The sequence below is a fragment of the Fringilla coelebs genome, assembly GCF_963513975.1.
Source record: "Fringilla coelebs genome assembly, chromosome: 1".
Lineage (NCBI taxonomy): Eukaryota > Metazoa > Chordata > Aves > Passeriformes > Fringillidae > Fringilla > Fringilla coelebs.
The window spans coordinates 87,297,721-87,369,809 of NC_140028.1; the positions used below are offsets into that span (position 1 = coordinate 87,297,721).

General features: G+C 38.1%; 1 protein-coding gene across 2 annotated transcripts; it reads right to left on the bottom strand.

Annotated features, from left to right (window-relative positions):
* Window positions 1-27,963: 27,963 nt before the first annotated feature.
* Window positions 27,964-51,685, bottom strand: SLC35B3 (solute carrier family 35 member B3). Of its 2 annotated transcripts, XR_014616659.1 has the most exons (11): window positions 51,589-51,685; window positions 47,944-48,222; window positions 46,550-46,671; window positions 44,528-44,682; window positions 42,970-43,077; window positions 40,813-40,910; window positions 38,018-38,110; window positions 37,514-37,625; window positions 35,620-35,697; window positions 34,558-34,627; window positions 33,511-33,569 (listed from the first exon to the last, which is right to left on the bottom strand). XR_014616659.1 is itself a non-coding variant. In XM_084219319.1 (10 exons), exons 2-10 carry the CDS (start codon window positions 48,142-48,144, stop codon window positions 33,419-33,421), a joined length of 1,110 nt encoding a protein of 369 aa, XP_084075445.1. In that variant the 5' UTR covers window positions 48,145-48,222; window positions 51,589-51,685; the 3' UTR covers window positions 27,964-33,418. The 2 variants fall into 2 exon arrangements, 1 of the variants encoding a protein (XP_084075445.1); XM_084219319.1 differs by lacking the exon at window positions 35,620-35,697 and having other exon boundaries at window positions 27,964-33,569.
* Window positions 51,686-72,089: the final 20,404 nt, after the last annotated feature.

Sequence of the window (72,089 nt, forward strand, 5' to 3'; positions counted from 1 at the left end):
TTAATGCAAAGGATCAGGGGTATTCAACAGACATTTATTCATTATTAATATAGATAATAAAGGATCATTTATGAGGTTACAGATGAGATTTTTATCATCAAAAGCTTAAAAAGGGAAATGTATTTTTGCTCTAGGACAGAGATGAAAAGAGTCAGTAATGGGAAATGTAAAAGTCAACATGAAACTGTCAAATTCATTCTTTTCCTGAAGACAGCTAGGACTTGATGGCAATGAATGAAAAACAAAATAAAATTAAATGTTTTTGCAGTAAAACTGCTTTATTGACAGGTAGGGGCTTTCAGTGGCAGTGTGGTTTGCTCTGTTTTTATCCTTTAGAAAGACAGTTGTGATGTTTTTTCCTCATAAAGCTGAGCTTTCCAATGCTTTTTAAGAAGACCTAGAGTGGGAAAACATATCTTTGTCTCAAGAACTTCTGGAAGCTGTGTGAAATTGAACTTGACAAGAGTGGAAGTCACAGCTCTAAGGCCCCATCATTTTTAGGTATGGACATCCCACTCGTATGTTTTGTGTTGTAGGTGTGTAAATCTGTGCCTTAAGGTGGTACAATTGCAGTTAGTAGTAGAAGAATATGCATATGTGAAACAGGAGTAACAAAAAGAGAAAAATATTGAATTTTTTGCTCTCTTGTAGTTTCTGGTATTAAGGAGGTAGAACAACCCCCCAGTGCTACTGAGGTGGCTTATGAAGTGACAGAACTTGATCCATTGAGCCAGTGGATATTTCTTAATATCACAGGACTCATAACATTAGTGGAGACTGCCCCCTGCATTCCCAAGGCTGTAGTTGCCTAGTGAAGAATTGCCTGTATGAATGGTGAATGCAGGGATATTCAGAGCTAAGGCTAAAATTCTCTCCTCGTTTCACCTATCAGGCTTATCTAGGGCAGTTGTTTGAATCAGCTTCTAGGGTTCTAAGAACATTCAATTATCTTGTTTCCCATATGATCTGCAATACCCAAGGGTGGATTTGGAATCTGATGAAGTTGTTTCTGATCTGAGGATATGGACTGACCAGTCTGCTTGAGATGACCTCAAATCCTCACTAGGAACAGCAGTAGTAGTAAAATAGAAATAGTTGCATTGGAAAATTAATTTCATTACTTAGATACTTTGTGTTTAGAGTTTGGGTACAATTCTGAAAATCCTCATTTGCAATCCCCTTTTCCCTTGTTTGCTTAGGCCTTTTTCATGCCAGAAAAAAAAGAGTCCGCATTCCCCTTGCTATTTGTGAGATCTTACAAAAATTGTGTAGCCTTTTCTCAATCTTGGCAGGCATTACAGAAATGAGCAATTATGAGTTATGTGACCCAAAGTGTTTTGTTTGTTTGTTTTTTAAGTTTCTGCATTTTTGCTCACAATCTCATTGAAAAAAATATTCAAAGGATGTGGAAAACCAGCCCTTTTTGAAACTTGATGCAATCGAGAAAAAACAGCATAATTATCTGGATGTGAAAACTGGATCCACTTTCCCCTTCCTCCAAACCAAATAGGCTTTGAATGTTTTACATTTGAAACTGTGAATAACACTTGAATATAAAATGAATATTTTATAAGCAAACAAATTAATTTTCCCTGAAGGTGAAGAAGGGAGAATAATCCCTGGATGAGCTTGAGAACTCAGATTCTTCATCACTTGTCAGAATTTGTTGCAATATGATGTATCACAGGGGGTCAGTGAGAAATGGAGCAGAGCACAATGGGAATTTACTTGTCGAACTTACTTTCTTTTAGTTGGCATTCCAGCCTCTAACTCAAACATGATGACAGGTAAACCCTGCTAATTCAGCAGGGCCTTACAAGTTACCTCCCAAGCTTCCATTTCAGCCTTCTATAGATATTACTGTTACCACAATGAGCTAGCAGGATTTAATTTGCACGGGTCTTACTCAGCTGCTCTCTGCAAACTCCACTGAACTGAGTTACTCATCTGAGTTACTGGAAAAGCAGCTGTAGGGTGACCACTCTTCAGGCTCTGATGTGGGATTTCTAATCCTTACACAACTTGTAAAATCTTGTAAGATTGGTCTTCCTTGAATATATGACACAGAACAAAAATGTTTGTAAACAATTATTTGGCTGCAGGATATTCCTGGCATTGTTGATGAGTTTTAACTTTTGATTATCCAACAGTTTATATAGAAAATGGAACATTTTGAATAACAAGTCAGTTTAGACAGCTAATCAAGTTTTATAAGTTCCTTCTCCTTTCTCTCCTCAAGTCTCTAACAGGAATAGATTGCTATATTACAGAAAGTCATTGTTAGTCCCAGGTGCAGCACATTCTGCCAATGAGCAGCTACTTAACTTATTAAAGAAATTACCTTAGCAACATCTGTAGTGACTCCTGGATGCTGATGGAGACCTGTGAACATGCACAGATGACCTTCAAGCTGCAAAAGCCATGAGAGGGCATCAGAAAGACAAAGAAGAAAAACAGCTGGCAAGTTTGAGAACAACATGGGCTAATGTTTTAGCTGGGGAGGCTGCCCTGTATTTCAGTCACAAAACATTAAATCCTAGATGATATGCCATCCTATCTGGCAGTACAGATGCCGAGGTCTTTTCTATCAAAGGAGCTTCTTAAAATTCATGAGAAGCAATCAGAAAGACTTTATATGTGTAGAAAGTGAGGAGAAAGTGATTGATACATCAGGCAAATACATACCTGCCCAAGTCATTAACATTAGGGAGGGAGAAAGGATACCATGGTTCACAGAGAAAATGCATTTATAGAAATATCTCTGAAAGCATTCAGCTAATTAAAGGCCTGACACAGGAAAGTATTACTCACATGAGTAGTCAAAATGGTAATCAAACCACCACTGTAAGGACAACTCATGAGTAAAGGTTTGCTGTCAAGACCTGAATGAAGCAAATGCGTGAAAAGCCTGCACTGATGATTAAATCCTGTGCTTGTTAAAATGTAATAATTCCAGTGACAGGGAAGAGATTTGATTAGTGTGCTTGGACAGGAAGGCATTATTATGGAGGAGTGATTTATAATATAGAGAGGCACAAAATTTGCAGATTTTTTTGTACATATTTAAACACAATCCAAGGGTATTCTTTTTTACAAAGTAAGGCCTTTGCAATTGAAAGCATTATTTGATTTTGCTGAAGTGGATTGAAATTTCTACAGGTTTCTAGTAAAAAAAAATTACCTTTCTAGTTTGTAAATGTTGGGCTGGTAATTTGATCTATTTATTTTCCATATTAAATAAAGTTCATAAGGACTTTGCTCTTGAATAATTGAGACTCTGTGTGGATAGGTGGCATAAGATCTGTGCCAGAGTGACTTCTTGTGCTGTAGATTATGAGGAATAATAATACCTGTAAATTGAGTGTAAATTTCATGAAAAAGTCAAATATAGTCCACTTAAATCTCTGGGAATCTTTCTGCTGCTGCAGTGGACTTTTCTCCAAGTCAGCAGATCTACTAGATCTTCAGACAGTATTTTCTTCTACATTTAAATGCAAATTAATAAGGATTCAAAATTAATAAGGATATACTCTCTTATGGGGTCACTGAGAAAAGGAAATAGAGTTTGTGCAACTGGCTTTAGGATGCTCCCATGGCTTGGGCAACACATCACCTTCTCAGCTAATATAAATTTGCCTGCTTCTATAGCCTTGAATATGGCTGTGATTGTTAATGCCAGATAAGGCTCAGGGGCTGCTGTGTTCTTGGAAACTGGCCTCCAGTTACTTCTTCCAGTGAGCCAATAACTTTTCCCCAGTGTTCTCATTCCATGCCTGTTCACTAAAAACAAATATAAAACCTTTGTCTAGGGGTCTGGGGGCCCTGGGACACTACTTGGAAGGCAAAATAATGAACATGTCCCTATAATTACCCATGAGACTGCATCTTGAGCACTGTGTTCAGTTTTGGTTTTCCCACTATAAAAAGGACATCGTCATACTGACACAAGTTCAGTGTAGGGCCAATGAGATGGTTTGAGGTGGAAACACAGGATATATGAGGGGTGGCTGAGGAGCTCACTAGGTGATTTCACTAGGAAAGAGGCTGTTTTAGGTGAGATATTATTTCTGTCTTCTACCATCCAAGAAAGTATAAGGATGGTTCATACTTAAAGGATGATGGGCAGTGGGACCAAGCTGCAATAAGAAAAATTCTGTTTAGATATTAGAAAATAAATTTTCACAATGAGAACAGTCAAATATTGGAACACATTGCCAGAGAGGCTGCACACTCTTCATCTTTGGTGGTATTTCAAACTTGCCAGGCCAAGTCTCTGAGCGCCTAGTTGGACCTGATTTGTGCTAGGGTTAAACCATTCCACCACACAGGCTCTTTCCAATCTAAATTGTTCTATGGTTCTGTGTAAATCTTCTTAAAACAAGCAGAGATTTGTTACAACTGATATACCATTTCCATATCTTATAATGCATTAGAAGAACATCATATGTTCATCTCTGGCTTTTCATTAGACTCAAGTGCTGTTTGCGCAGAATGAAAGTTAAAACCATAGACAGGTTTGTTCATCTTCCAATACAGCAGTTACTGGGATATTAAAGGAATAGGAACAAATTCAAAGCAAAGGAAACAGGGTTCTTCATACCAATTCTTTCTGTACTATGGAAGCTTGAGGTTCACGTGGAGTCCAGGACAGGCTCATTGAGGAGAAATCTGGTGATGATTTAATAAACAGAAACTACCTCTGATTCCAGAAGTCTCAGAGCTGCAAATTTTCAAAAAACTGAAGTATATTCAAGGCTAGTATTGTTTCATACTTACTTTATTCTTGCATTTCTTCTTATGCATCTACTATTTATTGCCTTCAGAAAAAAGGTATTGGATTTGATGATCTTTTGATCTGACTTAATATAGCTGTTCTTTTGGTCTTTTCTCCTTTTCTGGTGTGTTGAGATAATTTTTTTTCTTCTCCCCTGGAGCTCTTGGCTAAAGAATGCCCAGCCCACTGGGAGCAGTGCACATGCACCTTGCTCATTGCGTGGGGCTGCTTAATGCAGTCAGGCTCTTCAGAGACTTCAGCTGTCAAAATCTTTCCAATTCTTGACAGCAGACTTCACAGAGGGTTTATAGAGATTTGAGATTTGATCAAATTTGTGCTAAAGGCATATATCTAGTATGTTCTTCCCACTTTCCAACTTTTGCACTAGAGCATAAAATGTGGGGCATATAATGAACTAATAACTGCAAGATTCTTTTATTAGAACCAGAAAACCGCATTTTCTCTCAAAAATATTTAGCCCTTTTTGCTTTAAAACTATTAGTGAGACAGATTCTTGCCCTGAAAAATGATTTCATTACAATTACTTAATTAATTAAATGAAAAAAGGTGATGCACAAATGAAAAATATGGTCTCATACTGGAAGGTGTTGGACAGATTTAATATCATATGTCACATATACCTATACTTTGAGTTATGCTGGTTTCTAAACCATACAAGTTAGTCTGGACTTCCAGGGCTCACAGTCTGTAGAACAGTGCAGTTTAAATCCCATTTAGTTTAGTTAACAAGATACAGAACTGGGGTGAAGAAGCTACAGACTGAAACAAAAATAAGGAGAACAGCTTGTGCTGTTCATGACCATCCAGTACCTTAAATCACGTTCGGCTTCAGAATCATCAGGTAGGGTTACGGAGAGGTACTCCCTTGGTAGTTCTACATAATAATTTCTGGGGAGCTGGGTTGAGGGAAGAAGAGATTTCATGAACCCTCTGAAGCCATTTTGGGGGACTACATGCTGGTGAGAGATTGGATACTTTGCAGGCTACCAGAGCCAACAAACACAAACCAGTTTTGCCATGCAGAATCCCTGGTCTGGCCAGCCAGCCCACAATACACAGGTTCACAGCCCCCAGCCTGCTGACCAGGCAACAGGAGGATGTGAAGCAGGTAGGGCAGCCACACTACGTGACACGGTGCCATAGAAAGCCAGGCCTTTTCATGGCCTGTGAAACTTCTGACTGCTCACACACCTCAGTGGAGTCCTGTAGTCTAGGGTTAAGTCTCTGTCTCCTGGAGAGGGATTCTGAGTTTGTAGCATGTAAGAAGGCTAGTGATAAATTTCTCCTAGTCCTTCTCTTTGTAGTGGTAGCCTGGTTTTGGTGGGAACTATTCCTTAACGGGTGTTAATGTAACATCAATCCCATTATGATTATGATTTTATGTGAGGCCAGAAATGCAAGTAAACTAGTGACTACATGATGGTAGTAATATTTTCTGGGTAGTTAAGAAGAAGACAAAATAGCCAGATCAGATATCACTTATTCAAATGATTTTTACTGGAAAGTATCTCTTGATGTGCAGTTGCTGCGGCCTAATCTAACCTGTTTCTTGTGAAATGCTGTTGAAACAAAAAATTGTTTAATCAGCTTCATGTAGACAAATAGGTGGCAGAACCCAGTGAAGTCATAAACTGTTTATAACAGAAAAGAAAATCAGCTGTGTGGAGAAAAAAGAATTAATTTTGTTTGTTTGTTTTTTGCTTTTTTTATATTCTGATAACACATAAAACAATAACTTGTTTTGTAAAATACTGTAGTACCTTACTGAGGCATATGCAAAATTAAGAGAAAACCAGTCATTCAGTTAGTTCAGTTCTCTTTTCATTCTAACTCTGGATCTCAGTTTCCAATTTCAAAGGAGCTCATTTTGGTCCACAAATCAAATAGAATTTGGACAGTATATCACACTGGAATAAGCCTTTGTGACAAAGAGGTATTCAAAGCTCAGTGAAGTGAGAAGTATATTAAAACTGCTATATCCAACATATCCATGTGCATTCCTGAGATATATATCTATATATTTTTTATTACTAATACTAATAAAGGCAGGGCACGGGTGCAGCAGGCCTTAGTTTCTGTCTTTGGGGACTTTCATCTTTAATATAGTCTCTTAAAAATACATGCATTGCTACATTTTTCATTACCCTTAATTTTTTCATCAATCACGTTAATTTATACAGGGGGCACTTAATAATAGCTAATTAACACTTATGACTTTTTAAATTAAAAGACCTTTGGAGAGATTACTGCTGATTGCGAAAAGGTTTTTGTTCCTCCCATTAAAAGGAGAAAGAAAGAAAGAGTGAAGATCTGGCTTGGGTGTATGAGGGGAACTTCTCTTTTGCTTCATTGATCATACAACAAATGAAAACAGCAAAGGCCTGTGCAAAGGCAATACTGCTATTAGCCTACACTCCTGAAAGGTGCCTTTATTTTAACTGATTATTAAGCAGCATATATATTATTCAGAGTGACCTTTAAATAGCTGAAAATTAAATTATAATTTGCTGGGGAGATATCTAAACCCATGTAGCTATTAGTACAAAAAAAAATCCCCATGATGTCATACAATGTCCTGAAAATCTATTTTTATTATTACCAAATGAAGTGAAGAGAGAAAAAGCATTGAATTTTGACAGTGGATTATTGCAATCTCATGGATTGCAATAATATTTTTACTAACTCCCCTGTTATTGCAGTGAGAAATAGACTGTGTTTAGTTTTTGACTGCAATCACTTTTGGATATATCAGGGAGCTGTTGGGATTCACTCCACTTTCCTTCTCTAATAATGACAGTATGAGTCGTTTGTTTTAATAAACAAATGTGTCCCTCAAAATTGAGCATATGTGCTAAACACTTCCAGCGTTCTCTAAATCTCAATGATCTGGCCAGAAAACTTTGTTTGAAAGCTTCAAGTGAGGACTATTTTTTTCTTTTTTTTTTGTTGCTAGTGTCATCATTATAATAACTATTACTATAATAACAGCAATATGATGATGATGATGATGATGATGATGATGATAATGATGATGATTATATCCCACCAATTGGTGTCTCCATTCCCTGACAGAGTCCACAAAAATACTCAGTGTCTGGAACACCTGTAAGATTCTACCTCAATCTGGTGATAACAGAAGGGATCCCAGTCTAGAAGGACAATATTCCATCCCTGAGGTAACCTCTGACCACGTCTCTTACAATGGCCTCCCTCCAGCTGCCCAGGGCCTGAGGGAAGGCTGTCTAACACACACAGTGCTTCCTCCCAAATTCACCCTCAGTCACAATGCTTTTACTCTTTACAGGTGAACATATCTGGCTGCCAGTAGCAACTACTGTTTTATGAATATGTAAGATGAAAGCAGGCTCTTGCAGTATAAAAAGACCAACATCATCCCTATTTGGGAGTTTCACTCCTTTTCTTAGGCATGTAGCAAAAGGTGCCGCCTTGGTGGCAGCAGCATTCTGTGGGCCATATTTCACAGTAAGACCTGTGTTTCATATGGCTTGCCTATCAGACCTATGGGATGGTTTGCTGCTGTACCTCAGACTCAATAAAAATTGAAGCCAGTTGAAATTACATCAGCTGCTCCTTGTAAGGCTTTCCCTCCAGATCCTTCACCATCTTTACAGTCCTCCTTTGGATGCTCTCTAATACCTCTGATATGGTAGCACCCAGAACTGCCCCCAGCACTGGAGGTGAGGCTGCCCCAGTTCAGAGCAGATCAGGACAATGCCCTCCCTTGCCCGCTGGCCGTGCTGTGCCTGATGCCCCCAGGCCAGACTTGGCCCTCCTGGCTGCCAGGGCACTGCTGACTCATGTTCAGCTTGCCACTGACCAGGACCCCCAGGTCCCTTTCCATGGGGCTGCATTCCAGCCTCTCATTCCCCAGTCTGTCTGTACGTCCAGGGCTGTTCTGTCTCAGGTGCAGAATCTGTCACCTTCCCTTGCTGAACTTCAAACAGCTGGTGATTGCCCAATCCCCTAACTTTTTGAGGTGTCTTTGCAGGACCTCTCTGCCCTCAAGGACGTTGACAGCTCCTCCAATTTAGTGTTATCTGCAAACTTAGTTAGTATTTCTTCCAGTCCCACATCCAAGTTGTTTATGAAGATATCAAAGAGCACAGGGCCAAGGATGGAGCCCTGCAGAGCCCCACTAGGGACCATGCTACACAAGGTGATGTCTCAGCTCTCTCCCAGCTCCAAAGTGGAGGAAGGAGACCACCAACAGGGGGGCCAGTTCAGAACACTGAATGCCTGTTTTCCCCTTTCAATCAAGATTTTCTGCAGTAAAGCAGTACCAAGTCACCAAAAAAATGATGGGAAAATTATTCTCAGATGCCAAGACAGTCTTAGAGCTGGGGCAGCAGGGGTCAGCAGCAGTGTTGTCAGAGGCAACATGTGCCAGCCCAGATAAGTGATGGGACTTGAAGTATGGTGGGGGCAATTGCTCACTTCTCATTTGAGGAAGGAGGCCAGCCTGTATCAGGAATCAAAGCAGTGTAACAGAAGAAACTCCTATGAGAAGGTAGTAAGGCAGTGCAGCATGGCTCTGGAATTGCCTAACATCTCGATGAACTGGAGAAGGATTTATATATAAATGATGTCAAACAAACATATTCCCTGTAATGTTTTGCCAGTAACCACCTCCACATTATTCATTTTGATATCACTCCACGCTGTGAAAACATGCATGAGCCAGAAGAGCTTTACTGTGTTCTACAGGGTGGAAAAAACAATTATAAATAAAACCAAAAAGCAAATAGTCATTATTATATATTGGCAATTTACTTCATAATGGCCCACATAGTTACAACCAACATCTCTTATGTCAGAATTTCATGCCACAAGTGCCCTCACAGTTTAAAATAGAACTGCTCTGGTATGCTCTGTTGAATTACCAAATAACTGAATAATAATAATTAAAAAGGAATTTGAAAAAACTAAGCTTCAATTTACAATGATTTGCAATTCAACACTGAAATTTTTAAATCTCTTAGGCTCTTTAATCCACATTTCCAGAAGGTTCCTGATTTTTTTTCTCTCCCTACAAACTGACAAATATTTTTGCATCATTATCAGTAACAGCACCAGTGATTCATTCTTACTTTACTCTCTCAGAAAGCCTCAAAAGCTCTGCAGATTGAAGTGTACAAAATTCTGACCCTGCATATAACAACAGGCACTGGAAACATCATCTGTTACAGATCAGGAAGAAGGACATATGTTTAATCTCAATTTTCTGCAGAGAGAAAGGTTATAGCAATACTTAACACAACTTGAGACAACAAATATTCAAGGGAAGATGGGATTCATGGTTATTGGTAGTGTGTTCTCAGAGAACGGATTCTTTTTTCCCATACTATCTTCATAAGTAAAGAGCAAAGACACTTTGCCAGCTAATTCATCCCTCTACTTATCTGTTCAACAATTTAAAATTATCATCCATTGTTTTTTATACGACAGCAATAGACATGATGAAACCCCTGGTGGATTTCATTAAGTCTTTGGCAAATCTTCCCTTTTTGGGATTAAATCTCTTCTTTGTCTCTTTTTGGGAAGCGTATGGACATTTAAGGTTTACAGTGAGTAGACAGTTAGGCTTTAGGGGCCTACACTACATGTTTGACTCAAAGTGGAGTTTCTCTGAAGGCTTGGCTGTTTTCCCTGGAGATTGAACATCTGTTTGATCTCTACTGGAAGACTAGGCACTGTGAGATCCCCTTAGCTGAAGATGTCCCCAGCATTTATATGCTGCTTCTGGGGCTTTGTGAACTGCCTTGTCCCCAGGAAGCACTGCTATCATGGCAGTGCATAAATCAGAACTGGAACTTTGATGTAAATGGGGCTGAATCCCTTAATTGCTTTAAAAGTCTTTGTGATTTGCATTGTCCCAGAGGACATGCAGTTATAGTGATTCAAAGATCATACCATGCTTTGATGTTGCCAGGGCTGGATTCATTATTGCTTGAAATTGTAAGAACAAAGCTTTACATGGACACTGGAAATTAGCTGGGAGCCAGTGCAAGGACGGGAGCTGTTTTCTTCTCCAGGCTTAATGAGCTTGGAAGACCCCAGCACTTTCTGGGTACACTGGAGTTTAGTTTCTTTTCTGGATTGCTGTCAACCTGGTTTGTGAAGTATCAGGATAACATCCTGTGCATGAGTCTGCCTTATTGAGGCAGAGGCAGTCTCTCTGAATAGCTTTCAGAGAGAGGCAGTCTCTCTGAAAGCTATTCACACATGAGGCAGTCTCTCTGAATAGCTTTCAGCTGTAAATCACCTTTCAGCTCTGTGCTTAGAGTCTCCAAAAGCTGTAAAGATACCTTTGCTCACAGATAGATCCCTAAACTCCAGAGTTCAAGTCCCATTGTTCAGAAATTGTACACAGACTTCAGAGCCCAAAGTTGAACTATATGTGCAAATTTTAGTATACCTCTGTGGACCAGAAAAACAATTCTATTACTTTCCCAGGATTCAGTTAATTCATTATACTGTATAGAAAGCTAACACACATGTAAGAAAGGTATCATATTAATTTTGTAGCCTGCACAGAAATAATTTTACAATATACACATAGAATGGAAAAATGGGCGACAAAATAACAGTCATGAAATCAATAATAATAATTGTAATTGGGAATTCCTTTCAGTTTTCCAGACTGGGCAAGGAAGGGTTAAAACAGTTTGTACCAATTATTGACTACAAGATCTGCAAATGATTGCATAAAATTTCCAAAATATGCCTGCAAGCTTCTATTATTGATGTTGTGCCCCAGGACATGCACATATGGATTTAATTGTCTAAAGTGTTTTATTAATTAAATTGCTATGATTTACCTCTCCCATGTTAGCATTTACAGTTTATGAAACAGCTCATAATTAGGAAATGACTATACTGATGTTGCTTGTTTACTTTGCAAGCAATACATAATAGTGCCACATTCCTCTTTTTAAACCCACCCTCCCAGGCTACCTTTTTTTCTAGCCTGTTTAACAGGCAACTGCTGCTGGTGCGTTAAATTGCTTTTTGGATGTGTTTAGGGGCAAAGATGACTGCCAGGGCTACTACTGCTGTTGGAGTGCACAGCAGCAGCCTTCTTCCTAGACTGGAAGCTTCATCCAGAGCTCAGGGAAGTTAATGGATCTCTTACATTGGTGTGTTTTGGATCTGTCCCAACAAGCAAAAATAAATCTTTTTCCCCCTAAATACAGTATCATGTTGATTGTGGAACATCCTGAATACTCTAACCAGATACATACTGCTTTACTCTCAGAAACAAGGTTTTGTGTTTACTGGCTCTCAGAATGATTTTCTAAGATACTCATGAATAAATGCCCTGAAGTTGCACAATTGAATTTATCCAAATGAAAGAGAGGCTGTAAGTTTAATGTGGAAGAATATTTGCAAAGGAATAGATCAAAGGTGTATCAAAAGGTTACTTAGCTGATGAAATGATAATCTATCTCTGTCTGAAGGTTAGTATCTTTAAATTCTATAGTCTCGAAATTTTGCACATTTTTTGTTTACTTGGAGAATGCAGATGCCATATAAATGACCCATATGTATATATGGAGGAAGAGAGAGAAGAATGGAGTGTTATTATAGCAGGCAGTTGGACTTCATGATTGTTGTGGGTCCCTTCCCAATGAAATTTCTATTCTATTCTATTCTATTCTATTCTATTCTATTCTATTCTATTCTATTCTATTCTATTCTAGTCTATTCTATTCTAGTTTAGTCTAGTCTAGTCTGTGTGTTAAGACCAGAATGGAAGAGAATGATCTCTTGAGTAAAATTTGCTACAAAATGTCATTTGCTAGTGTATCTAAATATTCCTACTGCTTTTCCATTCTCCTACTCTTCATTCTGGGATAAGGTCTTACATAGGCATGGCCTCTTGTGCGTCCATAAATTCCAGAAGCCTTTGCAATCCTTGCTGATGCCAAATAACTCAGTTCTCTGCTCTCAGCAGCCTCCTGCTGAGTTCAGGGAGAGTAGGGATGGGCACAATACAATTGATGGAATTAATTCAACTTAAATGTGTGCTGGCTCGTTTGTCATGCAAGCTAAAACCCACATACACCTTTGGTTGAAAGTTGCATTTCAAAAAGACATTCTGCAAAGGAAAGAAGATATGAGGGATGGGAAACAGGACTTGAGATGTTCATATGAAAACCGGTGCTCTCCTGTGAAAGTGAATTTAACCCTTCATATGAAACAAAATTCTTGCCCTGCTTTAAGTTCATGTTATTAGTCTAGCAGTGCAGTAGATATCTGGGTAGTGTCACAGCTTGGATTCCCCTGCCAATGTAATGTTTAATAGAGGCCTTTCACCAGACACCAGAATATAAAGTGATCTGTCATTGATCTTAGCAACCTTGGACTGTTTTAGTGGTTCTGGTAAAACACGAGGTTCTCTTAGAATTTTTTTCTGCCCTGGTGGCTTATTGAGCCTTTGGTGTGCACTGAATTGTATTTCAAAGTGGTACATTAATAAAGGGGCTTTTGTGAGAGATCATTAATTGGGATTTACTGGCTCTGTTGTTTCAACTTTGGTTCTGTTTGATGAATTAGTGAGGTCATATTCATCTTCAGTTGGGCTGATAAGTTAGTTTCTTCTGTCTTCTTTGCTATCTCAGGAATGGAAAATTTCTGTGATCAAGCAATGCTCTAGAAGAGAGTTGAAATCAGATAAATAGGGAGTTTTCAAGTGGAGCCTTATTTAGTGTCTCCAAATGTTCATCAAAGCCTGTTCTGCTAAGTCCTATGAAGCCTGCCAGGCAGGAAACATCTTTGAAAACCAGATGCTCATTGTAGGTGCAAAAACCCTGAGAATCCTGACCAAAATACCACTGTTCCCTCAGAGGCAGACTCCCATATGACAAAAATATTTCTTATTCCAGGCCAAGTTCCAATGTTAATGTGACAAAAATATTCCTTATTCCAAGCCAAGTTCAAACATTAATGAATTAGTCTCATGCTGGTTGACCCTTGTAAGTACACTAGTACTCCTATTGGTACAATCACAGTTATGGAAATAGCGATCTCATACAAGTCAGGACAGATCCTCCTGCATAAAACCACTGGCAGAAAAATAAAAAGTCTAAGCTTTTTCTGCCATTTCCAAAGCTGCAGTGGACTAATAATGTGGACATACCGTAGACTTATCTATCCTTAGGAAAAGTAAAATGGTGGTTATTATTCTACGCTTGCAGGAGTACCCAAGCCACACTGATCCCGTGTTATCTGTTTGGGTCTTTATTCCTCTTTCATTGATGGACAGTGACAGGAAGGTGATTTGAAAGAAGGTGATTTGGGTCTAGGTTATTGCTGTAGAGCCTGGGAAAACTCTCCTTTGTACTGAGCTGGGTACAGGCCATGTTCTGTGTCAGCTTTTCATTCCATCTGAAAATCAGCCGTGCACATCTACTTAGCGCTCTGGTTTTCCTAAGGGTAAACACATGAGTGAAAGCCAAAGAGTCCCATCACACCTCACAGTAGCCATCACATCTTACCTGTAGCCACTGCTGCCTCTTAGAGGAATTCTTCTTTTTCCACCCACTGCTGAGAAAGCCTAGGAAGATATACTGGAAAGCTCAGCTTCCTGCTCTTGAAGAGGCAAAGTTTGCTTTCCCCACATCTGGGAAGCTTTGAGTAGACTGTTCCCAAACCATGTCACAGGCTGTTCTCTTTGTGAATGCTAATGCACAGAGTCACCTCCTTCACCATCACGTACATGCTTCAGGCATCCCACACCTTCACAAGGTGATTTCATCAGGATTCCAATTAAAAGCCTGCGAAGAAATATCTCTGTTGCTCTTTTCCTATTGTAACTTCAGTTTGCTGCTGGAATTTCAAAGCCTGTATCTGTGCAATTAAAGTACCAATTAACTGCTTTTCAGTTTCATTTTCTCATTCACTTCTGGGTAAACTCCCTTACTATAGCTAATAATAATAAAAATGAACTAATCAGAAAAAAAAAAAAGAAGAAATGCATGAAATCCTCAAAGATATGATCTAACCTTTATGGGACTCAGAAAACCACTTAGTACCAGCACTTGTTATAATGTTTAGCTCCATGAGGGCAGCAGTGGTAAACCTACTACTGCAATGTTTTTGCCTCTTTAGAATATTAATTGATTGAATTTAAAATGGCAACATCAGTGTCAGCATGACATCTTGAAATCCCTGCCATGATTTTCAGTGTGTGTACAGAGCATTTCTGACTGGAGCAGCATGTGGACAGCCTCTGGCTGGTGCAGAGCTCTGCTTGATCTCTCTGCTTGGCTGCTGGAAGCCCTAAAGTGTTTTCTTCCCCTTATGGAACGACTCACCTTTGCTATAATGGACAATGTAGCAAGCAACAAGCACTGGATATGGGTAATGCTGCTGTGCACTCCTGCACCCTGTTGAAGCTGTTTGCTTCTCAACCAAAAATGACAGAGAAAAATTAATCTGGTATGTTTTAACAGAAGACTGTTTTTAAAGGCATGCATATATATCTTGCCACCAAACAATATTTTTTCAACAATAAAATGTCATTCCTAACTGAGGGCTTGGTGTGAAGCCCAAGAGAATCAAGAGAGTGATTTCTGCTCACTTCTTTAGGCTATGGATGAAACCCTTCAAGCAAATATTTTTTTCTCTCACCCACAACTCATGTAAGTGACAAGTAGAATCTCCGATCAAAAAAAAGTATTCCATAAATTGTGCTTTGTAAGAAATAAGGAGCAGAAGTTTTCCCCATGCCTTGTCACATCTAAAACTTCACCTGAACCTGTGAAGTACTGCATATTACTGTGCCATAAATGTAAAAAGATCTCACCTGTTTATATGGAAGACCAGATGTTCAGAAATGCTCATCTTGCACAGGAGGACCAAATTACGTAGCCAGAGCTGTGAGACCAGTCCTTGGATGACATCAGTTGTAGCAGTCCTCTGGTGGCCTTAGGGCAGGATATGGTGGCTGTGGATCCATCCCATGGCCTCTAGTGTCCATCACCACATTAGTCCATATTTACTATGGACTTTTCTAAGCCACAGATAAAGGTTGTCATTTCAGGTGCCCAGAAACAGAATTTAAGCCTTTTTTTTTTGAGCCTTCACTTGAAAATTTAGCCTCATATATGCTTCTGCCAGGTAGTCATGAATGAATGCTACAGTAACAAGGAGGTTCCAGCACAAGTGGAAGCTACACTTGGCACCCAGGAAAAGATAAATCCATGTCATTTTCCTCTTCCATTTTATCTCTTGTGACAATATTCATCGGCCCCAAGTGACATATTTTATGACTGCCTTAATTTTTATTAAGCACTAAGCGAAACCTGTATTTCTCCAGAGCACTGAGGGGCCACCAGTGTGAATGTCATTAACATGCTAAAGAGTTCTGCTTCAAGAATAGTGTGACCTGTTCGTTTGTATGTTAATAGAGCTCATGTCTAGAAAGATTGGAAGGCAGTCTTCCACCAGGCATAGGCTGCTCCTGAGAACAATGGACAGGGCTCCTGTGAAATAACAACAGCAACAATAATAAAGTCAGTACCTTTTATAGGCCTTTTATAGCACCTTTCATTCAAACAACTCCAAGCCCCCTGAAAATTAATTAGGCCTGACAGCTATTCTGGTACAATCTGTTGTGGGATCTGAGAGAGTGTAGGTGGGAAAAGAGTGAGATTTGCTCTGAACTCCAAGGGAAGTCAATGGGAGAGCTGTGGATAGAAGCTGTAGTCCCAATTCATATTTCCCTGAAGTCAGATTATAAGGCAACTTCATCCATACAGTGCAAAGAACACAGGGAGTTTAGAAGATGGAGAAAGAAATTTCTCAGAAATAAGATATCCACATCAGTTATTAATTTTCAGTTTGGGTTCCTGAAATCAGCTTCTGTATAAACACATAAATAAAACTGCCCTGCTTTTCAGTGACACTGAGCACACACAGCTAGATCTCAGTTTAAGTCTAGGCACCTCAGGATGAATTTAAACTTCTTGTTGAAAGGATCTGGGATTCAAACTGGTGGCAATTCAGCCTCACAGCTAATGGAATCTGGTTATTTTCTTGACGTACAACTGGTCTGTCAGTGCTGTAGCTAAGGTGCAACATGTCTGTGTTAGACTAATAGAACCATAGGTCTATAATGTCTATAATAGGTCTGTTTTACTCATAGGACCAGGTTATGCTGCAAAGACATTTGGCTGACAGGCAGAACCACTGATGAGAGCTCCAAGTCCTGTGTGGCTTCAGTGGTATCACCTGAGTGCAGGAGTGACAAAAGTCTGTGGAACTTTTCCTCACACTGACCCAGGAACCTGAATCCTTCTATAAGCACAAATTTGTCCCCATTTTGTGGTTACATCTCTCCTGTAGTTTATTCCCTGTATTTAAATGGATATATAAGTGCATTCCTATCAGCAATATTAAGTACTTTTGAAATAAATGCGAAAGACTCACTTCAGAGAATAGAAAAGGTTGTCTCTGCTTCTTACCCCAATTTCTTTGTCACGTACATAGAATTAAGGGGAAGGATCATATCAATTGCTCTTCCTTACTGGTCCAGATTTAAAAATACACCTTCCCAGGAAAGCTGTGAATTGCACATTCCCAGCTCAGTACTTGCTCTAGACAGTTTTTTGTATCACATAAACAGTGTAAATGGGCCAACTGAAATTTAGTAGGGTAGGGCAGCAAAGTCCAAGTTTTGCCCTTCCCCCAGATTTGAATGCTTTGCAACTCAAGACATCCTTGATTTTCCTCGTCGGTCTTCCACGGGGACTGATAAACAGAACAAAGCAGGTGCTTCTGTGGAGCAGCAAACTTACATCTTTAATCAGAAGGAGATGATGTGGCTCAGCTCTGTACCTGTGCACCTGCTGTTGTGCTGGCAGTGGATGCAGAGCAGACCATGAAACCAACAGCGTCTTTGCCCTGGAGAGCATTTAATCTGAGGGACAAGGAGAAACAACCAGTCATACATATAATTACTTTGCCATAGGAATAAAGCAGTTTCATCTGGCTGATTACAAGGATATGTATTTAAATGAAGAATTTAGGGGAAAAAGTAATTGCTTTACTGAAATAATGGCAGGTATACCTGGGAAGAGATGCATAAAAAAGACTAAAGATGATTCATTAGGCAGGAATCAGAAGAGACCTCAAACACACACCAAGGATTTTCTCGCTGCATTCAGATAAAGCCAAAAATTGGCACTGTATAATTACAAGATTTTTTTTTACATTCAGATGGAAAGTGTCTAAAACTGCTGCATAATCTGCACTTTTGGCTCTCACCCATACCATGGTCTAGCCACATTGTGTAGAAATTCTTCCTGTTTTTCTTCAAGGATTTCCTATTTTATGCTAAGGATTAATGTTGTCTGTCACTCAACAATATATCAAATGACCTAATTTACCCAGCAAGGTAAATATTAGACAAAGACCAGAAATACCACTTGATAAAGTAACAGTAGAGTCTAATAACAGGGGGTTTTATCAAAAGAAAAAAAACAAACAAAAAACCACTGGGTAATTTCCATTTGATTCCCTTTAAGGTTGGAATGGGTTGAAGTTTACTTGAATTCAAGGAGATAAAATCAACTAAATCATACTCTGTCTGTGGGAATTGAAATCCATGATGTCTAAATATAAAAAGGGAATGTTTTGAAAACCCAAGAAATATGAAAGAAAAAAAGAAGAATAATGATTTTTAAAAAAGAAAAAAGAAGAAAACAAACAGAATGGGGGAGATCTAAAATAGGGAAACAGTGAGAGAACACAACATTTTGGAGAGGCCCTTCTGCAAATGAATTTTTTTGGTGCATCTTCCATACATGTTCACACTTTACAGAGTTCATTCAGGCTAATTGAACCTAGAATGTTTTTAGAGGTTATTTTGTTAATTACTATATTCAGAGCTTCCCATCAGCCATGCAAGGCTATGCCACTTCAGGCCATTTGATGTATCTCAGCCTACTGGTAAAACTAGCAATAAAATTTACTTAACTGATAGAGTCATATCAAAACCAGCAATACACTGCTAATTGCCACAATCCAATTTAGAAGTGACAAACCAGCCAAGGAGAAGTTAGCATCAGCACATGATAGCATTTTTGACCTTCTTCTGAAGGGCAACACAGTATTTTGGTGAAAGTATTAATGTGAGTTAGATTAGGGTTACAAGTTGCTCTGTCAGCTAGAAGTAGAAGAAATTATGTCTATTTTACTGAAGTCCAGGGATGTAAATTTTGTTGCAGGTTGTGTGAAACGGTTTCTCTTTCTTGAGAAAGAAACATTTTTACATTTTTACATTATTTAAAAAGCATATAATTATGTAGCCATGTTTCCATCTTGTTAAAGAGGGCAAAACCCCTCCAAAAGCTCCTGCATGAGCTCCAGTCTCAAAGGGTGACATAGGAGCACAGTATGTGGGGGTGGGAAAAAAAAAAACAGAGAGTGTTTAACATTCAGAATTTGTCCACAGCTGATAATTTATTGGAACTCATCTGTAACAAGGTCTGGCACTGATTTATAAGTTGATTTGAAAAATAAATAAAAGTGATAGAAACCTGCATTTGGTTTTAATGATAGACTGTTGCAGCATGAAAAGTAAGGATATGAAACATTGCAAGGAAATTAGATATTATGCCCTGAAGACAACTGCAGCTACCAGCCCATTAATTGTTAGATATTTATTATTAAAAATTTCTTTTCATGAGTGACTGCAGAATATTTGCACTCTTAAAGTTGTTGAGTTCTGACATGAATGAAGCATATGAAGCTCATTTTTTCTGCCCTCTCTGTGTGTCCGTGTGTTTGTGTTTGTGGAGCTGACAAGGTAACTGACCCAAGAATGTGATGAATCTTTCCTGCACAAACCAAACACACAAGTGCTGCTTCTGAATTGAGACTGAATAGAATAATGAATACAGGGAAGTTTGCTACTGTTCTGAATTTCAATAGCAAGGGGCTTGGCAGCGCTTGGAAAATAGTCTTTCTGAAAGTAGAGAGGGCCCAGCTCTGTTTCCAGTGAGATGAACAGCATCCCCCAAAAGCTCTGACTATCAGTATGGATAGTGTATCATCTCCTGTGCATTCCCAGAGCTGAAGCAATTATATACCAAGTGCTGCAGAAAAGGAGAGACTGGTAATGAGTCAAAAGCAGCTGTGTATATTTAAAAAGTCAAAAAGAAGGGAAATAAAATATATCTTTAAAAAGTCCTCTAAAGCTCTTGGCAAACTGAAGCGTTATATCATGCCTTAAAAATACAGAGGAAATCCAACGAAATTAACTCTGAAACAAACCAAGTTCATGGAAAGGCAAGACTTTCTAACACATCCTCCTGCCTCTCCACTCCCACCTTAGAAAACAGCCAGCACTGATGGCCTTGTGACAAAGCAGTATCTAAGGAAAAGAGCACACACAGGAGGCACAGGGAGGTGTGTGAGTGTTGGTTACAACATTGATCTGCTGAGTGACTGTGGGTGCTGACCCGCCCGTAGGAATACAGATATTAACATGCCCTTTCCTTTAAAAGCATTTTGAGGACAACTAAGGAAAATGAGAAAGGCATGGGGAGAGAAAACCACAATGTTTTATTATTATGTCGTTGTTAGATTGTGTTTGTTAGCATCTAGACTCACAAAACATTGTCCACATACATAAAGAGAAATGGCCCCCATTTCAATCTGCCTATGATTTACCTCAGAATTTGCTGAATTATTAATAGCCATTATAATAATTAAATATGCTAATAATGTGACTACAGAGGTTTAGTGGAGGAAGATAGGATTTAAAATCCTTGCTACTTAGATTGTCTGAGGCAAACCCTGATGAGCCTGCACAGCATTTGGATCATGAGAGGCAGCTATTGACTCTCACCAGGAAGCAGTACATGCCTCCTTGTTCCTCTTTTCCCTTCAAGGTTGTATAAACAGTTTATCTGCATTTCTCCATCCTCATCTCACTTGGAAAACTCTCTGTAAGGTTTCATGCTTTACACAACAGGACTTCTGAAAGGAGTTCAGCTCCTGGTAAAAGGTATCTGGTACTTCATCCTTGGGATGTGAACATTTCTCTCTCTATAATGAAATATAACTTACATTCTACATTACTGTTCTTTCCTTGCTGATATTCTGAGTGGTTTCTAATGAAGATAAAATCAGGGAGGCCAGGACTTCCTCTTCAGAGCATGGATTTAAAAACAGAGGAACATTTTATGCAGTGCGGAAAAAGACAGGCAGCTATTAAAGAAGATTCACAGTTATAGGCAAATATATTAATAGTGGGGTTAGCTCTTGAAATGAGAATTTATAACATGCCTTAACCTAATCCCTCATTAAGATAATTTATTCCCACCCTCAAGGTCTCACATCACAGCTAGTGCTAGGCAAATAATTAGTAACAAACAATTCATTTGATCAATTTCAACTCTTCTTTTAAAATGAATTGCTAGCTAGTGCAGTACAATTTTCTCAAATATATTTATAATTCAACATTATTTTCCATTTTTTGTGACGTATTTGTAGCATGGTGTTTATCCAGGAAGAGTTGGGTCCTTGATGGTAGCTAGTCGAGGCATTTTGAATTTTACTTGCTGAACACCCATGCTTTCAAGATTCAAATGTTATTTCCCCTAAATTGAGTACATGAACCTTTTAATCCAAAACTCACAGATGAAAATGGGAGCTCTTTGCTCTGAGGTTACATTGCCCAAGAGACTCTAGCTTCCTCTGTAGTAAGATGAGAGGGAGACCTGTTTTCATCCTGCTGCTGAGAGAGCAACCTTGCATAGTGAAGGTTTCAAGCCGAGGTGCTAATTAAGGTAGCCTTAGGAAGTTACTGCACCAGAAGCATTTCCTGATGAAACTCCATCAAATATCCAAACACTTGCTGAAGTACTGACTATGCCTCTTGCTCATCTGCCCTTCTGCCTGCTGTGGAGAAACCTGTGGGAGTCTAGATAGTAAACGTGGCATCCAGAGGACTGAAAGGCTGTGAAATGAATTGGGGTCTCTGACACAGCCCTATCTGGGCCACCACAACAGCCCTGGAAGGAATTTTCAAACTACATTTTTCATGTTATATCAGTCAGAATGAGAGCAGTTATCAAGCTAATGAAATTAATAAAATAAATAATTAATAAGACAAAGGAAGAGCAATACAGAGGTTATGGTACAAAGGCACCGGGCTGGGATCCAGCAGGTCCACATTAGAGTCACTCTCTTTTCTTTTCCTCTGAAGTGGGAGAAATACATTGTCATTTTTCACATGTGGCTGACCGCCTGTTGGTTTGGTTTGCTTCCCATGACTAAGGTGACTTTGCACCACAGGGCTGTTTGCAAGGCAGAGCTGGGTATGTGTTACCCCAACACAAACAGCCAAAGCTACGTGGTTCAAATAACCTCCCTAAGACAAGCACTGTAAATCCAGAAAATTCAATTAAAGTTCCACTTATGAAACTATGGGGAACAAAGCAGAGAAGGTAACTAAAGCCCTCAGCCTCACCTCAGCCTGCAGAGATGTGAAGCTGTAACTATTCAGTGACAGACAGGCATTTTAGATCTTCAAATTAAGACTTTTAAAACAACACTGTACATTTTTCCGTCAGCGTTTTACCCTTTGCATGCCTGGATGCAAAGCAGGGAAAAGGTGTGGGCTGTTTGGGATAGGAGGATAAAGTGACGAAGTGGGCTGTTCTGGTTGCAGATAGTTATAACCTTCTCACAAAATTTATATTCTGTGCATTTACATTATCAAAATGTGAACTCAAATTTAATTTCGCTCAAGACTCCTTAGGATAAACTATTAAAATCCTGTTACATTAATGCCAATTAAGAAACTCTACTAAGTACTAGCACTTAATATTCCTAATGAAGGCACCATTAAAAATTTACAAATCTTGAACATTCATGCAGACCTTTACTCTAAAGGAAAAAAAAAAGGCTAGAGAAAAATCAAAGGAAAACAAGCATGCATTTTGACAATTTTTTCTCCCATTTACTTGCTGTTTTAGAGGACTTTCAGAGTGGCAAGATCTTAAAAGGACAGGTAAAACAAAACCCTGGTATTTCTCCACATTGAGAATTCACTCTGGAACCCCTGCTAAACAGCCATGTCAGCCTTATTTTGGAGGAGTAAAAGAAATGTGAAGATCAGATTCCCAGGTGTTGATGCTCCAACTATAATGATAGAAAAATATAAAGAATAAAATTGGAAAGAATATTTTGTGCTGACTCTATTTTGTCCTGTTAAATGAATAAGATACAATGCACCTTTAATATAGGACCTACATAGAAGACCTAATTCTTTAATTTCAGTTCTCTCCTAGCTACAAAACTGCCCAAGTAAATTATGTTCCACAATGTGGTGGGAAAGTGTCCGTCTTCTCATCCTCTTATTTAAACCTCTTCTATGAACTTGTAACATTACAGCCTTCTCAAGAAAAAGGGACTGAAAGAGATTCCAGGAGCCAGGATGACTGGTGTGGTAACTGGATCACTGGATAAAGATCTATTCCAGCACTTAACTAAAAATGTAACATCTTGTCTTAGATCAAACAGTATTTCCAGTAAGACTGAATTTTTCCTTCTTGGCTTTTGTTGTTCCTACCCTTTCTATCACCAAAATATTCCCTACACTTTCCCTAAGGATGAAATTTGTCCCCAGCCCAAGCCAAATCATACACACGATTACTCCAGTTTGGCTGTTGAGTTTGAAGGAGTATAAATCGCTGAAACTGAGCCCCAGGGAGGAGCTGGTTGATCTCATTTTGTGGTAAACTGTATGCTTTTGCTTTTCTTCAAGAATTTCTTCTAGTCTCAATGTGTATACACAGTTTCTTTAAAAACCATTAATTGTTGTTCATTATTCTGCAAAAACACACTAATTTCATTCATATTAAACATACGAGCTCATACAAGTGTGCTGTCCTCCATTGACAAGGCAAGGTCTCAAATACTTTTTCTTCAGAAAAGATGTTATTTTTTTGGCAGAACAGAATAACTAATTCCTCTGTTTCAACAGGAGATCCCAAAGATATGAGATTCTGTTCTCTTCTGAAATGTAAGTAGCAGTTGCAGTCTTCTTGCAGTGAAATAACAATAGATCTGCAGTCCATGGAGCTCATATGTGCCAACAGGCTTCATGGTACACTGTGCAATGCACTACAATCAATAGAATTTGGACAAATTTGTAGTTAATACACTTCTTGCAAACTAACAATACAGATTTTCACAGATAGCTGTGGAGAAACAGGGAGTTGTGTCTGAACAGAACTTTATTAATACATTTTTAAAAATAAGATGCAGTAGTGCCAGACACAGACTTCTGAGCAACAAATACAAGTAAATTACTTGGTTTGCTTTTGGATACTAGAATTCCAGAGGCAAAGAGATGAAATTAAATTAGACTCATAAGTGTCAGTTATTTCACTGTCAAAATAAATCTGCAATTGACTATATGGTAGTTAAGAGAGTCAGGATGTAGCTCACACTTAACAGAAATGAAATTACACCTGATAGAAAAATGTGTTGGTTTTATTTATCGGTAGGATAATATTACAGGTATAAATTCAGACTTAATATTAACTGGTTTAGCAGAGAGGGGAAATGTTCATCCCTACAGCAGTGGGCAACTCACAGGCTACTGGTACTGCTGTTTTGAGAGTTGGATATTAAAAGACTGCAAGCAGTGGGGCTTTGCTGTGATTTTTCACCATTTTTTCTGCTAAAGAGACTGCTGAGGTTATGAGGCTACCTGTGTATTCAAGGAAGTATTGGCTGCATCCCTCTGCTCACTCCCAGATATTCTCCAGCTCTTTGCAAAATGTAGCTGAGTACAGGTCACAGACACATCAAAGCTGCCACAAGGTACGGAAGAATGTGATTTTACACCGTCTGCTACTCCACAGTAACATCCTATGTGCTCAACACATGAGATAATTCATGGGTTTTTCCAGTGAGAAGTGTGCACACATGGGTAGGTAGCTCCTACTGTGTGGAATTTTTCTGAGTCTCACATCACAGGAATTTGTGGACAGAAACTCTTTGCTGTCTATCATCCATTTTAAGGAGCAAAGCATTTACATATTTTTGGGGATCTGGTCCTTATTTTTAATAATTCAAGACCTTTGCACAAAGAAATAGTCCATGTATCTTCTGCTCAAAAGGAGAACAAAATGAACATTCAATAAGGGCACAGTTGTCATGGTGAAAGGAATACAAAACAATAAAAAAAATCTTGCACAGTACAAAATTAGTAACTAGGATGCCAGGTTTTAAATGTATTCTCCAGTTATGAGAAAATGATAAGGGTAAGGGCAGAGGAGCAAATATGGAGATAAAGCCACAAGCAATTTAGTGTGGGTTGCACCTCTGACTGAAACAAAACAACATTCTCCCAAAGGCTCATGTCCCCATGTAGCTACCACAGCTCTTTTTCTGTTGCTGCCTTAAAACATCAAAGTGCAGAAAAATCAAGCTTTTTGCAAGAAATAACAGAGGTAATGGAGGTACTGCCAGGCCTCCCTGCTGTGGCAGTTTGGAACGGATGATGCACTATGCACCATCTTATTTGCTGTTGTGATGAGTTTCAGACATGTACCATTATTTACTACATGATACTGAGAAAATAATGCAGGTTACCAATTCTCTTGAAGAGAGATTGCAATAATAGAAATGAACATGGACAAGAAGAGATGCAATTTTTACTGTGAGTCTCAATAAATAAACTAAACAGAGGATAAAAGCCTAATATTAAAAACTACTTATAAATAATCCCCTGTACCATAAAAAATAAAACAAATTTAAAAGAATCAATTTGAACTCCCTAAACTGTGCAAAACACAAGTATCGGCATTTTCTAAAAAACATATTTTAACACTCTAAGTCATTAGCAGAAAGGGAACAGTTAATCTGAGCAAACAACCACAGCTCCAGAAGAAGAAATGTAGCATACTGAGGAAATTGCACACTAAATTATAAAAAGCTGCCTTTGGCCACCTGTGTACCTGGCAAGCATTGTTGAGTCATTTTCAGTTTTGCACAGATATTCTCAGATTTGGAGGACCTGCACTGAAGATGACTGACAGAAGCCATCCTTTTTCCAACCACAAAGTCTCAGCACACCTACACCAAGCAAGATCCTCATTTAAGATTAATCTGTCTTCACAGTGGATCTCCATAGACAGAAAGAAGCTTTCCATGGAGAGGGGCAGCCTGATGCTCTTCTGTGGTGGTTGAACTTGATATTTTCAGAACAGTAAAGTAGTAAAGGCTCAACAGTATTTAAATTGTCTTCAATTCCTTTGAAAAATCCCTGTCCTGAGCCTTAGTTAGATTACTGAAAATTGCTTTGTATTTGTTGCATTCAATGTAAAAGTAGGATGGCCAAGAATTAATACTATTGCACTCCAATACATCTTGATTTTCATTCCTTTCTTTATCCTACCACAGTGCAGAGTGCAGAAATATAATCTGGTAAAAGATATCACATTGCACCTTTCTGATACACAGCTACACCTGTTCTCCATACAGATTTAGCTCTCAGTAGGAAGAAAGCTAGCTCTCTTCACTAGTGACATTTTTACTGAGATGCCAAACTATGTATCATTCGTACACAGTCTATACTTCAACTTGCCGAAAAAAACCCGAATTCTCATCTATCAAAGAACAGATTCTATTGAAGCTGTGTTTTGATGCAAAATTTACCAAGTCTACGATGGTCGATTCAAGCAGCCTTTACCTATGTGCCTGAGGATCCAAAAGCTTCGGGCAATAAGGGGTCTCAGACCTGGCAAGCATGTAAGCATGATAGCTTAATCTCAGGCTGTTTTAATCCCAGGAAAGATGAAGTCTGCAAGCCAAGCTTGTACAGGCAGGCATGAGATATTCATTAAGAATAAGGAGTCCAGGGAAATCAGGTGTGACTCAAAGTATGGATTAGCTACCTTTAAACCAGTTCTTATCTACAAAGTTACACAGAATTTGTTTTCTTTCTTTTATGTGTCTCCTAACAGCAAGAATACAGTCTTCATTTGAAGAGGCCAAGCACTCAGTTTTTTGTCTATAAGCAGCACTGCACAGGATAGTGTAAACTAGGTATACAGCACTACTAGCTGTCAGCTTGAATTGCTTATTAAGGGCAACTTTTAGTGTATTTCTCACTAAAAAGATTTTCCAGTACCAAAATTTGGATAGGACATAAAATAAATAATCCTAACTTAAGGCTAAATCAACAAAAGATTAAAGGCATGTTAAAGCCTAAAGAGCTTAAATTCTGCTTGTTGCTGCCTGAAGCCTATACAACTCTTCTTTATGCATTAAAGCCTTCCAGGGGCCTCAAATCGCCTTTGAGAACATAGAATAGTTTGGTTTAGAAGAGACCTTTAAAGGTCACCTGGTCTAACTCTCTGCAATGAGCAGGAACACCTTCAATTAGAGCAGGTGGCTCAGAGTCCTGTCCAACATAACCCTGATTGTTTCCAGGGCTGGGACATCTACCACCTCTCCGGGCAACTGTTCCACTGGTTTGCCACTCTCATTGTAAACAGCTTCTTCCTAATACACAATCCAATCTACTCTCTTTCAGTTTAAAACCAATACCCCAACACAACAGCCCCCCATAAACAGTTTGTGCATGTTTCTTGCAGACCCCATTATGTACTGGACTTTTGCACAGACCAGCTCCCATGAATGCCTGTTCCTACAGAACTGTACTGAAGTTTATACTCAGGTTCTGAACAAGTGAGAGGGCATCTACCACAGCTGTTCATGTTCATGCAGAATGCTGACAAGAAGGCAGCAAGCAGCGTAGCAGCACTTCCAGTGCACCTGCGGATCAGGTGCCGCACTACAGCAGCGGAGAGCTTTGCAAGCTCTAAATGTAGAAAATAAAAAGCAACCTTGAACTCCTTCTATATTGACAGTATCAATTTCGTCTACAATTGTCTTGCATTTGCTCAGTCACATATTCTTGTTTTGCGCTGAGCAGCAGTTACCAAATGAAGGTGTCTCTCTCCCCGTGGGATTGTGCTCTGGAGGTAGTCCCTGTGTCCCCAGAACCACACTATCAGGAGTTCTCAGCATGGCACTGCCAGCTCCAGCATTTACTGTAGCCAACTCAGAGATGCTTGTTTGAAGCATATTTATTAACAATTTGTAAACAGGAGAAAAAGTGGAAGAGAGACAAAGACAGCAGGGTTAAAGATCACAGAGTGACTGAGGTTGGAAAGTGCCTTTGCCAAAGCAAAGCCACCCACAGACAGCCGCCCAAGACCATACCCAGACAGTTTTTGAATATATCCAATGATGGAGGCTCATCAACCTCTCTGGGCAATCCATGCCAGTGCTCAATCACCTTCACAGTAAGAAAGTATCTCCTCTATTCAGAGGGAACCTCCTGTGTTTCAGTGTGTGCCCACTGCCCCACTGCTGTCACTCCTGGCTGCCCCAGCTTTGTGCCCACTCTTCAATGTCTGTACACACTGATGGAATTCCCCTCAGCCTCCTCTTCTCCAGGATGAAAAATCTCAGCTCGCTCAGCCTTTCCTCACAGGTGAGATGGTTGAGTCCATCTTCTTGTCACTTTGTTGGACTCTCTCCTGTAGCCCCATTTCACTCTTGTGCTGGAGAGCCCAGAACTGGACGCAGCACTACAGATGTAATGAATATTACAAAGCAAAACTATACACTTAAAACATAAATAATAAAAAAAAAAAAGAAAAAAAGGGGGAAAAAAAGAAGAGGAGGCATAAAACTGAAAAATCTAACAAAGAAAACATCTAAATAACCAAAAGTAGAGACAAGCAATACACTATCAACACATCTCATAAAGCTAGCACAATCAGGTGTAGAGAAGCGTTAAGTCAGCATTGTATTCTAAGCTGACTATTTGTGCTTGAATATTCTTTATTGCAATAATCTTTGCTTCTCTACAAGAGAATGGCAAAGTGATACAGACACCACAATGCATCATTATGCTTAATTCCTCATGTGATGACAATTTCTCATAGTTTTTCCATGGCAGCAGTTTTTGACTAGTTGCAAGGTGAACCAGTCACCTTAAAGTGAAGGATATTACACTTCTCCTAAAACTGCTACTTGTGTCCAGCTTGCTTCCACAGAGGTGCTCACAGAAAACAACAAATCAACAAAAAATGACAATGCAAAAAAGCTTCAAATAAAATGCAGAAAAGCTATTTTACGGCTCTCTCATTTTCCCTTTAAATTGTACTTGTACAGAACACAGAACAGAAACAATTTAACATCTCTAATGTGGGGGGTAAAAGAAAACTGACCTTACATTGGTACCATTTCATTTAAAGTACAGATGGGCTCTGCTGGACTTGGGGCACATTGGACTTAGTATTCCCTGCTCATCAGACTTAACAAGGCAACTTTGGGCAAGACACCATTTATGCTACATCTCTGAAATGGAGATAGGGCTTTTCTGCCTCACAGGCAAGACTGAAATTAATCTCTAAAAGCTGAAACATGAGGAGTTTTATATTAAATATTAAAATTAATACAAAACTTTTAAACAGGTAAAATGTAAAAGAAAACCCCTTCCACTAACAAATTCTGAGCTATTAACTAAGCCATATATAAAATCCCTCCAGAAAAAAAGTATTAATCCATTTAATTACTTCCTTAACTTGTGAAGTTTACTTATTATTTCCTGCCCTCCAGAGTATACATGCAATTTTATACCTCTTTTCAGAACAGTAAACAACTCAAAAAGTTTCCATGATTGAACAAGCAGCAGTCAAACATGAGAAGGGGGCTTGTTTGTGCCTGGGAGCATGGGAGGCAGAAATAAAAGAAACAATTAAGACATACCAGGTTAGTGAGGAAGGCACTTATTAAAGGAAAAAAAAAGAGCACTTGAAATAATTTATTTCCTCTTCCTTTAGTTCTCACAGGCAGGCAAGGGAGAGGAGAGATTTTCTTGGAAGATGGAATGAGGTCAAGGAGTTAACTCATATGTGCACTCATCAAGAACTTTCCAAAAATAATGAGAAGTATGGAAGATTTTATCATGGAGAAAAAAGGATTTAAAGTAATCACCCAGATGGTTATAAATTATATCAAACAGAAAATCTGTAATGTGACCAACCTGCAACAGTGTGATGTAAGCCTTTAAATGGAGGAATACAAACTTGAAACAATACACAGTGCATAAACAGAGCATGTTGAAAAACGATTTCACATCTAAAAGCAAGAAAGACAAGTAAGGAAGTAAGGAAGACAAGTAGGAATGATATAAAGCCCAAGCTTTAACTTAAAAAGTTTGGTAAGTTCAAAGCACAGGAGTGGTAAAACAAGATGAAGACAGTTTTATGCAAGATCAGGAAACACTATAGGTTTGGAGGGCAGGGCATTCATTCTTCCACACTCGTATTCCCGCACAGGTACCTGCGTAATCAGCAGTTCTGCTGATACTGAAGTACTGAAATACTGAAGAAATCCACTGCACAGTCAATTACTTCATTACTGAACTGTGCCAGACAAACGCAAAAATGTAACATGAAAGCAACTGCAAATGTATGCTGATTTAGGAAAACAGAGCTCCCTCAGCTATCCAAAGGAGGCAGAAGCAGGTATCACAGAGGTAGATTGCTGACATCAATGGAGATGCTGGTCAGACTTAAATTTTACTGAGAATTTCAATGCTCTTATAACTAATTCCTACATCATAGATTTTTTTTTATAGAGAGGAAAAAGTTGAGTAGCACAAGAACAAGAAGCAACTAATTCATATTATATTTAGATAATAAAATTTCTGGTGAGAGAACTGATTGGCTTTTCCTATAGTTTCACCATGCCTACTGCAGAGCCCAGGAAACAGTAAGTATAAAATGCAACAGTTACTATGACCAGCCTTCAACACTGGGAAGGGTTAATCAACAGCCCAATATAAGTGCTCTTACACAAAAAATAAATAATTTACAGGTACTTTGTGGACAAGCCCTTATTCATATTTCATAGACAACACAAAACCAACATACATATACAGTACAGAAGACACAACCCCAAAATTTTGTAGTAAGAACACTTGCAGATTTGTAAGGTTTTCTAACTTGCATGCACTATGAAGCTTACTAAAACAAACCCCACAACGCCACAAACAGTAATTCACTGAAATGAAGGTTTTCTTAAAGAAGGCGTGAAACTGCACAGACCATGATGTGTGGCAGATGATGAAGTAATCCCACTTGTGTGTGCATTTTCTTTAACACACATATTGTTGATTGGCAAGTACTAGACTCACACCTATGAAAATAAAGGGCTAACTCTTAAATCTATACTATTAACAGTAAGCTTACAATATCCATCTGTATATAAAAATAATTTTGAAGTACACCAGTAAAACAAAACATACACTTCTACAGTTAAGAAAACTATTAAAAAAAGAAATCAAAAATTCCCCTAATGATAGCTCATTAACTCAGTCCTGTATACAACAGAAAATAAATTAAAAGGTGAATTATTGATTACTATTCTCTCCAAAGAGAGACAATAGAGACAAAACTGGATTATATTAACTGTCCAGAAACATACTACATTTGAATTCTAGTCAGAAACTAAGTGATTGACTTCTCATCTATTTAAATAAAACAGATGCCAAATGAATTACATTTACTATGACTTTCTGCATATATTGTAGCTTTCACATAATTTGTTTTCCTGAAGGTTAATAAAGTTTAGCAACAGGCAGAGTTTACAGATGGCAGAATGAGGACTGTAAAATTATCTTAACCTCACTGGAAAGACCAACTTCATGTCGTAAAAAGAATGCAAGGGAATGTAAGAGTTGATAAATATTACAGGGAAAGAAGTGTTTCAATCCCCTTGACTTGGTCAAATGCATCCTTACACCAAATTTGGAATTGGAATGCTTTATTATACCTTACCCTAAAACTTTGGCTGCAACATGGAAATGGACAGCCATGGCAGGCCATCTGAATCTTTCAAGGTGTATCTGTTAATCAAATTTTCACCTCTCTGCCTCATCCAGGACACAATCAATCATGCAGCAGCTGGGAATTTAAAACCCAACTGTTCCATGCAATAAATTCTCCCGATTTGGCAACAGTGGGTTTGTATGTGTTGAGAGGCTTTGCTGGCACCCCAGAGAAGCGTCAGCACGGGGAACAGTGCAGTTATGTCAGCACAGTTCTTCTCTTGTTCATCCATTTAACATGGCAGATGCAAGCTACCAAATAAATAAAAATTTAAGGCACATTTTGTGTCTCTGCTTTGAGTACAAGCTCCTTTGAACAGCAATTCTTCCTAAGTGTGTGAAAAACATTTTGTATATCTTGAATACTTTCATCAACTAGTATTTTTGACAGAAGGCCATCCTGTGAGATTTTTTAATTCTTTGTATGTTCTTTCTGACTATATATTTCTATTATCTAATTAATTTTTGTCTAAGTTGAAAGAACACACACCAAGATGCATCTAAGGGACACAATAACAAAAAAACCATGACCATGTAAGAACAATGATTTGTAAGGTGATTAGTATTTTTAAAGTGCTGTTGTTAAATATACAAAATTAAAGAGACAGCAAGTGATTCAAAAGCAAGTTGACTATAAAAGAAAGAGCGATAAATGGACTTAGTCTTCCTAAATTCATGATGAAAAAGACAGACTGGTTGCACATTGTCTTCTGCTGTCACTGAAGAAAGAAAATTGTAATCTGTACCCTAATCCTCTTAACTTCATCAGAAGACCACACAGACTGACATAATACATATTCCAATCACATTAGCTGATGCCGTTATTATTTACCCCAATACTGAAATTGAAGAATTTTGATTTGATGATATAAATTTAAGAACTTCCATGTTTCTTTATACCACTATGATAGAGAGGGCCACAGGTCACTAAAAATGATGCATTTCACCACAGATTAAACAAATAACAGTTTCTTATACCAATGTTTCCATCTCACCCCATTCAGGCCTAAAAGCCCATTTCCCCCTAGGAAAAGCATGAGTGTTGGCTGCACAAACTCAATCTCAGTTCTGTGACTTGCAAGCAATACTCAAAAAGAGTAACACTAGGATTTCAATAAAAATTTCAATTATTACAATAAATATCAAGTTCTGTGATGATCTGAACAATAACTTTAACAAACCCCAACGTTTTTATTTAAAAAGTAAAAGAGTGACAACATACTGTATTCTAAACCTTCTACCTTTAAATTCACAATTTGGTCAACCAGTTGGTGATTAGTACAGTATTACATTTAAATTACCCCACCTGGACAATTAACAAAGAACCACTAATTTCAGATCAGCCACGTGGCCAATATTATTAAAATGCCCAAACTAGTCTTCTACTGCGTCCCACTTGAGTGCAGCTTCTCGGCAGTTTGCCAGGAGCTGCTGTCCTTCATTGCTGATAAAACCATCTGACAATGGCCTACAACACCGTTTGTGATGAATTCAAGTGCTCTGAAGAAAGGGCTCACAAAAGTGTGCATTTATAGCAATCTGCAAGCAGACAATATGCCTTCAGCTCCTTTGGTTTTAGTAACATTCCCTTTGGAAAGTGAATCAGTTGAAGACTGTTCTAATAAAATAGTAAGTCAAAGTCTAGACATGGCATGAACCACTGTCTATACAGTTTGTGACAACGTCCTTGATTTTCTTTCTTCCACACTTTTTTTCCAAAGACCAAGCAGTGAAGGCAGTTTGATTTTGTCCATATTCTTACTGTAAACATTAAGAAATATACCAAGGACAACCAGTAAGCCTGACCACACATACCTAGAGGGGAGGCAAAGGAGAGGAAAAAAGTTACCATTAGCACTTGAGCTGTAGCAGTTACATACCAATATTTGTGGATTAAACAAACCTCACATTAAGAAGAGAACAGTTGAAGAAAAATCCCCCAAAAAATCAGCGGGCTCTGAGATAGAATTTCCCTGAATCTTTATTATTACTATCCTTCCACCCTTCTTTACTCTTGTCCTGGCTGGAAAGCTTATTGAAATGCATTTTTAAGTTAAATAATAAATAAACAGTATCTATTCTTTCTCACATGAATAAAATAATCCTGAAGGGTTTTATTATGTTTTTCCTTCCTATAGTTATGAGAGCTATACCAGTCCAAAACGTTTTCTCACTCAGTGCCTTATATCCATACTTCCCAATGTAGGCACATTTTTGTTTCAGCTCTCCATTCTTTTAAGCCTCAATATTTTTAGCTGGAGTAAATTCCATTTGGGATTTGCATACAAGCTTCCTTCTTAAAGCTTTGTATATAGAAATAAAATAGAATTTTATGTTGTTTCAAACCGGAAGCAATTAAAATCAAAGTAGCAACTTAGCTGCATTTACTCAAACATTTGGCAATACCAAGATAATACAGTTATTTAAAAGGGCTAGCTAAGAATTCAAATCTGAGCTTATAAAAGCAGGAACAATACTATAATGGAGAAAATCCCTTCCTTTACACAAGTTTTCCAACATAGAGAAAGTACCCAAACAATTTACAATGTATCATAAGCACTAGATATTATGATTAATTTTCTTTGTTGTCTTCTAGACCTTTAGAAAAATGTAAACTATTTTCTCTAGCATGATTAGCATCAACAAGCCAGTCAATATTTACAATAGATTGCCCACATTTGCAGAAGATATAAAAAGACAAGCATTAAACCCCAAATATGATTAGTGTCGTTATAGTTCCATGATGAAGAACATAATTTTTTATAAAATACTTTGTAAACCACTAAAAACTATAAATACTTACTGTAGTGTGAATGGCTTTGCAAAGAACAAAAAAGAAAGCACAATCGACATTGCTTTTCTTCCTGTTGTTACTACAGAGGAAAACAAGTATTAATCTCTTTTAAGAATTAGATACAACAAAAGGCTTATTAGGTAACCTCATAAAATAACTGTCTCACTAAAATGATGATCACACCCTTGGTGCAAACACAGACTGTAGTGCAGTGCAAAACAGCACTGGAATCACGTGATTTTTGGAAACAAGTACACTATGTCAGTAGTGCCATCTCAAGTCACACTACCTACAACAAGGAAATTTCCAGAACAAGACTTGCTATTTAATAACTTCATGCTAATCAATTCATAGTCTCAGAGAGCAATGTGCAAATAACTGATGATATAAATTCATCTGTTAAAGCTTGGATGTAGACCAAAGGTCAAATATCTTGCCATTTCCATCTCATGTTATTACAACTCTGTGGTGTTTTGGGCTGTATCTTTGAGTGGAATGGGATTATCCTCTCACCATTCTTTTGAAGTTACTGAAAATTTCCGTAACAGTGGAATTACAATTTTGCTTAGAAGCCTAAGAGACCAAGGATGTCTGACTTCAGTGACTGCATTAGGAAGTATCCCTCAAAACCACTAAGAGACATTCTTCTACACCTGATCCCTTCACTAAAAAGAATCAAGTAGTAAGAAGAGCGAAGAACACAGTCCTGTTTCCAAAATAGAGATAAACTCTTTGGTTGCTCTGAAATCAACTATAGCTCCAACAATTTTTTGAACAATTTCAATGCTATCTGCACTGAACAAGGATAAAGCATTACTAGCAAATTGTGTACCAGGAAGCATACGTAGTTTATCACTGACACAAAATCAATAAATGAGTGAAAGTTGTAGAGAATGTTTAAAAACAAACTAAGAATGCAGACAAGTTTAGCTATGGAGGCTAAGGGGCTAAGAAGGTGTTATTTTATATGATGGCACAGGGTTCTCACTTGAGAAAGACTCTAGTACAAGGTGCAGTAGGTCTGCACCTAAAGAATAGTATTTTTTTATTATCAGAAAATATTTTGCTTACCATGAAGTTTCTTTAACTACACCATACTGGAAAGTCTTATTTGTGTAACTACATCCAAATTAGTCTTACTGCAACACACTGGCAAAAGGAAACAATGACTACTGATGTATTTCCACAGTGCTTTGGCTAGAAAACAAAGTTTCATTCTTCCCAACTCTACCCCACAAACAAATATTCACTTAAGAGTGTTTTATAGTAGAAGAAACAGCCTTCACTACTGCTACATCTGCCCCAACTTCAACTTTTTAGTAATAATTTTCTTTTTACATTTTAAGAAATTTATGCGCATCAAATAAAATGATTTTCTATTACATGAAAAATTAAAGGAGAATGAAAAAGAAAATTGAGTTTTAATTAGAAAACAGTTTACAAATGAATAATTTAAAAAATGGTTGAATTACTTCAGTTTTTCTAATTACAATTATTTCTGTTCTTTCAAATCAGTTATTAATTAAAATATTTATGTAACCATTTCCTTCTAAATTAAGTGCCTTTTCTTCTTTTTCCCAATTAAGTCTGATAATTTCTCATTCTGCTAATAGAAATACAATTTTCATTAAACTCTTTCACCCCACTCCCCTTAAGAAGGGGGAGGGTGGATGGGGGAGCTGGGAGGGACAGTAATGAATGTGGTGTTCTTCCAAGGAACAATAAACATTTTCATATTGCTACAGGCAAGACAGAAAGGGCTCAAGTGGTAGAATTGTCAAGGTCAGGCATTAGAAAACTGGGGAAAGGTTTACTATTCTACAGCATTTTTAAACTTTCTTTTAGTACAGTGAGACTTTTTTCTTTTTTAAGAGGTATTTTAATACATGAAACAACCCTCTCCTCTGGGTCAGTTTCCAGTCAGGAGAGCTACTGAATTTTGTTAAAAACAAATATGAGACAGATATGCTGCATAGGAAATAACTGATAGGAAATCAGAGCATGCAACCCTCAGGTCAGAGAACAATGATGTATTTTCCTTCCACTACTGTGAATGAAGTAGAGCATCGTCTGACAGAAACCAGGATGTCTTTTAGGAGGAGAAGAAGAAAGGCAAGTAGCTACATGACATCTTGCTACACCTTCCCCCCCACCAGGCCCTTGTGACTAAAGTTTGCAGTTTCACGTGCTTAGAAACGTCACTGCCTACTATGCCCTTCTAGAATATTCTTACTTTTCCTTTTACATTTTAATTGATACATGTCTTTTCCTTTCTGTATTTTCCTATGAAGACAGGCTGAGAGACTTGGGATTGTTCTACCTGGAGAAGAGAAGGCTCTGGGGAGACCCTATAGCACCTCACAGTACCTAAATGGGGCCTGCATGAGAGCTGAAAAGGGACTCTTTACAAGGGCATGTTACTACAGGACAAGGGGGAATGGCTTTAAACTGAAAGAGGGCTGCTATAGGTCACACATTAGGAAGAAACTCTTTACTGGCAGAGGAGTGAGACACAGATTGTCCAGAGAAGCTGTGTCAGCCTTATCCCTGGAAGTGTTCAAGGCCAAACTGTATGGTGCTTTTGAGCAAACTGGTCTAGTGGAAAGTGTCCCTGCCCAAAGCAGGGGAGTTGGAACTAGATGGTCTTTGAAGCGCCTTCCAACCCAATGATTCTGTGATTCAATTTCAACTCCTTCATTTAGAACAGCGCTTGCTTCTTCACTAAAACATGGCATGGACTACATGCACAAGTTTCCTTAACAGGCTCTTCACGGTTGAAACTGTGGCACAAAAAGAATCAGGAAACACATTCTACCATGTGAAGATCCATGCTACACAAATCAGTCAGCACAAAGAACAGAAAAAAAGCCAGAGTAAGAACTATTCTCAAAAGCTCTGTCCTAAATAATAGAATAGGATTACTTTGTTTTTATACAAAGGCAGTAAAAATATGATTTGTTCATACCTGTTACAGCGAGAAGGGCACCGAAGATTTTAATCAAAGCTAGAACAAAGGATATGCCAAAATACCCAGTCAGGGAGAAAAGGAATGCATAACCATAAGTCTGAACTGGATGCTGCAACAATAAAAAAAGCCGGTTAGGAAAATGTAAAACAAACCCTGAGGTATTGCAAAATGACATAAAACTACAGACTTTAATCAACTGCTTGAGCAATAATAAGCTGTTCAACAATGCATTCATGCAAAAATCCTTATTTAATTTTACTTAAATAATGGAAAAATAATAATGAAATTATAAGCTCATAAGTCTGGTCCTGTGATTTTGTAGCTTTTAAAACATTACCCTATCTAACACATCAAAGACTGGAAAAGCTTCCTTTACTGTATAACCTGTTTACATGATGAAAATAGAACTTTAGAGAGAGAAGTGGTAAGATTTTCTGAATCATATAGAGCAAGGTTTTCCAATAATGTTCTTCATAGAAAAAGGGAAATCGTTACACCTACCTTTGAGCAAAATGTTACTGCAGGGCTTAATCCACTAGTGCATGTTAATCCAAATAAAATATACACAAAACCTATTGAATAGGAATACAAAACCTAGAATAGTGTAAGAAAAAATAATTAGTAGGTGATACTTTACAAAAGGACAAAATTAAATGCTTTCAGATGCTTGGCCCCATTAATATGCTCAGCAACTCAGAGCTGAATTTGAAGGGTTTGATGATATTTTTACTAGCATTTATATAATAGTTGATGTACAGTGAAAAGTCAACATTAAGTGTTAGACACATTCTTCTACCCACAACAACATAAAAAGTTTGGAAAGCTAGTCAGTTAATAATATCCTGAGGTCAGTATCAACTGTGGTAAATCCTTCAGGTTCAGGATTTCACAACCTAAATAAAACTTCCCACAACTATGCAATTTAATAGTCTGAAGAACATGCTACACATATTTCATTTTCTGCCACTTATACAGCACAGTAAACACCTGCATTACAGTAAATGTGCAAAGGGTAGCATACAATCACCAGGACTGTCAAGTTAAGTTTCATCTGTGTCACTTAAGTTCACATGCATGGCACACATGCATGGTTATAACATGCAGGATTTTCAAATATGACCAGTTTTGGCCTATTTGAGTGTTCAGAACACTCAGGAAACAGGTAAGCTCTTTATTTTGTCTGCACCCTTACTCAATTAATAGGTGCACTGAGCAACAAAACAATCTTCATCTATCCTTTCCCACACTAAGCCAACAGAAATAGAAACTGGAACTGTCCATCCATCCATCCATCCATCCATCCATCCATCCATCCATCCTCCCACGGAGCAGGAGGCATTCAGCTGTTTGGGCAACATTTAGTAGTCTTTTCTTGTCAACAGAACTATTCTACACAATACTGGCTAGAACATGCTGATCTACTATGCTTTCAAAACTCAGTGTCTTGTTATATCTCAGTTATTGAGAAAAAAACTATTAAAAATTATTAGCAATTCCAAGAGACAACAGACCACTTATCACTGCTCTATAATAAAGAAGGACGCATACATGTTTAAAGAGCAGACCTGCTTTCAAACACTTAAAAACCAGTGACCTAATCCTCAGAGCTTTTACTTGACACTGTTTATATGCACAGCAGTCAGTCCCTAGTTCTTTGCTTGCCTCTGCATCCCTAAGTACCCAAAGACTTCACTTTTCACAGCCAGGAATAAGCACTACAATGGTATTCCCTTGTTAGGCAGTCTAATATATGTCACTTCCATAAAATAACACGTAAGGCAAAAATCAGGTATAACCTTCCAGAACAGCAGTTACTATTTCAGCCACAAAACATCTTTTCTCTTTCCACAATTGCTTAAATCCAATTTCCAAATTTGACAGAGTAAGAGAGACCATGTGGATGACAGGTTCCTTTATTGTTTAATTTTATTTCCAGATCACTGTCCATTAAACATGATCTCCAATTCAGATTCAATTTTTACCCAGAGTCTCAAGTATAGAAAACTATTTCCAAAATTCTGCTTGTACTTCTGCACTGAATTCTCTGAATGAAATCCTGAAGGGGAATGTCTAAACCACAAACAAAACTTTGATATCCTAAACCATTACACTCATTCTCTACAAGGAGCAGGAGCATACAGTATGAAGACCAACATTGTCAGACTAATGCAGAATAAAAAGCAAAGTCCTGGAGACAGCAGGAGTTTTGTAGGTAAGGCAGCAACAACTGTCAAATGCAAAGTGGGCAAGAAAAAAGCTACATATTACACTTTGGTTTTGGATTTTGGAAATGACAGATAAAGAAGGCTGCACCAGGTCACACAGACAAATCTCTGCCCCCAGCAGACCTCAACAGTGAACACTAAGAAAAAGTACAAGAATAAAAGCAAGAACACAGTGGCACTTTTAGGTATATATTCTTCCACTTTCCAGAAACTTGCAGCTCAAACTTCTCAAGCCATCCTAAATCACTTCTAGCCTTAAATGAAGATGCCTTCTAACTTCTTCTCCATTTCTGAAGCTATTCTCACGAGAAATTAGATTTTTCTAGTTAAATATCAAATACATGCCATATATAGAAAACAAATTTCAGTAAGTTTTTACCTGTGGCATATTCATATCATGCCTTTTATAGTAAAAGATTTACTTATATTTACTCAACTTCAGAGAAAAATATACCAAATTTAAACAAGTCTTGTCCTAAAAGAAAAATAACCTCAGACCATATGAATAGAAAATCAGCATTCCAAGTAAGTATATTAAAAAAACGGAGCAAGACATTATCAAAATTGTATTTCACTGAATCAGGAACAAAAATATTCACCCAGAGTTTTCAAAAGATTTTAAAAAAACCTGCCTCTAGAGGTGCTAGCACACTCTAGAATATAAAGTATAGCAAGTAAAGTAAAGCAACATGCTCCATCTAACACATGCCCCACTATATGAGAAGAACAGTGTGCATTTTTCAGAGACTAAGTGCATGATCATACAAAAACCACTACATTGATCTCAGGCCTGCAGGGTAGACAAAGGAATTGTTGATAGACAGGAGTGTTTCTGTAGTATACTGTAGTTGTATTTGAAGTTGCACACAGAAAGCGGCACCCTTGAAAGGTTAAAAATGAAACAGAGAAATCAGCAGAACTCCTCAGATAAACACAAAACCCCAAGAACAGTACACCAAGAGCTCTTCCCTCTGTAAGCAAGAGAAAAGCACATTAGGTCCCATGCTTTGTCAACAGAGACCTTGCCTATGGTAAAACATGTTCTTTTAAAATTGCAAATGTTGTATTTACCATTTCTGAATTAGAACCATTGTGCAACTTCATAGCTTTTTCCTGTACATTTCCTATAACTGCATCTGCGCAGAGGGCAAGGGATATTAGGATCACACCTATTAAAACAAACAAACAAACAAACAAACACTCTTCAGAATATTCATTGCAAAATGGTGGCAAAAAGTCCAAGGAACAGAGAAATAATAAACAGCTCTTCCCTATAAAAGTCAGCAAAAATATTTCATGACACCAGTACAAAAAGTGCCTACCTCCACTCTCCCTCCACCAATTAACCCCTGAGCACTGTGTGTCTCTAAGCTTGATGGGAACATCTGGACATTGCTATAAAGAAGCCAGCTGTAGCTTTTGTAGTAACAAGAGCGACAGAGTATCAGTTGCAGTTAGTTAATGAAGATAAATAACCAGAGAAAATACTCTTGTTGAGTAGTTAATTCCCCATTATTTTTTTTTTTCCTGATAGAAGGAAAGGCAAATAGAAATGTTAGACATAATGGTAAAACAAATGAAAGAGGATTGAAAAGTAGAGATCTTTAATTACTGAAACATTAATTTAAAAGAAAAACTACTGTTCAGGTACAAACTCCATGGTTTTAGGTTACCATTTATGCTGACAAGGAAGTCACTATATAGTCACTACTGTGATCAGCTTTCTAATAACAAAAAAACTGATAACTCCAGTCATGTCAGTCACAGTTCATTTCCCAACCTACGAACTTTCATGACTGTTGTATTTAATGATGAACACAGGCTGAAATGACACTTTTCCTAAGTATACAACATTATAGAAGATACTAATCATCAAAATGCAAATCAAAACCCGTTCTAGTCTTGGTTCCTTAGAAGATCATGTCAGGGAAGAAACTAGAAGACTAAAAACAAGCAGTGTTTTATTTTCTCAATTCCATGTTCTTACAGTCAGAGGTGGAAGATTTTAACATTTTTAAGGCCCATGAAGTTTAAGATGGTATTTTCATGGTAAGAACTTTAAATCAGTGTTTTTAGTTAGGGAACCATTTCCTTTCCAAGGCTAGACTTTCCAGGTCTCTTAATCATTCAAGATTATCAGGCACTGGAAAAGGTATAACTCAATAGAAAAGACATGATAATATGAATAATATTGGTAATGCTAAAAATAAAAGTATCTCAGCTGCATGAATTCAGCTCTGGTCCAAAGATATAATAACAGCTCCAACTCAGCAATTTCACTCCGTAAAGTGATGGATGCATGCCTCCATGGGCATTCTCCATTATGATTCATGTTCTGGCTGTGCTTAATGGCCCAGGCACACCACTGGACAAATGTATGGATCAGCACTGGACTGACATGAAAACGTTACCTGGAACCTGAAGCACAAGTGCACATGGAGAGGAGAAATGTGGGGACAAGAAAAATGTTAATCTAATGACCATTACACATTTTGGAGTGTGAACAGAATTGTTCCACTCATTGTGGCAGTGCTGAGCAGAAGCAGCAGCAGCAGCAAAGCCATGGATGAGACCAGCAGTGTTTTACTGGATGTAAAGCATCAGTAAAAACAATTGGAAAAACTGGACCCAAATTAGTTCTGAAAGAAATCTGCATCGAAACAGTTCCACACAAATCACTGGAATGAACTCAGGAATTCAGTTACCCTTTGTCACTTGACAAAGAAATTCAACTATGTTTTTCGTTCCAAACAGGTTAAAATCCTTGTTTTGTTTCTGATTTAGATAGCATTAAAAGGTTAAAACCTAAAAACTACAGCAAATCTGACTGCACTCATCCATTAATGTAAAGTAAATGGTTCTGAAATGGAAAAATACTTAAAAATTTAACTAGAAAAGACAACTTATCTTTTTAAGTTTTAAAATGTTCCAACTGAATTTTATCATATTCACTTTAATATATATGTACTCGGGTTAAGTCTTTCTTGAGAATACATGAGACATTTCAACCAAGAGGGTGCAGTTTCCAGAAATTTTAGGAACCTAGGAATTTACACTTTGAATAAAGGTCTCTTCTGCCACAGACAGTTCTGCTAGAGCAAAGCCACAGTGAAACTTGCATTTTCAGTAGGATACCTGAAGGCACTCCAACAAGAACTCAGAACTTCTATGAAATGCTTATTGTAGAAAAAACCAAGCATTTTTTTAAACTCTAAATTATGTCTTTACCTGTCAAGTTGAAGTTTGGTGCAACTGTGCTGTCAGCTAAAGTAAACCATATTAATCCAAGGCTCATACATAGGGCAGCAGACACATCTACAACATTGTAACGTTTTCCTACAAAATACAAACAGCAAGAACAAACGGTTAGCACTCTCAGAATTTCATGTTTATCCTGTTGAACAGACTAGAAGACTATGGAAACATTGTTCCAATGTCATTTTTTTACTTATACAGAGGACTCAATGCTTTGGTCTTTCACAACCAGACTTAGTTTCTTCTACAACAGAAATTCCTACCACAGGGAAAATACCTGATTCTTGTGATCAGCTTTGGTTTGAGCTCACAGTTACAGCCCTGACACAAAGCACATCCGCCCTGACAAAGCATTCCCCTAGCAACTTCAGGACAGGTTAGCTGTTTCTTAATACTTTTCCCTCATACAAGACACTTCAGCTGCCTTACTGATCAGAAAGAAGTCAATTCCAAACAGTAACAGACAACTTTGGCACTCTAAGAACTCTACACTGTCTTATCGTTTGGGAGAGACAGGTTGTGGAGGGGAATGGAAAAAGAAAGTGAGGACATGAAAAAACAAGAGGTAGTATATCTTTTTTAAAATAACGTATTCTTTGCTCAAAAGCTGAACTTTGAACATAAGCTTCCAAGGGAACTTTGTTGAACTGATTTTTTTTAACAATAATATTAAAAAAATAGCTTCTGACACTACAACACAATAAAAAAGTTTCATAAAGCTTTAGGGAAATATCAGTCACTTTGCATTAAAATGATAAAAAATTATTCCTAAAAAAAGGTAAATACTGTGTAGGCATGTACATATGTAAAGTTGAAATCTCCTCTGAAAATTCAGCTGTTTTTCAACCAGAAGGCCAGAATTACCTACAGAAACAGAAATACAGCATTCTAGATTTTGTTCCATTATACTTGTCCATGGCGAGTGTTACTGACTAAATTTTTGTGCATTCAACACAAACTTTTATAATATGCTTAACCCTTCTAAATCCAGAAACACTGAAGCATATTTATTCACATAACTACAACCTTTTTCCATTTTTCTCCATATTCTGTTTTCTCTAATTGGAATATGCACTATGACTTTAGGATTAGCCAAAGACCTGCAAAATCAGGTGTATTTCTCACTAAACATTTAATCAAAATTTAGGAATTAATCTTTTCAAGTAAGAGTAGAGATTTTCTTCACAACTCATGGTTGGATTTTTTTTTCCATTTCAAGTTTTCCATGTCAATATTGAAATTATACAATTTATGAAGTGATTTAGCTTAGAAAACAAACTTACACTTAAAAATTAAGAAAGCTTGTGTAAAATTGAAGTTTTGCAAGTGACCTGTAGAATGTTTTTTCCCATATTTTCTGTTGATCTAAATGTATTTGTACATTTTCCCAGAAGATGCTTCTGAAATTCTCATTTTTCCTCCTATAAGAAAAATTCTACCAGCAGAATTAAAAAAAGTACAGGATTCCATCTATGACTGCCTTTCAAAGAAAGATGATTTTTTTAAAAAATTCTAATAGCAAGACACTTACCTTGTATAAAAACCCCACCTATCATAACTGGAATCAGTTTACAGCACTTAAAGATGACTTGAGTAGGGTAATTCAGATATCCTAAAGAGGTATTTGACAAACCCATAGTTCCCACCGTCAAAAATGCTATTATCATGTAGGTTTTGCCAGGAATTCTACAAAACATAAACATACAAATCTTGGCATTACAGACTCATTTAGAGGAAATTTAGCTTGGAAAATTCAGGTAAAGAAATACTTTTGCAATACAACCTCAACATCTTTCTCACTGAATTTTACTTCATAGAAACTTAAAAATGCACAAAAAGTCTGCTTTCATATTTCATTTTTTTCAATTACTGCAAATAAAAAGCAAATACAAGACAATAAAAACTTTATGGCTCATGAAGTATTCAAGCAGTAATTCTTTAATCTCCTTCTGAGAAGGTATGCTATTTACACAAGAATCAAGACAAAGGTTTCAGGTCAAAGGAAACGTGGAAAATTGGTATACTGAGATAACCTGGATCTTAGTTCTGTCACAGGTCACTGTGACAACTTCTTTGGTGAAGTTTTCATGTGAACCTTGACATTTTTAAAATGAAGAAAGTTGAAAAAAGTACCATTTTTTAATGAAACTCAATGAAACTAAGAGAGCAGTGATTCAGATAACAGGAACAGAGGGGCTTGTTGAACATTTTCAGATGTTTTGTTCACAATCTGATGAAATTATCACCTGACAACATATGATCCAACGGTTACTTCTGTGCTCACTTTGTGCTTTTTTTTACAGTTACTGCTGTGCATATGTTCAGCTATTTTTCATGCCTACTCAGAAGCACACTAAGAACATAAGGAGCTGCCTTGCTGCAATCCTGTCTTATCTGTAGCTCATTATGTGATGCACACATACTCTGAGGCATGCAAGAAAAATTAAAAATTTAAGAAATATAGATTTCTGCATGTCTACAAGAAGATGCCTAGGTTATAGAAAATAAAATGTAAAATATATTTCAGATCTACATTTCCAACAAAACTTACTTGAAGTGAAATGCTCTGTAAGCATTTCCAACTGGTAATAAAACCCCACAAATACATGTAACCCAAAAGGTAACTGTGCAATATTATCTGATGCATCTCAAGAAGTCAGGTAACTTGAAATATAAGCTGTCAGTGTTTAAAATAACAGGAATAATTTATCAAATATGTTGTTTAGCTAAAAAAGAATTTTATAATCTAAAACCAGTATATGTAAAACCATCCAAGGCTGACTGCAGGTAAGAAAAACTAGTTATGTTCAACTAGAATATGAGGCAACTTTAAAATTCATGTACACCGTGACAGCCTGTATTCAAGTTTCCAGAGTGCCTCAATAAACACTTTCCAGAGATATAGCTGGGTAGGAGGCTGCAGAATGGCTACACTGAGTCAGAAAATATCCCATTTCCAGTGGGATTCAAGACTTCAAAAATTTTCTTGGTCAACTGCAGTGAAAACACAGGACAGTTTTGTGGCAGAGTGTTACGAATCCTGTCTTAAATGAAAACTACAACACTTCAGCACATCCTTTGAAGCAAACCCACTCAGCTACACAGTAAGCAGAGAGCAGACCTCTGACATTCTCCAAGATGCACAGCATGTAAGAGGAATCTCTTGGTGAGGAGGTGCCAGTATTTGAAGAAAACATATTCACTGACAGATGGCTTCAAGTGCTGTGAAGTGCACTGGCTCTATTCTAGATGTGACAATCCCAAGCAACACATATGTGACTCAGTCTCTATCAGCCACATTAAGGACACAATATGTTCTGTAAGTGGGACAGTGACAGCAGAGTCAACAGAACTACTTACAGGTCCGAAATCCATATGGGTGCTTCTAAAATATTCTCTAACATCATCCAGCAAATTCACTTCCTTTTATCTACAGAACTGCTAGCAATGCCTCACAGTACTCACATTCAAAAAACAGAAGTTAAATTTATGGTCAGTATCAAATACTTCTAATTTCATGGACAGTGGGTAAAATGCTTGGAAAAACACATACCTTCTTCTTTTGTCCTGAATCAACTGCAATTCTATTAGTCCAAAAATGGAATAAAATCCAAATTGCACTAAAGTGAGGTACCAACCAAAAGGTTTAAAACCTTCCACTGAAAATATCAATTCCTATAAAAACAAAAACCCACCAAAGTCATGTACATACACCAAAATATTAAATGGACAAAAAAGAATCAACAGACCTTTTCCCTTGATGTACATGCAAATCTAGCCTTTGCAGTTGCTGGTTATTAACTAGATTTATCTGCCATACGTAACTTGTGAAAATATTGAAAAAGAAAAGACCATTTAGGTTCTCCAAAATAAAAGAAGAAAATTTACTGTTGTTGTAAATACAATAAAATTAATCGATGAATTCATTAGGGGAATACATTTGATGCATTACTAATTATCTCATATTACAGATGGCTTCCTGCCTGCCTTTTTGCTGCTTTTCCATTCATTTACTTCAGAAGACCATTTTTATTCAGATTTTAAAAATATCGCCAGATAAATTTAAAACAAGTTTTCTCTAACAAACATGCTTACTGATAATTTTCAGCTCTTAGGAATGCACACCTAATATTTTGAGTGCCAACATTAAATAGCACTTGTGAGTTCATAAAAATTTATACGCTGAAGGAATATTTCAAACCAGAGCAATTTGTTCTGGAAAAATACATATACATACTAAAGATTTATGTAGGTGTATCAGTTATAGAAAAAAAAGGCTGCTTAATACCTGCCTTTTTGAGATTCTGGTTTTAATCACTGATCATGTTCTCCTAACTCTTTTGAAGTAACTTTAGGTTCACAAACTTCTTAACTGCTTTTGAAAACTGCATTAGAAACATGATTTTTAATTATCAAGTTTTTTAATCACTGCTTTATTGAGAATACTCAATGAATTTAAAAATAATTTAAAAAAAGGAACGGAAATGTAGCTGCTCAAGATAAGACAGAAAAGATTAGCAGAATGGTAAATGTTTAACTAAAATGGCATAAACATTATCCTTTTGCTTAAAAAATTACTATAGTACATGCTTCAGCTCTGTCCTGAGAGCAGATAGAAAAATAAGATGACTGTAACTGTACAGTACTCATGGAACCTACGGAGATCTAAAGATTTCAGCATCAACGAAGACTTTGCTGTGTCTTGCACACAGAAGTAAAAGATCAGGTTATGAAAGTCCAAGTGATCTAAACTTTACAGGCACACGAACCACAATGGCAACTTAGATTATATATTACTTGCTGCTCTTGAATACTGAAAGGCTGACTTTGGAATAAATATCTAGTTTAAACATCTAAACATATTAAAATACATACTACATTATTATGCTATTGAAAAATACAAGGGGTAGGAGGAATTGGCATAAGACACAAGTTTATAATAGTTACCTGTAAATATCCATAGATTAGATAAAACATAAAAACTCCAGAAACACAGATGAAAAATTGAGTAGGTTTGCTAAATTTGCTGAGATTCATGCCAAGAACTACAACATCATCTACTGATTTGATATGGGGAGACATAGCTTGAGATTTGGAAGGTACACTGATGGAAATGTATTTTCTCGATGAAGTGAATTTCAGATCCATGGTTCCTGGCTCGCTGCATTCGGGGCTACTGTTGTCTTCTGCCTGCTTTTCTCCTTCAGTGTGTTTTCTGTCTGAAAGCTGAAAGAAATGCTAAAGTCAGACAGGACACAACATACAGCCTTGCAACAACAACAGTAAATGAATGTGACATTTATAGGGAAAATATAAAGGGTTTAGAGTTTTGCTGAATTGTTTTTATTCACAAATTTTACTTATCTTTTCTGATGTCCAAAGTTAACACCAGTTAACTTTGTTAACACCAGAGGCAAACAACACTTTATGAAAGCAGTTTTGCTTCATTCCTACATTCAACATAGCAAACAAACCAACTAATGAACCCTAAAACATCAGCAACAGAAAACCAGCTTCAGTTTCTCAACATCTCTAACTGGTCCTATCATGTATTCACAGGACTGACTGCTTGGGAGAGAAGTAATCTCCATAACTAGCACTGAAAGAACTGGTTTTGAAGCACTGTGGTTGTGCCTACCTTCCTTCATCTCCTCAGCAAAACACACCAGACTAGCTCACAACATGGGAAGCCTTGCTAAAAACTACAGATTTGAGCCTATGACCAGTTACAAGCATGGAAGCTGAAGAAGTTATCCCCACATCCTCACGTTTATTCACTATTTCCTGCACAGTTTTTCAAAAAAGAACATGGAGATCGAAACAAGCAGATTGCCGTATCACAGACCTCATCAGTCTGATTTTTAAGACTGGCATCTCAATCTCTTTAATATTTATCACATGCAGCTATTTCCACATGTAACAGAAAACAAAACTGGATGACTGAAGCCTAGAGAAAGAATCTAGCATCTTAGTAGAATGAGATGCAAATAATTCTGTTCTCCAGCTCAGCAGATAGTAAATATTTGATGAGTTTTTTTAAAGATAAAACACACTGGTCAGCCAATTGTCCCAAGATTTTTAAGTGCAGGTCAGCATCAAGTTCAGTGAGCAGTCAGTAATTACACTGTGTTTGTCCCAACTGTTTAGTGACTTGTTTTTCCCAGCTCAAGAATAATTCTCCTCATCACACATCCATAAAAAAATGCTCTCCCCATTGTTTTCAAATTTAAAATGTCCCCGTACATTAACACTAGATCATGCAAACACTGTAGTCTGCAAGAACACTGGTAAATACAATATATTATACAATACCAGAAATTTTAAGGTTAGCTGAGAAATTAAATATTAGTATGAAGCTTGCAATGTGCTTATGATGTTTTCTTTTTCATATGAGCGACTATCAGGTAGGAACAAGACTCCTACTAGAGCTCTGAAAACATCTTGGGGAGTATAACAGATGGTTAGGGACCATAATAATTATTTGTGTTCTTCACCTCAAGATCAGAAGTGAGAGGTAGAAAGTTTACCCTGCAGATTTTTAGCTAATCCCAACATGAACTGACCATAAAACAAAAAAAAAAAAAGTTTTAGACTAATTTTAGTAAAACCAGAAAAGCACTAATGTCAGATAACAAGGCATGAGTGAGCTTTCACATACAATATAATAGAGTTCTGATCACCCTCAGAGAATGATTGGAAGAACAATGGCAAACAAGGGCTATCAGGATGGAGGAACAGGTTGCCCATCTTAGGAACTGAAAAAAGATGAAAGCATAACTTGTCTAGCCTAACAAAACCCCAATGAAAAGGAAATAGACCTGCTTTCAGTACAAGTATGGAGCACCACTAAGGAGAAAAAATAGTTTTAAGGACAGGAGAATGAGAACAAGTGGGTATGAAGTGATCATGAACAAATTTATACTTTCCAAACTATCTGGTTAGCCAGCTTTTGCTCAGGAACTGGCTAGACATTGATCCACCTGTGGGAGGAGTGATCATCTTTACATCACCAGCTTGGTTTGCTTCTCTTTTCCCTTATTTTTCTCCACTTCTTAAAAAATATTTATCTCAACCCATAATTTTTGTTTTTTACTCTTCCTTTTCTCCCACCCCATCCCTCTGGGGATGGTGAGGAAAGTGAGCAAGTGGCTGTCTAATGCTGAGCTGCCTACCAGCATTAAACCACACAATTAACATAACCTTCAAATTTTCAACTATTTCTATTAAAAATATTTCCACCATCAAATTTTACAGTCTCTCCACTTAATTTTTTGCAGATTACTGAGTCTGTCATGAAAGTGGTAAGAAACACTGATCCTTGCAGACACACCCACGACCATCCATAAAACTATGATACGTGGTAATTGTTTTTCGCTACATCCTTCAAAGAAAATTATTTAACAGCTGAAGAAACTGTAAATGTATGTATGCATTTGAAACAGTCTCCACCAAGTCATTTCATTAGCAACAGCAACAGAACTCTTCTGAAATTCACAATGACTTCTCAAACTGCTATTTTTCTAAGCATGAAAACTGCTATTCCTACTCCTCTCATCAAAACTCCTCAAGCACCTAATTCACATCTTGAGCAAACATACAGCAAAAATCGGTTTTATAGAGTTAAGAGCTGTCCTGATTTGTGTAAAATACCTATTTCCCGCTTTTCTTTCTCCTCCTGTGTGTAAAAGTGTAAACAACAGATTCTTTAGATCAAAGACTTCCTGTTTCTTCCCCTTTAAAAAAAAAGTCCCTTGCAGATCAGTACTTTAACCTAGCACAGAAAACAGTGACTATTACATGAACGAGAAACAAATGAACGAGTAAAAAAGCAAAAATTCTTCTCCCTCCAAAAAGTTAACGACTTGTACTAAGCATGGAAAAAACATCACAAAGGAGCGCGACCCTTGGTTGGCCAAGGTTTTTTAACACTGAAGAACATCTGTTAAACCCATCATTTTGGCAGAAACCAGCGTCTTAGTCCGCTCAGAAAAACTGCTCGCCTCAGACACACAAGGCGAGCTCCACGTTGGCTTTGGCCAAGACCCTCCGGAGACTAAGCCAGAAATGCCTGGTGGCAGGACAGCAGCTGGCACCGCAGCAGGGATGCGCCAGGTGACCGGGAAGCCAAAGTCCATCTGCGGGAAACCTGAGCAGACGCTTTGCTCGACGCTACCTGCTCCGGAGGCAAAACAGGGAAGGGAACAGGGTCCAGTAGGAGCCCTGAGACTTCCTTCCTGCCCACTGTCCTGCGCCAGGTGTGCCCTTCCCGAGCGCCTGGCAGCTGTCCCGGGCAGGCAGGGCTGGCACAGCCTCTCCAGCCGCCACGGGCCGCCATTCCCCGCCCTTCCCCCGGGAAAGGGAACCCGCGGGACGCCGCCTCCTCGGGCCGGCCGAAACCCTCCCGACACTCAGTGTCAGCCTCCTCCCGCTCCACATCCCGCCCCCGGCGCCCCTCACCGTCGCGCCCATGGCCCCCTGATGCCGGGCGACGCTACGCAGGAAGCGATCCCGCCTCCCTCCTCCCGCTCGCCCCCCGTCCCTGAGGGAGGGAGGGAGGGAGGGAAGGAGCGGGGAGGGGCCCCGCCCCCGTACCTGTCCGGCCGGCGAGGAGGGGCACGGCGGCTCCGGCCGGCCGCCCCCCGCCAGCGCGTCCCGCCCGCCCGCCGGGATCGCCGCCTCCCGCGGGCCCGCGCCGCCGGAAGTGGCGGCCGGGAGGCGCCAGGGGTCGGCGCGAGCAGCGAGCGCATCGACACAGCGCCGCTCGCTCGGCGCTCCGCTACCCGGCCTGAGGCGGGCGGGGACGGCGCCCTCGAGCCCACGCGCGTTAGGGATCGCCCTGAGGGGCGGGCGGGGCCGGGGCCCGGCTGGTGAGGGTCTTCCCCAGGTGTCTCTGGGGGAGACCGGGGACATCACAGAATCACAGAATCGTTAGGGTTGGAAGGGACTTCTGGAGAGCCAGTCCAACCGCCTTGACAAGGCAGGGTGACCTGGAGCAGGTGACACGGGAACACGTCCAGGAGGGTTTGGAATGTCTCCAGAGAGAGAGACTCCACAACCTCCCTGAGCAGCCTGTTCCAGTGCTCTGCCACCCTCAATGCAGAGAACTTCTTCCTCGTGTTGAGGTGGAAATTCTTGTGTTTCAGTTTATGGCCATTGCTCCTCATCCTGTCACTGGGCACCACTGAAAGAGTCTGGCACCATCCTCTTGGCACCTGCCTCTGGGATACTTGTATGCATTAATGAGATCCCCTCTCAGTCTTCTTTTCTCCAGACTAAACACGCCCAGCTGCCGCAGTCTCTCCTCATAAGAGAGGTGCTCCAGACCCCAAATCATCTTTGCGTCCCTCCAGTGGAACCTCTCCCGGAGCTGCTGGTTTCTCTTGTCCTGAGGAGCCCGGAGCTGGGCACAGCGCTCCAGATGTGGCCTCACCCGGGCCGAGCAGAGAGGGGCAGTCCCCTCCTTCCCCCCGCCGCACACGCTCGCACAGCGGGGCACCCCAGGGTACCGCTGGGCAATAACCCGCCCTGCCCTGCCCTGCCCCGCCAGAGAGCAGCCGGGAAGGGTCCGGGGTGGCGGCAGCACCGGCAGGGGCTGAGGAGCTCCGTGCCTGCCCCGGCTCGCTGCAGCTGCCTGCAGGAGTGACAGGGACACTCGTGCTGGTGTCACCTCGCCTCCCAGGTGTGCTGCGGCCAGCCGCTGCTGTGGGTCCGCAGCTACTGGGACTGCCTCAGTACTCTGAAAAAATCTCCCGGAGCAGGACATCGCATTTCACACCGCGGTGATATCAAGATCGTTTGAGTCCTGAAAAAGTTTTTTCCGAGGTTTGGTTGATGTTCTGCTGTTCTGTGGTTGATGTTCTGCTGTTCTGATGTAAGCAGTGAATCACCCACGCAAAGCTGCTGCTTTCATTAAAAAAAAAAAAAAAAAAAAAAAAAAGCAAAAAAAAAAGCGTTTAGAGAGAGGTATTCCACATGAGGCTGCACAAAGGAAATAATAAAAGTATTTAAGTATTTAAGAATGACGAGTGAAAAGGTAAATGAGAGCAATAACAGCAGAATGCATAGAGCATAATGGCCAAAGGAATCAGGTAAAGAACTTAGAAGAAATGTAGCTAAAGGCATTTTGGGCAAAATGTGCAAATTAGATATAGCTTGACAATACATAAAATCCAGTTATTATTCATATCAGTCTATAAAATGGCAGTGCTGTATTTTCTGTAATTATATACAGAGGTATTTAACATTATACATAATCACTAGAGGACAAGAGATACAGATTTTAAAAATTCAAGCATTTATGTTTACACTGTTTTAAAAGTTTTTTTTACCTTTCCCAATGTTAGTGTAGTAAATCAGTGTGTATTATAGATAGTAGTAACATGTGCTCCAACATTTAACAACATACTTTTTAAGGGTATTTATTAAGTGACAAACACCATAAAGAAAATGCGCAATAGTTACTTAAAAATAAATAAACAAACAAAAAATTGAACCCACTAAAACCTTTTAGCAACTAGTTATTTCTGAAAAACGGGATTAGTGATTGTTGCGAAAAATACTTGCAGCCACCCTGTGAAGTTCCAGTGCTTCTTGGTTCAAGTTTCCTTTACCTGATTGAGAGATTTCACATGTAGCAAACAATTCTGCTTTTTTTGCAACAATATGGATGGTGCTTTTCACCATCTCCGTGACAGAAGTAACTTCCCCAGTAACTTAGGTAAATATATTCAAGCTTGCATGTGATCAGCTGGGATTTTCTAGTTTTGTGTAAATAAATTCTCTAGATATGTCAGCTGTAATAAACTGAACTGTTACAGATGGAAGTGGAGTGATTACACAGGAAGTTTTACCAGATCGTGAGGAAGAAGTTCTTTTCTGTGTGCGTGGCTGAGCACTGGAACAGATTTGATTGCCCAGAGAGGCTGTGGATTTTCCTTCACTGGAGATATTCAGGATTCTCCTTCACTGGAGATATTCAAAAGCCATCTGGACACAATCCTGAGTAATGTACTTGAGGGCACCCTGCTTGAACAGAGTGGTTGGACTAGATGACCTCCAGTGGTCCCTTCTAACCTTACCTGTTCTGTGTTTCTCTGAATGGGCCTTACTGACTCAGTGGAGGCAGGCAGATAACAGGAAAAATCAAACTGCACCACTGAGTTGGATTGACTAAATAACGATCTGGGTGGAAGGAACCTGCGTATGTGAGGCTCTTGATTAGGAAGAGTATTGAGGAGAAACACACTGGCAGACATGATCTGATATTCCCTCATATCTGAGACTTGTTAATACCCTATTGTATTATTTTTTTTTAATTCAGAAATGTAGAAATTAGGCTGCTTGATTTTGGGAGGTCTCCTGCCTGTTGTAAAAGAGCACGTATTTTGCCATTTGCAATGTATTTTTCTATTTCTGTTATCTGGATTCCATCATTCCAACTGGAAAGTGGCAGGTATGCTGGAGAATGTTCTCTTTAAATAAAGCAGAAGAGTAAACAATGAGTAGGATGTTTATTATTGATCTCACAGATGCTTTTGCAGTCTGCAATATGAACACGTATGGATTACTGGTAAAGCTGGAGAGCAAATTACATTTTCTTTTATCGTTTGTAAAAATGAAGTTAGGGCTTATGAAAGGCACTGGATTCAGGCTCTAGGGACCTAACTTCTCTGTTTATCCAGGAAATAGATGTTGTACATCACAAGCAGAGGCAGTGGAAGTATTAAAGATCCCAAAGTTCTCACACTCCCTGTCTGTACTTCTCCGTCTTGACCTACTCAAGGTACCAATAGGAAAGCTTAGTCTGTGCACAAACTTACTCCTAATTTTTTTCTTCTGGAAGTTACACAGTAATGCTGTTGGCTGTAGTTTTATTAACAAAAGCTTTTGTTCACTACAGTCTAATTAAGAAATGTTAGGTCCATAATGTTAGGTTGCCTTTGTTGTCTAGTCTAGATTGTTTTCATGCCCATTCAATATGAGCAATTTTAATTTTTCTGCAGTGAAATGGCACCCCTGTACCCACTTCCCATATGCCAGATTGGGAATTAATCCAAACAAAGGTGTTAGGCACTTCTTATTTGTGAAGAGAACACAAATATGAAATATTTATAATAGGTGCACATCTTATATTTTGTCAATGAGCTTTGGACAGTAATATCTTTGTGGCATAATGTGTGTTGCTATTAAGAATTTAAAGGAGTAAAAAATACTTCCTATGTGTGGCAAAATTACCCAGAATAGGTATGTTTCCCCAAGAAACATGTACAGGTATATCATGAGTGACACAAATATCCATGAACATTTTCACTAGGGTTATAAAAAGAAGCTAATGAAGCAGAACAATGAGGGACATTTCCTATATTTCAGCATTGCAGTAATCTGTTGGGTTTCTGGGCTTTATACGAGTCCCAATCTGGCTAGCTCAGACTCTAGCCCACACGGACTTGCATAGACAAAAGTAAAAGACCAGAAGCACTCTTCTTCACGTGGGGATGAGTATCCTGTTTATTGGCTTGGGACAGGACACTTCCGGTGATGGCAACCACCCAGGTAGGAAAGAGGGTGTAGCACACTTGCAGTGCAGTTTTATACCCAAGGGGAAGGGGGCGGGGACAGGTACCCATGGGACAGACCACCAGGTGTGTAAAACAGGGGGGTGTGTGAGGGAGAGACCATGTGATGGGGGAGGGGGAAAAACCATCCATATGACCTAATATACTCAGTAAAGTTTTCTACCACCCAGTGCAAAACAACAAAAAAATAAACTACTTAGTGCAATACAACACAGCATGAAAGGCAAATTAAAACCACTTTCAAATGCTTAAACCCACCTCTCAGAGATGTGTTTTGTTTGAATAAATATTTTTAGAATCTTCTATGTTGACTGAATCAGAGCATAACTCAATGAGGATGCAGTTTGTGAGTCTTGATACAGCTAAAGCTGATATAATTTACTGCTTTATCATCTGTGGAGAGATAGAATGTAAGAAAATAGTGCAGAAGGTAGTTTCACACCTGAGGAGTTGCAGCTGTACTAATCACCGAAGATTAGGACCAGACCTGCCCTTAATAGGCCACAGCTGAGTCCAATAAGAAGAGTGCTACAAAAGAGTGGGCTAGCTAATTGAGAAGAGAGTTGCAATTTGTTGGTTGTGCTGTGAAGAGAGATGGAGTTCTTGGCTGTGAAGAAGGAGTCAGTGCTGTGAGGAGCTGCCCATGAGAAATCACCGAGAAGGTATGAGAGCTTTGCAATAAGATGGCAATAATTATGCTAGCAAAAATGGTGCAGAATTACATGCAAAGTGACAAATTTTTCTGTGAATTTTGTTTTAGGGTTTACATTTGAGACAGGTGTTACACAAAAGTATTTTGGTTAGGTGAAAATGTGCTTTGGCCGTCATAACTGGTCCTCTGCTGACTTAGTGGGATTTAGGTAAACCTAGAAGCTTGGCTGACAGAAAAAAGAGAAGCTGTTTACCTCTGTAGCTTGGGGAAAAGGGGGAAAACAATAGTTTTCCTCTCCTGTTGACAGACATAATGATATTTCTGGTAATTTAATACAGTAAAATTTTTCTGCCAGCCTTGTACAGGTTTTGATTGCTGTTACTCTGAGATGCAGTAGAATATGAACAAAATAAATAAGACACACACACAAGAAAGACTTGATGGGCTTTTTGCTTGGAATATTTTTAAAATTAGAAATAAGTGCCTAACAAAACTGAGGATGGCTAGCTAAGTATCACGGTATCAATGTAATTAAAAATACATATGTTTTAACATATACGTTATCCAAATGTCTATGTTGTTTAAGCTTCTGTAATAAATGTTTTCTGAATACTTTCCTATAGTTTTCTCTACTTGAATTCCAGCGGCAATGATTTTTCTTAGCCTAATTTTAAAAACCCTTTCTAATGTATTCTTTGTACTACTGCATTTTACTGCCTCCAAACCTAAATTGTGGCTTTAACAGTAGCAAAAAGCTCTATGATTATAGAATACAAAGCTTGGAATGTGTAATACATCACTTCATATTCAAGGGAAAGCTATTGTATCTAGAATTATAAAGTTAAAATAAAGTTCTGCCTTCTGACATTACAAAGTACTGTAATACTGATTTTTAAATTTTTAAATTGCACTCTAAAACATTGAACATAGGGCCAGAGAGATAATCTATCAAGTGTTGGTAACAGTCTAGATACAACTTCATTATTTCTGTCTCGTCACTGGAGCATATAAATGCTAGTACTTAGAAAAGCAAGCAGTAAGTAATTTGCTCAGAGAGAGTGGATGTCCAGATGTACATTCTATGACTTATTTGGAATAAACTATAGGGAATTTTGTAGTTATAACTGGCTGATATCCAAAAAATCATGCCTAAATTGTTTTGTGCATTGTGATTGGAGGTGGTTGAAGCAACTTTAACTGGTCAGTTTAGGTCACAAGCAGCCTTCTTTGAAATAACTCCTATTTATTAATACGTAGTTGTGAACAGGCTTATGACTTGATATTGACAGCATTACACTGATGACACTCCAGATCATGGGAGTAAAAGTGGTCTCACTTGTGCCTGCAGGTCTTGTATTGTGCTGGCAGAGTATGTACTAGTTAGGCAGGTAAATTGACAGAATGTTTTCTATAAAAAAAAAATCTCGGTGTCCTATTGCATTATTTTTGAAATAGGTTTGGGCCTTCAAGACTATAATAATAGAGTATGCTGTGGCTGTGCAAGGTTTGAATTCAAGCCCTGCTTCTGACAAGGGAAGGTGTGATGGGTGTTTTTCCTTGTGAACATTTCTTGAAGATGTGGAAGGTTTACTGGTTTTGATGAAGCTGTTTATATGTCCTGGGGATATGCAATGTGTGTTTTGATAAATGTTGAGGGATATCTGGGTGTGAGAATTAACCTAAGAACAAGTATTAGGTCAGATCAAAGGTTTCTTTAGTCATTCTCTGTAATGGAGTCTAGGGAGTTGAGGATAGTTTAAGTAATCCCTCTCTTAGCATAGGTCTGACTTGTGCTAGTAACTTTTATGGAGGTTGTGTGTAGATTGTTCAACAGCCTCTAGTAGACATTTCTTCCTACACTTTTTCTATTGCTTTGAAGTCATTGATGTTTTTGGCCTCTGTAATGTTCAGTTAGGCAGCTGTAATGGATTATCAGTCTGGATCAATCTAGGACTGAACAGTACAGTGAAGGTCATGGAATTGATAAGTGAAATTACCACAGACTGGTTTGGGTTGGAAGAGACTTTAAAGATAATCTAGTTCCAATCACCCTGTCACGTCAGCTACACCCTTCCACTTGGCCAGGTTGCTGAAAGCCCCATCCAGTTTGGCCTTGAATGCTTCCAGGGATGGGCGTCCCCAGCTTCTCTGGGCAATGTGTTCCAGTACCTCATCATAATCACACTGAAGAATTTCTGCCTTATATCTGATGTAAACCTACCCTCCTTCAGTTTAGAGCCATTCCCCCTTGTCCTGTCACTACATGCCTTTGAAAAAACTCTCTTCAGCTTTCCTACCCTTTAGGTACTGGAAGGCTGCCCTAAGGCCTCTCCAGAGCCTTGTCTTCTCCAGGCTGGACAACCCCAACTCTCTCAGCTTCATAGGAGAGATGCTCCAGACTTCTGACAGTCTTCATGACCCTCCTCTGAACTTGCTCTAACAGATACATGTCCTGCTTATGTTGTGGACCCCAGAGCCTGGACACAGAACTCCAGGTGGGGTTATACAATACCAGAGTAGAGGTGCAGAATCACCTCCCTTGACCTGCTGGTCATGCATCTTTTGATGTAGCCCAGGTTATGATTGGCTTTCTGGCCAACTTGCTGAGGGTGTGCTCAATTCCCACTGTCCATGTCATGGATGAAAATGTTAAACAGAGACAGTCTCAACACTGACCCTCGAGGAATGCCCCTTGTCACTGGTCTCCACTTGGATGTTGAGCCATTGATTGCAATTGTTTGAGTGTAACCATTCCTTATCCATTAAGGAGTTCACCCATCAAATCACTCACTCTCCATTTTAGAGACAATGACATAGTGTGCCACAACATCAAATGCTTTGCATAAACCCAGGCAGATGGCTTCAATTGCTTTTTACCTCATTCACCACCCCTGTAAATCCATTATAGAAGGACACCAGGTTTGTAAGGCATAATTTGCCTGTATTGAAGCTATGTTGGCTGTCATGAATCCTTATTTTCCACGTGGCTCAGCATAGTTTCCAGGAGGATCTGCTCCGTGATCTTGCTGGGCATAGAGGTGAGACTGACTGGCCTGTATGTCCCCAGGTTTTCCTTTTTTTTTTTTTCCCTCTTTCTTTTTTTCTCTCTCTTTTTTGCCCCCTCTTTTTCTCTTTTTCCATCATTATACTTATGCATTATATTACCATATATTTCCAGGCACAAAAAAATCCTCATGGATGCATCCAGCATATAAATACACAGGGATTATGCCCAAATCTGTTCTCAGGTCATTACACAACTTGGAAGTTGATGTTTAGCTAGCAGGCTATGTTCCTGGAAAACAAAGCAAGCAGGTTTTTTCATTTCAAGTGGATACTGGAAAGGAAAGATTGATATTCCTCAGAAGAAGCAAAGAAGAATACAGGAGTCTATTTTATATACTTCTGATTGGTAACTAGGGAGAGAGTAAGTTTGGAAGGCTTGGCTGGAGAATGACACTTTTAGATAAGCATAAAAATATTTTATATTGAATTTAATTTAATTTGAAACAAAACTCCTGAGTTTCTGAAGTTCATTCTTCATTACATTTTAATTCCTCTTAAAAGAGGATTGAAGTAATTTTTATACTATGTTGGTTTTCTTCTTCTGAATTAGTTTATAAGTTAATAATTGGTGTCAAAGAAGTCTGCATTTGCTGATGTGCTAGAAAATAAAATCAGCTGGGAATTAATCACAATTGAAGTTAAAACAATATACTCCATTTATTACTAAATATGTGGTGTAATAAATAATGGATTTTATATGTATTCTCAAATTTTCTGACGGCAAGATTGTGAAAAACCTCTGTAGCATAATGTAATCTGAAGTAACTAAAGTGTTATGCATGGGAAGGTATTGAAATGAATTTTCACATCACTTGTTTTGTACTCATGGGTGTTTTAATGATATTTTATAGTGTCTTAGTAGTATCTTTCAAAACTAAAGCAGCGTTCTGAAGTAGTTCTGTCACTGCTTTATTGGGATCAGAACTGGTATGCTACAAGACATGATGTTATGCTTGCATTTAAATGGACTCCAGTGAGTTATTGCCAGTAAGAAGGGAATGCAGATCTCCCTCTTGTGTTAACTCTTCCTGGTGTTTTACAAGGGTTGGGAATTTGTCCTCTGTGTACTGTGGTAAATTCTGTTAAGGTATCCTTATCTCTACTCTGCAGTTATCTGAGAATGGATCCATAAGGCACACTGTAGTGAAGAATGACCAGTGAAACTGTGTGCAATTGAGCCTATTTCTCCCTGCCCCAAATCAACATAAAATTATGTCTTCCATGTTTGAAATCACTAGAGATTTCCAGAGGAGTAACAGAGCTGATGACAAAGATGTTGTCTTCTTTCCATTTTCATTTGAACTGATGTGTGCCAGGTCCAGCTTCCTCTAGTCCTTTTGGTGAGAAATGTCATGCAATTTCTGCAAAATTCAAGTGATCAAAGCTGTCAAAGCCAGACACTTCTGTAAGTGCCAACTTCACCCTCTGGCTTATTCTTTGCTAAAAAGTTCCATGTTGGGTTGGTTTGTATAATTTAGCATCATCAGAAATGTTTTATGTTACAGATGTCCTAGTAGGCCTCTAAATATTTTATTTATATCATATTTTATTTTAGAGCAATGCTTTAAAAAATTGTTATATAATAAGTATCTTGTTTGCCCATGCTTGAATTTTTTATTGCCATGATAGCATCTAGATTCTTTCAGCAAGACAGAGCTTGAGTTGTGGCCAAATTTGCATAAATTTACAGCAAATAAGCCTCTCTTACCAGGGGAGTTTATAATATGGAATAACTCAGGAAAAAAATACAGATATATACTAATTCAGATGATGCACTTTCCATTTGGTGTCGTGCACCCTCTGCATGGTCCCGTTTTTTTGGGTGTCTCCTGCTGTGAATGAAGAGAATGCAAGGATAACTGGAACTCCTCTGTCTTCTCAAAGCTTGAGGTTTTCCTGCATTATTAGTGTTTTGTTGGTTTCTTTTTATTAGGATTGAGTATATTGGTAAATTTTCTTTTTGCTTTCTAAAGCATTGGCTTTTCAAAATAGGGTAATATATGATGTATCCAAAGTCTATCTAAAATGTTTGAATGGAATAATATTTTGTGGCATAATAAATACAACTGACAAAGATAAATTGATATCTAGAAAGTTAAATACAATGCCTTAAGACTTTCCCTGTGTCTTATGTGACTTCATGGACTTCTTAAAAAATCCTCATGGATGTGTCCACCATATAACTACACAGGGATCATGCCCAAATCTGTTCTCAGCTCATTACACAAACAGTCATGAGAGGACAGTGTAAAAAGTGTTTTAAATTCTAGATAATAGTAAGAAATTGGAAAAAAAGTAGACTCCAAAATATTTTGGGTGTAATTTTTTATTAATTTTGAATTTTATTGAATTTTATTTGAGTTCTATTTTATAGTTATATTTGCATAATTTTTATAGCAACTGAGTTACTCCTATAGGCATTAGGTAATTATAAAGCACTACATTTCTTTGGGTATTTATTGAGTTATCATAGGTACATCATTTCTATTTCATTTTTGTTAACAATTCATGCACTAAATAGAAGGGAAAAGTTTACTGGTTTTGCATGAAATTGATAATTCCACAGTCTGTGAGTACCCATTACACCATGAAGCACAGAATATATATTTTTTTAATCTTCTACAATAAAGAATACATTATAATTTTTTTGGAAAAGCACCACTATTTTTTTGCCTCTTTTTTCCCCTGGAAATAGTAATTACAATAAAATGGCAGACCATCTCCAAATATGCTGAAATGTCAGACTATTTACTGCCATAGTAGAGATGTAAAAATAAACTAGTTTTGCTTTACTGAGTAAACAACCAAAAATATGTTGATTATGAATATGTAAGTGTCATTTATATGTGGAGTGGCTGACTTTTTCCCATCTGTCAAATCTACACAGATTAAGAGTCTGATGTAAATGTCAATATGAATCCAAGTATGACAGCTCTATTTATTTCTAAACATGATGTACACTGTGGTGCCTGTTTCTGTAACAAAGTGTGCCTGAAAATTAACTGTGTCATAAGCATTCATTTAAAGAAACAGCCTACAGTCTGCTAAAGACATCATATAAAGAAAAATATCCTTTTCAAGAAGAGAATTTGTTACTTGACTATTTTAATGTGAATTGTTTCTTCTTTGCAGCATGTCTACTATGTCTTTAGTAGCCAACCTGATTGCCCCATATCATAAAAATTTAGTACCTTTCTACTGCAGTAGTTACGGGGTTATTGTTCATTTTGAAGGTATAATCAAGTCCATAAATTGCTAACTCTGCTGCTGAACTTAGGCCAATAAGCTAAAATCTTTTTTTTTCCCCTATGGTCCATCTTACAAGCTTTTTTCCTTGGCTAAGCAGTTTAAACTGATATTTACAAATAAGTGAACCAGCATTATAACATGCATATTCTTCCCAGTTTAATACAGTTATATTCTGATTGCTTGGATATGTTGAAGGTAGAGTATTTCTGCTTTTTTTGTTTTCTTTTCCTGAACCTACACAGCATTATTATTTGGGGTAATCTGGCCAATTCATCCAAAGCCTTCAGCATGTTCTTTATAGATCCAAATCACATTGCAACATGGCTAGGTTGCAGTGTTCTTGGGCTCCATTAATTATATTGTTTAGTGATACCTGGAGCAGTAGCATTATTAATGGTGTGTGAGAGATGAAAATTACTTGAGGCACAAAAACTAGTGGCAGAAATTCCTTCTACAAGCAAGAATCAGCAGAGTTCTCTGTAAAAGAGTAAAGATAGTGTTAAACAATTTTTTTTTTTAGGTAGAAACTAGTGGTCTTTGGTTCCTGTGTACCTGCTGCATTTAATTTTGAAGATTAATCAATTCTTTCAAAGAAAGAGAAGAATAAATTTGGTATGTTCATTAACATAAAGCAGTGTTCTTTTAATAGTAATGGCTGTGGCAAATACTTTGATAAAATTGGCTAGAAGTATTCTGTTTGTGTGAGCAATAATCTCAATTGGCCATTCTGAAAACATGTTATACTACAGGTGTATTAGAAGAGAACCTCGTTGTATAGAAAAATAATTTCATGGTCCTTTGCTTGTAAGATATTACACTTCAGCTATTTTAAAGGCCATTTCTTATGAGAAGTATCTAGAACTGTGCTAGTTTGCTCCCTATTAGAAGCTCTTTGATAGTTCACTCACTGGAACAATTTTCCCTGACCAGGATCATTGTTTTTGGCTGAGGTGTCTGGACATCTTTCACTGACTCTTCCAAAACAAATATCTGTATTTTTTTATATTAAAGCAAAGTTCCTTTGTGTAATTTTCCATGAGATTCTTTAGTCTCTTAGTGTTTTTAGTCTCTTTTCTCTAGTGTTTAGTGTTTTCCATGCTGGAGTGTCCACTAAGGTCTTTAAGTTGCTTGACTACAAAACTGAACATGAACTCACCTCAGTTCAAAGGGAGTATAGTGGTAGGCATGACCTTAAGTGGTGAACACTGATGCTTCATCACTCACACCATCCATTTTTAACATTTTCTATTATGAAAGAATGAAAACCATTTTGTTTACTCATTTCCTGAATTGAAAAGTCATCTGCATAGAAATGTGGCCTTTTAGTCTAACCATTTATCTGTAATACTTTAATCTAGTAGTGTCTGATAATTTCTGAAACTGATGTAAGGTCTCACAAGTAGTCTTTCAACGCCATGCTGTTTTTATTCCAGCTCCTGTTTATAGGTGAGAGAACTAAAGAAGTGAGTGAAGCATTTATAACACAGTGGGCAGTAGTACTTGTACTGTTAGAGCTCATTAATTCCTTTCACAGCCCAGTGATCATTGTCCCAGAATGCTCTGGCTTTAAGGACAGTTTGACTTTACTTTGCCATTCAAAATGTAGGTTGATTCTTATCATATTTTTTAAATTTGTTGCCGAAGACAGGCATATTTGTCTTTGTTCTCAAAATTTTGCTGGCTCGATGCACTTATTTTTTCTTTTAATTTACTCATATAAGTATGTTTCTGTTCTGTGATTTTTTTAAATTTTTTTTCTTTAGAAATATTTGTGCATGTAGCATAGTCATGGGAAAAGTTTAATTCAACCTGATTTTAGTTGGATGACATTCAAGAGTTAGTCAGGATCAGGAAGGCTTCTCTGATCATGAATGTGAATAGTACTATTGTATAAGTAAATTTTTCTCCTAATAATTTGTGCCCATTTCATTACCAGAATGTGAAGCCTGTGGATTAAGTAATGAATTTAAAGGAATTAAAATGCAACTGAACAACTAAACAAGCTTTTCATGGAGATTTCAATTTCTGTAATGTCTGTTGAGGAGTAAAGTGTCTGTTTCCCACCAATCTGGTAGAGTCTGAAACATTGATCTACATTTCTGGCCATGTGCTTGAACGCTATTGGGCTCAGCAAATGTCGCCTGAATTTAATATTCTTTGGCAAAACTATTTTTCATTTCAAGCAATTGGATTATCAGTGTGAGGTTACTAAAAATGATGAGGCGTTTTCAGCCACTACTGAACTGAAAGTCTGGTAAGAGGATGCATAGTTTTCCCAGCTGCACACAATACTTGGCAGTCTGTACCTGGACTTCTGCTAGATTTAATTTTGCTGTGCTTGAGCCTTGTTTGGTGCTTCCTGCTGCTCTGCAGACCTAGAAAAAGACTTTTTCATTCATCTGTTTTGTTGCAAAAATGCTTGGTTTTGGTTTTTTTTTTAAGTGCTTTTTAATCTGGCCAGCAAGGCACATCTTGATTCCCTATTTTCTTGGGTAATGGATTTGGGTACATTATTTGTTGTTCTTCAGAGTTGAAAGTGAATAACCTAGTTTCAGTTATGAATGTATTCTCCAGTATTTTTTGCTCACTTAGTTGCTTTGGATATTTGGCTGCTTGAACAGAAGGGAAAGGGAGATTAGGGATGCACTTTCCCATGCCCTGGAGAGATGTGCCTAGAGGCAGCTTTTGCATAGTTTCTGGTGATAAGTGAATATAAGGCTGACAGACAACAAGGTATTTTGCTCTAAGTTTGTCATGAACATAAGAGTGTGGACAATCTTGATGGAGCAGAAAAGAATAACTCAATGGTTATATTCATAATGTAATTTGTTACATAAGCATGTCCAAAGCTTTCCAAACTCATTCAAGTCCTGCTATTGTTGACCACTGAATAGAATTTGAGGAAGATAATGCATTCACAATGAATGGAAAATACTTTGTTGATTTTTTTTTTTATTTTCTATCCTTTTCTTATGTTAATAAATCCTCTGCATAAATACAAGCCCTGTTTCACAAAAGCTTGTCTAAGAAGTGGTATTTGCAGAAATGTCAGTTGCAATCTTTGTTTTCTTCATGTCAGTTTGATAAAGGAAAGAATAGCCAGCACTAGTATTTACTCTAGGCCCTCTGAAATTTAAACACAACAGTAATTCTTAATAAATGACCTTCATTAAGCTAAAACTGTGTTCACATGCTGAGAGTCAGAAATGCTAGGGCCTGGACTGGGGAGGTTTGCCAGTGGAGAACCACCACCAGCAGTACCATCTCAGGATGGTGACTGAACATGAGCTATTAAGGGACATGGCTTACACCACAAGTCCTGTGCCTTCCCTCTCATGGCAGTGGCTGACTAGGAAACATACTCTTTTTGGCAAATTCTGTTGGCAGCAACAAGGTGAATTTGCATTCTTGCATTTCTCAACCTGATTTTGATTGCTAGATGAACTGCAGTATGCAGGAATGGATAACTAAAAATTCCTCACAAAGTAAGAATTCTTGGAAAACCATATTACATTTTGAAATATTTGTTAAACTTGCATATTGATTTTGTAATTCTTCTAATAATCAGAATAAAAGTTTGGGAGACCTTCCCCAGAGGATGCTTTTCTAGTGGTTGCTTTATATAGTGAGGCTGCAACTAGATGGTATTAGGTCTCACTGCACAGTTATATGTTCTGCTTTGAGGTAATGGTGAACAATTCTTTATGAGGAAGGCAGCCTCAAGAATAGAAGGATCTTTTAAACATGCAAAACATCAAGTGTGGGTCCCCTCTTCATGTCCTTTATCTAGACTTTTAGGTCACTAAATGTATGTGTGTCCATCCAAGATGTTTCTTATACTACACTTCATTGGTGTGTTAAACTTGGTATGGATTATTTCCTCCTTGGTAGAGTCCTGTCATATGGTTGCCTCAATTCCAACAGTGCAAATTCCTGTAGCTGGTTATTTACTGGAAATGCCAGCATAGCTTCATAGGGAATTGACACCAAGGAAACCAGATTAAACTGTATGGTGTGATATAGACATATGTATAAATGTAACATGGTATAGAAGTCTTTCATGCCTTTTTGAGTATTAATTGCCCCAGAAGACTGTTCCTGTTCTATCACAAGGCTAGAAACAAAAAAACATTTTAGAAATTAATGCTGTGTGGTTAGCTAGCGCCAGGACCCTAAGAACTTTGAAAGTATGAATAAATGTATTCCAATTACTGACTAATGCAGGTAATGGGTTTATGGTACTTAGAGGGCTGGATCTGTTCCCTGTCAGCCTGCAGACATTAGGGGCCCCTCATGACCAGCCTGCAATGTAGGCATTATGGAGTGATTTTTACTTTACTGCCTTTTCCATCAGATCATCCCCTCTCTTTCACACACAAGGTTAATTCACTTCTTGATCACATTATTTCCTCGCTGCTCTTTGACAATATAAAAATTCTGAGTGGACAGCTCAATCCCTCTTCCATCTCAGATTTGATTGTTATGGTATTGCCTGGCGTCCCTCAGAGGCCTCCAGCAGCCTTTGCTGCACTTTATGACACTTAAATGGCTGGGCTACAATTTCTCCATCTATTCACGAAATGCTGTTAATAACTCATTTTCAAAGAGGCCCTTCTTTATGTCTTGGCATTAAAGGATTTTTTATTAGGTGCCAGGATAGGTGACACACAGCCCCAGTAACCAAAGAGTTAATTAATCTGTTGAAATTTATTGCCTTTTATACTGCACTCAGTGTGACAGTCCCTAAGAGAAACAGATACTATATTTACAACTGAGCTGAAATATTCAGTAATATAGTCTGCATACTGACCCACTCCATCAGTGTATGCCTTTTGCTGGAGTACCCATTAATCAACTAAGATGGATTTGTGTAATCTGTCTTCTTTCTTATTCTGAGATTCCAATAAATATTGAAATAATAATTTATTGATTACTCTGCAATATAAATGTGTAGTAAAGCCACCCAAGATATTTGCATACTAATGCATTTCAAAGCTCTTGGCATTCTGTAGGTATGAGGAAGAGAGAGATTGTAACAGGGGTTAGGATAGAATTCCTCTGGAATGTAGAACACTAAATTCTGTGTTAGCAGGATGTGGTGGTCCTCCAAGGTAATTTTTGAGATTTCATGTTGAGAGAAAACATAACTTGTATTACTGGCCTTTCATTTGGGTGGCAATAAGCACAAGAGCGTGTTTTGTTTTTCAAACAAAAATTTTTCAATTCCTTTCAAGTGAAGTGTTTGTCAGAAGATTCTGGCTTTGTTCTTTCTAAAAATAACAGTCTGGGCTGCCCACTATATTGAAGTCCTGCTGTAAAGGATATGTGTGCCTGTAATTTGCATGACTCAGTGCGGCAGATTATTTGATGCAACTCTCCTGGGAGTTGAAATAAAGAAGGTTCTGTCAAGGGAGGGATTATGACAGCTTCTGGCATAAATTAGAGAATTTATGTGGAGTGCTGTAATTCATTGCAGCCTTTCTTCAGCAGTGGGATGCAATATAATATGTATCTGCTATAGCACTGAGATCCAAGGTTTTTACACACCTAATCCTGCTCTGTACTAGGGCCTGGCATGGACTATAAGGCAGTTTTGTTTACTCTGTGTTGCCTTCCTGTGGTAATTTCTCCCTACTTCCTTCTGATTTCCTCATTTTTCTTGTTTATCACGTTAGTAGTGGTTAATGCAAGCAGCTCTGCTTAACTACTGGAATGTTCTGTCCAAGTAGAGCAGTTTGCCTTCATTTGCAGAGTTAATCTCTTTGTTTGTGACCTTGTATGGTACATAACACAAAATAGGATCCAAACTACAATAAATTTTAATTCTGTTTTCAAAAAAACTGCTGCACCAAAAAGTTAAGGCTGGACAATCCACTTGGACTATCACCTGAGGAATATTGAAGGACTTGTGAGGTAGTAACAATGTCCCTCTTTACGCTTTGTTTTCTCTTCATTTCTTTATAACTATGACCACTGGAAGCTGCCTTACAGTAGAAAGTGGGACTCTGGTATTTTTGCCAGAGAGAGCTGAAAGAGAAAAGCTTAGCAAGGTTTTTCCATTTCTTGGAGATATATTCTTTTATCAACTTAAATTAGAGTGTTTACCTTTACTTCATAAAGGCTTCTTTCCAATAATGGAGAAAATATTAGGTAACATTTTCCTCTCTGCCATTTACAAAAAGCAGGTCACTGTGCTTTCTTTGAGTATGCCTACAAGTAAAAAAGTCTGCTCTGGCAAATCTTTTTCCCAGAGGAATTAGGAGAACCAGTCAGTATTCCTGATGATTTCCACTTCACTTTCTAGCGATGTCTAAATTTGTTCTAAAGTTCTAGTGGCCTCTTTAGGAGACTCTACTGTCTCAAACACTGAGATCAATTTTCCAGAATTAACACAGAAATGCATCCTTTAGAAAGTAGCTTTTTTAATAAGAGGCTACTTATGATCATCAGCACGACTGTCATGTGGTATATGAGATATTTAGTTCTGCATAGCACTAATGCTATAAATTGAAGAGTTTTCTCTCTCACATGTATATGGATAACTGCTGTGTGAGACTGTCAATGTAACTGTTGACCTGTAGGATAAACATGTCCATTTTGCCTTGAAAAATCAAATGCAAAATGTAATTGCTGCTTGTGTTTTCTACATTCCAAATAAGTTACCGAGACAGGAATGTTTTGTGGGTTTTTTGCATATGAAGAACTTTAACCTGCTTCCAAGTGCTCTGATTTCTTAGTACTGTGGTACCAACCAATATTATCTGTTTGTCTGGTATCAAACATAGCATATTCTCACTCATGAAAACCATGATCATGAGTGGAGTTTTGAGGGACAATATTTTTCTTTGACTAGTTCAGGAGCCCTTAGTTCAATTCCATCACAAGTGGTTTATGCAGCACATTTCAAGTCTCCATAACAATTTTTCATAGTTTTGGGTAACTGCTTCTGATCAGAATAACTGAAGTATAGATAAAATTGTAGTGCACAGGATTTGTTTTCTAGTGTCTTGCTGATAAGGTTAACCAGATGGTGAAGTACAATCATCTAGGCAGTACCATAGATCATCACACACACACACAAATAGACAAAACCAGAGAATGATACATTTTCTGTTACTTTTATTTGTACATGAATCAAAAAAGAACCAAAACCTACAGAAAGCCATCCTTTTGAAACTAAAGGAAACCAATGCCATTAGTTTCTATATTTGTCTATAGTTCAATATTCTAAGGAAGTCTAAACTGGTGGGTTGCCCTTTTTTTCTCTAATGAAGTTTCACCTATTGTAAATTTTATATCAATTTTGATGAATGCGTATTCTTCATAAATCATGACATTAAGTATCTTAATAGCAAAATAAAAGCAGTTAAAAATAAACTACTTAGTATGGGATTTTTTTATGCCATATTGCTTGAAGTGATCTGAAGTCAGCTATTTAGGAAGGTCACTGGATTAAGCTGCTTCACACCATGATTTGGCTAACCTCACAATTGGGTTAACAATAATACTAATAATAATGCTAATGCTATAAATATACAAATTTGGTTTTGGTTTTGAGGGTTTTTCCCCTATTTTATCCTTGTTCTCAGGAGGAGCAACTTCTAGTGATAGCAAAAATACCAGCAATGGTCTTAGGGTGTCTGGTGAGATTGTGCACTTTGAATATTAAGTTATCAGTTGTTTCTTTAGTCAGTAGCATTCCCCAAGGTGGTCTGGTGATTACATGGGCTTGATATAAAAATGATTGCAGCACATAGCATTGCAAGATGCACATCACTCAGTAACTGTGCTTCTTCAGCCACAAATTGAGTTGTATTGAGATTGACTGTAGTGATTGGATATGAAAGACTTTGGGTGTTATGAGATGTTGCTACTTCTGCTCAGCCTAGTGGGAATTTTGGGTCATTGAAACCCTTTTGGGAATGCAAGATCAGGTCTGGTATCACAAATATGTAATTATGTTAAATATTGTGGGACTGACCTTTGCAAGCTTTTCAAGGGTGTACAAATTTGGGTTTTGTGGTGAGCTTGTGTGTGAATTATAACACAGTGACTGCTGTTTCAATGCAAAGGATGAACAAAATGAATGAAAACAAACTATAGCAAAGTATTGCTTGTGGGAGAAGTTATGTGAGCTGGCTGTTAGGAATGTACTGGGATTTGACTGGAAGAGAGGAGCTGGAAAGAGGACTGCTGTAGGAGTAGATGTGAAAATCATGTGATGATTTATTGTATTCCATTGGATGTTTTGATACACTACTTTTTCATGATGGTTTGTAGGAAGAGACCCATTATTTCAATTTCGTGGGTGCTTGTATTTCTAGGAATGCTGCTCTGTAGGCACAGGGTTTGTGGTAATTGGGAGGGGGCTGTGATGGAGCCTTATCCCTAATGGGCTATAGCTGTGCAGGACAGGTGACCAGTATTGAAGGAAACGAGATGTGGAGTGCCGAGGTGCACTGACCAGTCACCAAAGGGACCAGAGGGCACACAGGTGTGCGGCTTGTAAGATGAAGAGTGTAAAAGGTTGGACTGAAGAGCAATACAGAGCAGATGCTTGAAGCCTTCTGGTGTGGTATGGTGTTACTCTGTATTGGCTGATGCTTGAAGTCTTCTGAAATTGTATGGTGATAGTATATCATGGCTGTCTCAACTGTGACATATGCTGTGACCCTTCTCTACTTTTATGCAGAACTTTTTTCATCTTTGTTCATACTCAGATTTCAAATATTATCCTTTACATGTTCAGGACTTTATGCATCTTCTATTTTCAGCTGTTATATATTATTCAACTTGGTGTGAAGAGCCATTTTCTAACCAACTGTTTTTGCAGAAAATTTATTTCTATTTCCAAATGTATCTCTATATGGGACTTCTTTTTTTATGTATTTTTAGAGAAATTACAGTGTAGTAAGAATTGTGTGTCAGTGAACCCATCATTTAGGCACTGAAACAGCATATATGTTTTAAAATGAGAATACTCAGGAAAAAAGCCATTCAATGGCTTGAAGGTGATTTCTGCTTCTAATGATTTTATAATAAGCCTGAAAGAAATGAAGCTTTTATATATATGTCTGTCTTTACTGTTATGCCCGTGATTAACACAGATTGTGATATTTCTTTAATTGAGAATATCTCCTTAAATTAAAGTCATTTGGGATCATGTGCAGCTGTGGTGTGAGGAAGTGTTACACCATCCAAAGTCAATGGCAGTTGTGCCCTTACATGCCAGGCTTGCCTATGGCCACTGTCTCCTTAGCCATGCTGTATTAATATCATTTGGATATTCCCAGAGGTTATTTTTTCTTACAAACTATGTATTATGGTTGGCAACTTGTGACAGGTGGGTTCTGGTTCCCATATGTCGTATGCAAGACTGCAGGAAAACATATCCATGTTCTTCACATCAAACTGCCAAAATGTCAACAGTCACATCTCAGCATAAAGGCCCTCAGAAATACAAAATCAGAGTGCTTGGCATCATCCCTGGTAGATGCAGGCCTGTCTGAGAAGCTGTCTGCAGAGCTTGATCTGTCAGTCACTGTGGAGTC

Excerpts from the sequence above, each read along its gene's own strand:
- SLC35B3 (XM_084219319.1), bottom strand. The coding sequence starts at position 48,144 with ATGGATCTGAAATTCACTTCATCGAGAAAATACATTTCCATCAGTGTA. Across the intron at positions 37,626-38,017 it reads CAGTAACATTTTGCTCAAAG|CATCCAGTTCAGACTTATGG; the intron begins GTAGGTGTAACG and ends TTATTGTTGCAG. Across the intron at positions 33,570-34,557 it reads GCAAAGCCATTCACACTACA|GTATGTGTGGTCAGGCTTAC; the intron begins GTAAGTATTTAT and ends CCTCCCCTCTAG.